We start from the raw sequence: 72,089 nt of genomic DNA, 5'->3' as shown, positions 1-72,089 counted from the left end.
GCTTCCCAGGCCAAGGCCCAACAACACGTGGGGAACTGATCTTGCCAACCGTGGGTGGAGGGAGCTTGGTGGCAGATCTGTTCTCAGTCAAGCCCTGATGTGAGCGTAGCCTGGGCTGATATCTCAATCAGACTGCAGGACATCCCTGGCCAGAGGACCCAGCTAAGCCACAGCTGGATTCCTGACCCTCAATTCTTTAGCAATGTTGTTTTACGTGACTACATTTTGGGGTATGTGTTATGCAGTAGTTGATGACTAGTACACAAGTGAATACTTATTAAACACTTAATATCAGCTGGGTATGGGGAAGGATGCATGTAGTCCCAACTACTCAAGAGGCTGAGGTGGGAGGCTCTCTTGAACCCAGGAGTTTGCAGCTGTAGCGCACTGTGATTGCTCCTTTGAGTAGCCACTGCATGCTAGCCTGGGCAACATAGTGAGACCCCATTTTATAAAAGATAAATAAAGAAAAATTTTTAAAATCACCTAATGTGGGCTTTGCATACATATATTTTATGATGTAGGAACCACCAATATCCCCATTTCATAGATATGGAAGCTGAGGCTCAAAGGGGCCATGTAACTTATACAAGGTTACACAGCTAAGAAGTGGCAGAGAAAGGATTCGAACAGAAGCAGTTATCTGCAGAGTCTGTGCTGTCAAACACTATACTGACGAGGGAGGCACAACCTCTTCCCAGAAGAAGGCCTGATCTGATGGAGGAAGCACACTCCCCGTTGAGAGCATTGCTGTTTAGTTGGGAAGATGGCTGTCTCACGTTTGCAACCATTTTTAAGTTAGCCAATGCATCCCCATACCCTCTAGCAGAATCCAACCAAAGGACTTTCCTGGACAGTCTTACTTGATTCTGTCTTGAGCTGGGCTTCCCAGTCTTTCATTGCATTTCCTTCTTGAAGCCTGAGCTTTTAAACTGTTCGCTGATAGAGACACATTTACTCCTTGGACCAAACCCTGGACCCTACCCCCACCTCCCCAACAAGTCCTGGGCACGCACCATGTGTCAGGCCTTTATTGTACCCTTTATTTATGTCATCCCATTTTACAGATGGAGAAGGTGAGGTCCAGAGACATGAACTGCCTAAAGTCACATGGCCTGTGGCCAAGATCTATCTGACCGACTAGGCTGTGCTGCCTTCCTGGTCCTGATCCCACTTTGCTTTGCAATTGCCTTGGATGTTACAACCCTCAAACTGCAGATCTCTTCCCAGGCCCCCATCCCTTGTAGGACCTTGTGACTAGCATGCCCTCCATTGTGTGCCCCTGGGGGATTCATGGGGGTCTCTCTAATGCTGCCCCCTAAGGACCTACCTGTTAATTCCTTAAGCACATCCCAAGGTGCCATATTCAAGGTGCTATATTTGCGTAATAGGCACCTAATACATCTTTGTTGAATGAAAGAAGGACACTTCTTTAAGGGGGAGGCAGAGCAGCCCTTTTTACCTTCTCTGTCCAGCACCCATTCCCACTTCCTAACATGGCTCTGATTTCCTTTGGAAGGATTAACCCTTCCATAAGGTGTCAGTGCAATGGTGACACCCTCCCGTTACCGAGGGGCTGACAGGTGATCCAGACCCCCTCCCTGGAATTTTAGCAGAAGAACTGACAAAGATTCTTTGCTTGTTCAAACTTTAGTCGGGTTCCAGAACTTCCTCTGAGGTCCATTCATGCACTTCCTTGTGGAATCCAGTTTTAGCAAGAATCCTGCTAAGTCGGTTTAACCAGAATCCCCCATCCTCCATATCTGATAGGGTGCCACATCCTCCACATCCCCCAGGTGTTGTTTCTCATCCCTTGGGATTGTCTGGGAAACTAGTTCTAGGACCAAAACTTGAGAATGCTCAAGTCTCATATGAAATGATGTAGTATATGCATATAACCTATGTACATCTTCCTATTTACTTCAAATCATTTCTAGATTATTTATAATACCCAATATAAGTGCTATGTAAATAGTTGTTATACTGTGTTGTTTTTATTATTAATTTTTTGTTGTTGTCATATTGTTAGTTTTTATGTATTTATTCTTTGCAAATATTTTTGACCATAGTTGGTTGAAACTGCAGATAAGGAACTGGCAGATACAAAGGGCAGACTATACCCCAACCTGCTCCTTGGCTAAAAATTCACACTTTCCCAGGGTGTATTCAGAAATGAGCCTGGTTCTACGCTGGTCTGTTTTCCTCTATTGCAACAGTCCTGAATCAAATCTGTTTTTATAGCCTCAACTACTGTCCAGCTCTGAGGTTTTTTTTTTTACCTTTCTTTTCCCCCTTTTTGTCAGAACAAAGAGCCTGGAGAAGGCAGATGCCACAGCAGTAACTGCCTCTGCTCTAGTTCAGCTGTTGATGGGAGGGCTTTGGTTTCCTGGTCTCCAGACTGGCCTGGACAATGCTTCTCAATCCTGCCTGCAGCCAAACAGTCCTCCTGCCCTCGGGAACTGCCTATCCCATCTCAGGCTCTTTCTTAATTAGGACATTGTATCCGATTCACAAGCCAGAGGCTCTTGTGACCTAGATCCAGTGAGCTGAGGTTGTGTCCAGACACTGGCTCAAGGTAGGGATGCCTGAAACCTTCTCTGCCCTGGCCTGACTTCCTGGGATGAATCCAGCAGGATGGAGAAGCTGGGAGTTCAATGCCTTTCCTCCTTTTCTGGACCTCACCACCATGCCCAGTCCCCTTGAAAATCACAACTTTCTGCCAATATCTTTCCTGACCTTTTTCCCCCCAAAGAAGCCTGTGTACTAATTAGCTAAGTAATAACATGGCAAGACTATGATTCCTCATTAGCACAGGAGAGATTCCCTGCTACATGACTGATACGCATCTGCAAGAAAATGAACTCATGTGCAAGGACTCCCTAATCAAGATTAATGAAGAGGTAGGGAGGGGGAACATGGGACCCAGAGCTCGAAGGTCTCCAGGGGCCAAGGGGTCTGTACTAGGAAGGGGTGTTGGGGAATGGAGGTGGGGAGATGAAACATAGCAGGGATATTCTCAGAGGTCAAGGCTCTATTCTATCCTCCTTAGACAAAATGGTTCCCTAACTGAATACAGTATATATACCTATTGTGTGCCAAGAGAAAGGATACTTAAATGATTAAATCACAGTCTTGCCTAACTAGGTAGATAAGTACAGTGGAAAGTGATGAGTGAATGAGTGCAGGGAATAGCAAGTATCTATTGAGCACCTACTATAAGCTTGGCATCATCCTAAGTGCTTAATATGCATTAATGTCTTTAATCCTTACAACACAACTATTAGTGGCCCCAATTTACAGATAAGGAAACTGAGGTATAAAGAAGTCCAGCATGAGGCCAAGGTCACAAATTGTATTAGTCCATTTCCACACTGCTAAGAAATACCCAAGACTGGGTAATTTATAAAGGAAAGAGGTTTAATTGACTCACAGTTCTGCATGGCTGGGGAGGCCTCAGGAAACTTACAATCATGGCAGAAGGGGAAGCAAACATGTCCTTCTTCTCATGGCAGCAGGTGAGAGAAGTGAAAGCAGGGGAAATACCCAACACTTATAAAACCATCAGATCTTGTGAGACTCACTCACTATCATGAGAACAGCATGGGGGAACAGCCTCTATAATCTAATCACGTCCCACGAGGTCCCTCCCTCAACACGTGAGGATAACAATTCAGATTACAATTCAAGATGAGATTTGGGTGGGGACACAGAGCCAGACCATATCACAGAGCTAATAAGATACGGAATAAAGATGCAAATCCCAGCACTACAACTCTGGAACCCCAGCTCCTACGCACCATCCCACAGCACCCCAGTGAGCACACTATGGTGGTGGTGGTAGTCGGTGGGGAGTCAGTATGGAGTTTGATGGAAACCCAAGAGGTGGCCCTCAGTGCTATCCAGGCAGTAGGCAAGGTTTCAGAGAGAAAGAAACTTTGAGCTGTGTTTTGATAGATAAATAGAATCTCACCCAGGAGAGAGTTTATTGATTGATTCATTGATTGATTGATTCATTCATCCCACATATAAGTACCAGACCCCACAGGAGACACGGGAAACATGAAGCTGGACAAAAACAGACATGGAATGCCCAGAGTAGGCGGAGAGGCTGACATTGAACAAACAACCACACAACCAATTTATCTACACCAGGTCCAGGACTAGGGTCTTGCTGTGCTTCTGAGAATGAAGGTCTCCTTAAAATTGTGTACCCTTGATGTCTCACTCTCATCTCCACTATAGCTTACCCAGGCCCTGCCATCTGGGACTGTAGAGTGGTAAGGCCTCATTCACACAGCCAAAATCTGCAGCTGGAGTTCAAATGAAATCTTTGCATTTGTCAAACAAGGGCATTTTACTGTCTACACTCCAAGTCCCCAGGTCCTTCCTGCCGCTGGTCAAGGCAAGCCCATTGAAACATGCCTAGTTTTTTTCCTTCCACATATTGCAAAGCTTCTAACTTATCTTTAACTCCCCTCAACAACAAAAAAGAGTCATTCCTTCAGAATGGAGAGGATTCTCCATGAACCTTCTTAAAGAAGCTTTGCCTTTTTTGTTTTTTCTTCCTGAAGGTGTTAATAACTACTGAGCTCAACAGAACAGATTAAATGCAGTGCTTTGCTCCAGTGGTCTTGCCACCCTCCAGTGCTCTGACAACCTGGAAGTAGAGGACTGAGGCCAGGAGGCCTCCTGGAGCACGAGAAAGACTGATCTGATGTGCCTCAGACACTGCCTTTTCTCCTAAGTTGCATTAGTAGGATGCAGCACCCATGGGGTAATTGGCTGAAGCAACTCCCATTACTGTAATAGGGCTACATCTGTTGTCAATTTCCCCTCTCTGCATTTTCCCAGTGCACCAACCCCCCCAGGGGTTTGCTTAGTGACCTACCTCACACTCTCCTAATCACCACTTCCCACTTCTCAGCCCCTTTTTAATGGAGCAGCTTGTAAAAGTCTAAGCGGGGGAGAGCCACGGTCTCAGGTGACCCAATGAAGCCAAGAACAATGAGGAGGGAAGTCTGGTGCACTGCTTCTACAATGGTTCCCAATGATCCTCATCTCCTGCATGTGTGTTATCTCTTCCTGCTGAGTGTGGGCTGGACCTAGTGACTCGCTTCTAATGAATAGAATAGGGAAAAAGTGATGGGATGTCACTTCTGAGATAAGGTTACAAAAGACTGTGACTTCAGCTTTACTAGCACTCTCTGTGGCCCCGTCCCTTGCTAGCTTTGATGAAGCAAGTCACCATGTTGTGAGCTGCCCTATGGAAAAGCCCATGTAGCAAGGAACCAAGGGAGCCTCTCCTGACCCCAGACAACAGCTCATAAGGAACTGAGGCCATCAGCCCAAAAGGCCATGAGCAACTGAATCCGGCCAGTGATAATGGAGTGAGCTTAGAAACAGACCCATCCCCAGCTGAGCCTTCAGATGACTGCAGTCCCTGGGGAGAAACCCAGAGCCAGAAGACCTAGCCAAGTGGCACCTGGAAACTGTGAGATAATAAATGCGTTGTGTTTTAAGCTTCTAAGTTATGGGGTCATTTGTTATGCAGCAGTAGATAACTAATACAGGAAGAGAGCAGGAAACAGAAGATATTCCATAGGCACACAGACCTAAAAGAAACTTGGGCACCTATTGTATACATGGGCACGTTCCAGAATAAGATAAATCTCTGACATAGCTGATTCATGGTTGAGGTGGGTCTAGAACTAAGGCCTTCTGGCTGCCTGTCCAGGACTCTTTCTTCTAGAACATAATTTGTCAAAAGTTGCCATTTTATTTCTTTTTGATTCTAAGTATGGATTTACAAAATGCTTGCATCTCTCAATGAGAATGCATTTAATGTATTTATGTGTGTTTTGTTTGTATCAGGACCTGTACTATGGTGGATGGCCCTGGGGCACAAGGCTGGTAGTGACAGAGATGAGATATTTCTCTACTACAGAAACTTTCAAAATAGTTTCATAGATCATGGGTGGTGGAGGCAGGGCATTGTTGGACCATGAATTAATTCATATTTAGAACTTTTCTTCCATTCTTCCAGGTAAATGGCTTGTTTTCATGAGCTGTTGTTTTGACATCAGACAAAGACCTATTGATTACTAACCTACTCAGTGAATTATTACCAGTGACCAAAATGTGGTATTCATAAACTCAGGGATCTATCTTTCTTTTAAGAGGTCTGGCTGCCTCACACTTGTGATAGTATCACAGAGCTCCTATTGTGCAGTACTCATACAGAGAGTGTCAAGTCCCCCAATTCATGGTGGGGAGGGGATGTCCTGTTATCAGCAAATAAGCAGGGTGGTCATGAGTAAGCTGTGGTTTTCAGCTGCTGTTCCTCTTGCTCTGTAATTAGCAATGCCTAATAGTTCGACGTCACTATCAATTTAATTCAATTTAGTTGGTTGGGATGGTTTGGTTAATTTTACAGTGTTCAGGTAACCCTATTAGATTTTAAAATGTGTATGTGTTGAAGTTAACAATGAATCATCCATGCATCCTTGGCTAAAGCAAATGTGTGCAATTGCATGGATGCTAATGCTTTGCTGTTATCACCAATTTTATTTTTTCAAGTGAAAAGTGGGCACACGTTGGACCCTTTTGTCCCACTGATGTAATCCGTCTAGAGAAACATCTGAGAGTGTCTGTTACAGCTTTGCCATCCTGCTTAGGGCCTCATCCTTCCCTTTAGATGCGGTCCGGCTATATCCCTTCCATGTACAGAGCCAGCAGGATTTCCCTGCCTCCCCCTCTATCTTCAGCTGCCACTCATTCCCTGAACCCCCTTGTCACGGGCTGAATTGTCCCCTCAGCCCCCGCATTTATGTGTTGAAGTCCTAACCCCCAGTATCTAGGAATGTGACAACATTTGGAGATAGGATCTTTAAAGGGGTAATAAAGTTAAGGTGAGATCATTCAAGTGGGCCCTTATCTAGTATGATTGGTCTTCTTATAAGATGAGGAAATTTGGACACAAACACACAACAGCAAAGATGATGTGAAGATTCAGAGAGAAGACGGCTATCTGCAAGCCAAGGAGAGAGGCCTCCGAAGAAGCCAACCCTGTCAACATCTTGATCTTGAACTTCTGATCCCCAGAATCATGAGAAAATAAATTTCTGTTGTTTAAGGCCCCCCGGTCTGTGGTCCTTTGTCACGGCAGCCCTGGCCAGCTCACGCACTCCTGCTCATGGATTGTGGACGCAGTGTACTGCTCAGCATCAGGAGAATGGAAGAGGGCCACACAGGAGCAGAGAGGCTCAGATGTAGGCTCTGGAGCTAGGATCCTTCTGTCTGAATCCCAGCTCTGCCACTTTCTAGTTTATTCAAGTTACTTGACCTTGAGCAAGTTATTTGGTCTCTCCATGTCTCTATTTCCCATCTATCAAATGAAGGTATTACTAACGTCTGCCTCATAGGATTGTCAAATAGATTAAACTAATAAGCAATGTGCAAGTTCTAACTTTATTATTCACTCAGTAAATGTCTATTGAATGCCTACTATTGCCAGGCATTGTGCAAAGTCCTAGAGTATCATGGTGAACAACACATGGATTATAGACCATGCTTTTGATTTCTTTTTTGTTTCTTTTTTTGCTTTTTGTCTTTTTCTTCTCTCTAAAAGGAATCTCTTATTTACGTTTCTCTGCCATCACTCTCTCTAGCTTATTTGCCCTTTGGGACTTGCTCGGAGATTGTCTTCTCCAGGCTGAGATAGATGTCCGTTCACTAGCTCCCACAGCATCCTGCTTCTACTTCTGACTTAGCCTTACCGCCTTGAAGGTGCCCAAAATGTCTGTCTCCCACTCATCCATGGCAAGGGCTTTGCTGTCCTCACCATGGGGCCCCCAGGCCTGGTCCAGTCCTGGGGGAATAGCAAGGTTCAATAAATCATTCTTCCATTGTCTTGGAAGAATTGTTTCCTATCCCTGTCTGTCCTTCCCAGCTCATCCACACCCATGGTCTGTTCTGTCCATCTGTCCTCATCATCATTACCTGAGGTTTTTGCAGAAGCTCTGGTGAAGACACAACCGCATTTCAGAGCCTGAGCTGGTGGTCCCAGTTCTCAGGTTGATCCAACCTGAGTCATCTGAATTAGACATTGACATTCAGAGGCTACTTGTTTTTCCATCTAGCTAAGAGGGAAGAATAGAATTATTCTGATTGCATGAAGTTGTACAGATGGAATGGGATTTCAGGAGTCATTCAGTTTTACCTCGCTGCCCGTGGGAGAAGTCTTCCAAAGCATGCCTACCAAGTAGTCAACCGGCCTCTGCCCACTGATTGCCCATTGCTCATGACCCGCAACGCATTGTTGATGGCTCCAATGTTCACTCCTTGCTCCTCGTCCTGTTCTCCAAAAATGTAGTGGACAATTCCAGGAGGCAGTGTCAGGGGGCCTAGCTTGAACCTAATCCTCCACCCATATTAGTAGATACCATTCACTTAATGTCTGTGCTATATCAGGTATATTTAATCTTTGCAGTATCTGTAGAGTGTCTTATTATCCCCATTTTACAGATGGGAAAACTGAGTCCCAAAATAGACCCAGTATGGTGAAATTACTTGCCCAAATCACATCACTAATGTGAGATAAAACTAGGGTTAACCCATGTCTGGCTGATTCCCAAGTGTGGACTCCAAGTGGTCTCCCATTTTTGTCCCTCAACCTCCAGAGATGGATGTGGGAGGTTGATTCTACATATGGCTGGTGGCTGGAGGGATATGTACTTTCCATGCCATGGGCTGGCAGCAGAGCAAGAAATCAGGCACCTACTCCAACTTGGGATCCTCTGCTTTATGGTGTTTATGGGACAGACCCTTGCTCCTGCTGACCTCAAACTCCCAGGACAAGACCCCATCCTCTCTCCATCCCCTACCCCAACAAGTCCCCTGGGCTAGTATCTTAGTGTGTTGTCATGGGCAGCTGCTGAGCTCAAAAACCATACTCACTGTTCCTCGCAGGGTCTAGGGGTGGGGTCACCCTATCTGAGGCCTGTTGAGACAAATTCACTGTGATCATTCCACTTCCACTGCGGAGAAATTTCAGAGCCTCTGGGAAAAGAGGTTCCAGGGCAAGTGACAGTAGTAAGTCCAGGGACACTTGGAGGTAACTGGGCCAATCGGGGATGGGGACAGATGACGGGCAGAGAGGATCTCCTCCAAGGGGGAAGGGGAAGCCAGATGGCAAGGGGGAGCTGCAAGGCTTCCCAGGACCCCCATAACTGGAGAAAGCAGAACAGTGTGAAATCTGAAGTCAGGAAGCCTGGGTTTTGACCCAAACTCAGCTTCTGACCCTGTGTGATCATGGGCAAGCCATTTCATGGCTCTGAGACTCAGTTTCTCCACCTGTAAAAGAAAGGTCCTAATGCATACCTTTTAGGGTCATGTGTAGACTAAATACATTTGTTTATGTAAACCTCTTAACCCCATGCTTGGCTCAACACAGGAGTTCTTGTCTCCGTAGTCCTGATCACGTGCATCCAAAATCCTTCCCTCGTAGTAGTAACTCAAACAGCCCATATTCATGCAGCCCCTTTTGCAATTTACAAAGCATGTTCCTGGCCATTGTTTCATTTCCTTTGTCTGAGACCTGCTGGGCTGGCAGAGCTTGGTTGGAGCTGCGTGTCAGGACTGTGGGCAATAATGGGGAATCCTGAAGCTGCATGTAAGACACGTCTATTACTATCCCTGGCTTTAGTGCACAGAGAGGCATGGTGGGGGTGCTGGTTGGATCCGGGGAACAGTGGAGAGATGAGGAGCTGGGAAAGTAGGACAGTGTGTAAGCCAGAGGGGCTGACGTGGCTGCACCTGACTTCAGAGGTGACCGCTACAGTGCTACCTGCCCTGGACCACCCCGTGTCCCTGCCCCTGGGGTCCTCCCCATCCCCAAGCACCACAGCCCTTACTATTCAAATCACTTCCCTGAGTCTCCATCGACCCCAAACCCAGCCCCTGACAGTCTCTCCTCCTTTTATAGTTCAAGGCTAAGTTCGGCCTGGCGGGCAGGCGCCTCTGACCTTTATGAGGGCCCAGTGTGTGTGAGGCCAACTCTGAAGGGGCCCAGGAAAGCAGCGAGCCGGGAGGAGGCCAGGGTGCAGGAGGTGTGGGATCCAGCGCCTTTGTCTGGGCCTGGGCTGCCTGGTGCCATGCTGACTGCAGCTATTAAAACGTCGATCGCTCCCCAACTGCCCACCGCCTCCTTCCAGCCCCCGGAGAAAGCAGGGGGACTCATGGTTTTGTCTTTCCCGGGCGTATCGATGTCTCCTTTGGGGAGCCCGTTCAATGACAGTTACAGAAAGCCACATGGAGCAGAGAGGCCAGAATTAAAACGGCCACACGGAGGGACCCCCGCAGACCCCCAATTTCCAGAGGCTTTCAGATCAGAAGGCAGAAAACGCTGCATCTGTTCTTTGGCAAATGTCGATGGTTTTATGCCTCATCCTCCCGCCCCCTCACACTCCTGCCCTTCTCCTCCTCTTTATTCCTACTCAGCGCGACTCTGCAAAGAGCTCCTCTCATCTGCTCTGCACAGAAGTCTGGGGATGAGAAGGCTGACAGGTGTCTCGTTACCACTCGCCCAGCACGGGGCTGTGCTAAGGAAGATGCTGACCCGTTGTTCTGCGGCTGCCTCTGCTGACAAAGGAGCAGGAGGAGAGCTGGGGGTCTGAGTGGCGGGAAGAAGCTGGACTAGGCCACATTGCAAGTCGGCGCCGAACCAGCAGACCTAGGTGGGGTGCCTTCTCCTCCGTGTCACCAAGGGCTTGCAACACAACTTCCCAGTCCTTCATTGAGAAATAAGGCCACCAATTCCTCCCTCCCAGGGTAGACAGGAAGGTACTTGTGGCCTGTCCTCTTGGCTCAACGTCACCCTTGTCCCCCAGGCCCAAGCATATGCCTTTTCCCCTCTTCCTGGTCCTTTTTCTTTTCATTCTGAATCCTCAACCCTACCTTTCACTTCCTCTTCTTCCCTCTCTGATTCTAGAAGAGAAGGTTTGCACAGTGGGGTCAAGGCTCTGGACTTGGGATACCAGAGTCCCCATCCCTTCCAGGAGGGGTGACCTTAGGCCAGTGACTTACCTTCTTCAAGTACCATTTCCTTGACTGTAAGACCAGAGAATCATGGAGTCACTACACAAAGGCTGAGAGGATCAGATGAGCGAATACCCACACAGCACTTAGAAGAGGGCCAGGTGCACTCTGGATACTCTGTGAGTGTCTACGATTGCTGTTATTTTACCCCATCGTGTGTGTGCACGTGCATGTGTGTGTGTGTCAGATTCAAGATGAATCCAGAAGCAGACCCTGAGGAGTGGAGGAGCATCCCGGAAAGAAGAGGCCGAATTGCTGTCCTCCAACCCCTCCCCTCCTGCCCTACCCTCCTCTTCCTTCCCCCTCTCCTCCATCAGGGAGTTCCTTGCTATGCTACAGCCTTCCTGTTTCTGAAAATTCCCTTTGCTGGCAGAGTTTGGGGCCTTGCTCTCCTCTCTGGCCATACCCAACTTGGGTCTGCTGCACCCACCTTCTCCTGTTTGACACACACAGGGTGAAAGGGGCTCCATGCACCCCTGCCCCAGTCCTACTGCCTGAAGAGCACCTGGAGAGTACTCATGTGGGCCTGTGGGAGACAATTCTCATATGCCTTTCCCCTCCATGCCATGGATTGGAAAACCGTGTGTGTGTGTGTGTGTGTATGTGTGTGTGTGAAATGTACATATGTGTGTGCAGCTCACATGATCACCAGGCTCACGTTTCCATGTGTGTGACTTGTCCACATGTGTGACGGCACGCATGTGTCAAAGTATGTGCTCCCGTGTGCACAGATATCCCTTGCCTATGTGGGTAAAGCTGCATGTGTGCCTGTCTGGTGTGTTTGCATGTGTATGATTCCACCTGCATGGGTACACATGGGTATGTGAGGGCGGTTGTGCCCACAGCTGCTTCTGTGGCTTGTGAGTAATGAGACAGGCCCCTTGTTACCGTGTAGTCTTATTAAACATGCGGCATGTTAATAGCACCAATGAAATCGGTTATAAAAAGCTCTGTATTAAAAATAATAAGAAATGGCCCTCTTGTTCCACAACTTCTTAGCTGCGTTTGGCCGCGCAAACTGGCAGGTTATTAAAGTGGGATCAAGCAAGTGTCTTTAATATGCCTTCTGTGGCAGCTGTTTGGTGGATGTGCCATTATCAGCCCGCTGGTCCCGGTTGCCTCAGTCTCTCCAGCTCACTTGCTCCCTCTGAGACAGGGGAGAGGGGAGTGGGAGGAAGTTTATGGGAAACATGCCTGGCAGGGGCAGAGGCTTTGTCCCACTGGCCTGAACTCTGAAGATGGCTTTGCTGCAGTAGCACACTGTCTGTTGTCTCTGCAGGCCACCTGGACCCAGGGCTGGAGGAGGAGTGGGGCAGGCTGCCACCCCAGAAGGCACATCTGCATCCCAGAGCAGGGCCCCCTTTGGGAGCATCTCCAAATTCTTCTGTGGTCTGGGGTAGCCACAGCTCTTCTATCCTTCACCGTCTTCTTGGCCCGGGAGAGGGCAACCCATGCAACCCTGGGCTGGGATAATGAGAACAACATTCAGTGCCCTGTACCTGCGCTTCTTAAACGACCACACACATGAATCACCTGGGGATCTTGTCACCACGCAGGTGCTGATTCACGAGGCCTGGAGTGGGCCTGCGAGTCTGCATTTCTAACAAGGTCTCTGGGGATGTAGGTGCTGCAGGGACATGTGCTGCTCTCTGAGGAGCAGGACCCCATGTCCCTCTCCAGGAAGAACAAATAAATGACACCTGTCGTGGCCAAAGCTTTTAAGCTCGCCAAGGGCAGGGCCCAGCACACTGCTTGGACTGGGAGCTCCCTGGGGTTAGAGGCTCACACCTGCTGTTTCCCATGGACAACCCACGGTGCCCAAGCCAAGCCAAGGTTCTGCACCCAGGGCTGCCTGAATTTTGAAAAGGGCAGGAGAGAAAGCTGACAGTTATTGAGCCCCTGCTCTGTGTCAGGCACTAAGCTATGACCTTCAATACTGCAGTCTCAAAGCAACTCCCATCCCCATTCTAGCGATGAAGAAACAGAGGCTCCATGAGCATGGCTGTTTGCCCAAGGACATGGGCTACTACTAGATATCAGAGGCAGCCTTGATCCCATGCCTGTCGGTTCCCTAAACCCTGCCTTTCCCACCAAAGCAGAGCAAGAAGCAGCCCCCTCCCCACAGTGTCCTCTCACTACTCCCTTCGCACTGCCTCCCTGAGGCTGACTGGGACCGAAGACGCTAATGCAGGGAAAGGTGTGTTTATTTCATTACATTTCTGGAGCATCCTCTCCTGGTTGACCCCAAACCCTTTACCAACATTAAATGCAACAACAAACATATCTCTCCACCTCTCCAAGATGCTTGAACACATGACACTGAAGCTTCATTTGGAAATGCAGCTTCGAGGCATTTCAAGGCACAAGTTGCCTGAGAGAGCTCTGTTTAAAGGCCAGCCAGGCAACTGGAGTCCAGGAAGCAGGCATCCATCCCCAGCATCCTCCTTGCTCCAGATATCAGTGGAAAGAAATGAACAACAGTAGTAGCAGCAGCACTTGTCGCTAATATTTGCTGAGTGCTTGCTAACAGTGAGACACAATAGATGCGTTATCTCTTTTATAATTCTCAAAATAACCCTCACAAACTCATTTTATTCCTACCTTCAGATAAAAGGCCAGGGGATCAGAGAGGTTAGGTGATTTGCTTGAGGATGCACAGTAATATGACCCTGAGCTGGGCTTTGAGCCCCAGCATACTGGCTTCAGGGCTCACACATTTCAGTATTCTATCGTGCTGCATGGAAATATTAATACCTGCAGGTGACAGAAGCCTATGGAAAATCCTTGCTTATATTGAGAGCCACAGGATCACAGAATAGTGGGGCTAGAAAGGGGTTCTGCGGCACCTGGTCCCATTCTCTCATTTTAGAGGGGGAGTCTGAGGCCCAGGAAGGAGAGGCACTTGACCAAAGTCACAGAGCAAGTTTTGGGAGAGCTGGGACTCAAACCCAGGTGCTCTCTTATCTAGTCTGACTGCAACCTTGAGAGGTCTCGCCACAATCCTCCAGGTGTGGCTACCTGCTCTGTTTTCACCCAGGAAAGCCCAGCAGCAGCATGCCGCTTGCTGAACACACTTGAGCATTCAGTGAACTCGAGCTGTGACATTACTGTGGTTCAGATTTTGTCTGCACCACTCTGGGTTTGGGCGGGCGCCTATGCCAATGCCAGATCCAGGCCCCCAGTCTTCCCTAAGAAGCTCGTTCAAGGTGGCTAGTACACTGCTGAAGCACGAGAAGTCAGCTTTTAAAAGGAGGATTGCAAGCCCTCCCCAATATTCCCGTAATATCCTCGGGTGTGTACTTCAAAAGATACTCTTGCCGGCTTCTCATCCATTAATGGTGAGAGTGTAAATCGATGCTACTTCTTTGGAGGGCGATTTGACAATAATATCAAAATTTGAAATGCACAACCCCTTTAACCCGTCTATTCCATAGCTGGGAACATACCCTATAGACTCATTTTTGTATTTACATGCAAAATACACTCACACACACACAGACACAAATATTCGGCATTATTTACAGCAGCAAAAGAGCAAAAACAACCTTGGTGGTCACGAATAAGAGACTGGTTCCATTGAGTACAGTTTATTCATTTAATAAAAAGCCCCCTGGTTTAAGTGGCAAACTATGAGCACAGTTCTGGAGCCCAAAGGTCTGGGTTTGAATCCTTGCTCTACCACTACCAGCTACATGAGCCTGGGCAAGTCACTAATCTCTGTGGACTCGTTTCTCTCCCTGTAAAATGAGGATGATGCCAGGATCTGTTTCAGAGGTTGCTGGGAAGGTTTAATGAGTTATCACATGTTAATCATTTGGAAATAAGAATAGAATACGGGCTCAAACATGGAGATCCTTTGTTTGTTTGTTTGTTTGTTTGTTGCTGTTGTTGTTAATACGGAGTCTTGTTCTTCTTGCCCAGGCTAGAGTGCAATGGCACGATTTCAGCTCACTGCAACTTCCGCCTCCTGGGTTCAAGCGATTCTCCTGCCTCAGCCTCCTGAGTAGCTGGGATTACAGGCAGTCGTTACCATGCCCAGCTAATTTTTGTATTTTTTTTTTAGTAGAGATGAGGTTTCACCGTGTTGGCCAGGCTGGTCTCAAACTCCTGACCTCAGGTGATCCACCCGCCCTGGCCTCCCAAAATGCTGGGATTACAGGCATGAGCCACTGTGCTGGGCCGGAAACTCTTACTAGGAATGTGAAACTGTTGAAAAGAATGAGGTAGCTGGATAATGCTGACTTAGAAAGGTCTCTCATGTATATTAACTGAAAAAGGTAAGATCCAGAATGGTGTAAGATTCTTTCTGTATAAATTTTAAAAGTTGATGTAAGTTATGTTTCTCTATAATTCTAAGTATTCTGACCATGTGTGTATATCAGGGTTTTTAAAAATATGTAAATGTCAAAAGAGTGTTATGGCTATGAGAATTAAGGGCCTCTTTTTTGCTTTCTTCTTTATATCTTTGTATATTAAAACATTTAACACATGTATAACATACACTTGTTTTTTGGCATACAGGGTCTCATTCTGTCATCCAGGCTGGAGTGCAGTGGCATGATCATGGCTCACTGAAACCTCAAACTCCTGAACTCAAGCAATCCTCCTGCTTCAGCCTTCTGAGTAGCTGGGACTGCAGGCACACACCACCATACCTGGCTAACAGTGTAAACTTTTATTATTATTATTATTATTATTATTATTATTACTTGAGATCTCAGCTCACTGCAACCTCCACCTCCCAGGTTCAAGTCATTCTCCTGTCTCAGTCTCCCGAGTAGCTAAGATTATAGGCACATGCCACCACGCCTGACTAATTTTTTTGTATTTTTAGTAGAGACAGGGTTTCACCATGTTGGCCGGGCTGGTCTCGAACTCCTGACCTCAGGTGATCCACCCACCTCGGCCTCCCAAAGTGCTGGGATTACAGGCATGAGCCACCATGCCTGACCTTAAAATTATTTTAAATTGTGGCACAAAGTATATTACATAAAATGTAGCATGTTAACCATTTCTGAGTGTATATTTCAGTAGTGTTAAGTATATTCACATAGTTGTACAATCTCCAGAACTTTTTCATCTTGCAAAACTCAAACTCTGTACCCAATAAACAACTCCCCATTCCCTCCTCCCGCAGCCCCTGGTAACCACCTTTCTACTTTCTGTCTCTGTGAATCTGACTTCTCTAGGTACCTCATAGAAGTGGAATCATGTGATGTTTGTCTTTTTGGAGATTGGTTTATTTTACTTGGCATACTGTCCTCAAGCTCATCCATGCTGCAGCATCCTTGTCAGAATTCCTTTCCTCTTGAAGGTTGAATGTTCCATTGGATGGATGTCCCACATGTTCTTCATCCATGCATCCGTCACTGAACGTCTGGGTGCTTCTTCCTTTTGGCTATTGTGTATGATGTTGCTACGAACATGAGTATGCACGCACTTCTTCAAGATCCTGCTTTTGATTTTTTAAAAATGTATCTCCAGAAGTGGAATTGCTCCCACGGAGTATACGCTTTTTGAATGCCTGTTTTATAGCTTGTCTGAGGGTGATGGAGCCCACCCTGTTCCCTAGAGGGAAGCAGACACCAGCTCCAGCCTTGGCATGGGAAAGGATTTTCTCTGGGGCCTCCCTGGAGCAGACAGCTCTTCTCACATTCCCTCAGAGCAGAATAGCTGTCCAAGACATTTTAAAACTTTCAGGAACATTTGAAAGATGCTTCTCTTTGGTTTTTGGTTGTGCTTTGGGGCTAACATCGGCCTGGAAGGTTGTCTAATGTTTGGAACTTCTGATGTTTTGGCTGACTCAGGGCCAATGAAACAAAGCTGTGTTGGTGATTTCAAGGCAGCAGCTGCCTCCTCCTTCCCCACTCACCATGATGCTTGGGATGAACAGAGTTTTCCAGCCCAAGTTCACACTGGTGTAAACACTCAGCCCCTGTGAAATTGACTTGTCCACTGCTCTCTCTCTCTCTCTCTTTCAAAGAAGGAAAGAAAGAAAGATGTTGAATTACTTGTTGATTCCTAAAAAAGTTTTCTCTTCCCTTTTCTCCTGGACTTTCCATGAACAGGTAGTGCCCACCTGAATGCCAGCTGAGCAGAGGTGTCAACTAAGACGCGATACAGTCAGGCCAGAAATAGACTTTCTCGTCATGTCTACTCTGCATTAAGGAGAAGGGTTTACTGCACAATCCTGAGAGTAACAAGAATCCATGAGGGATCTTCACCTGGAAGGCTGGGAGAGCTTTAAACTGGGGTAGGCAGGCTTCAGGTGTGGAGATGCAGCCAGGCGCTGGGATTTGGGGAGTAATGTAACAGCTCAGCCTCCACCCACCTTTCACATCGCCTGGGGCTGTTTAAGAGCCGCCTCCTACTCCTGCAGAGGATTTTGCCCTCGGGTTCTCAAAGATACTGTTCTGTCTCAGACAGGAGTCTGGGAGGAAGGGAGGGGAGACAGAGTGCGGCTGTGCTGAAAGGCGTCTGCTGGTCTCTGGGTTTAACGGAGTGCAAGTGGCAGAGAAGGTGACAGTCAAAGTTGGCTTCTTTCTTATGAGCAGCTATCACTCTGAGAAGACCGAACGCCTGGCAACATTTTCCCCTAGGACTTAGTTTGCTCCTTTCGGTGGCTTCTGTATCAGTTATCGATTGTTGCTATAAGGCTGCCTAACAAATATCCACAAAACCTCAGCAGCGCACAACGATAAGCATTTATTCAGCTTGTGAGCCTGTGAGGTTCAGCTCATCTGGGAAAGGCCTCCTTGTGTGTCTGTTCTCGTCTGCAGGTCAGCCGAGTGGCTCTGCTGATCACAATCTGGGGGTTGGCTGGGTGCCGGCTACTATTTCGGATGGTCTCAGCAGCTCAGCTCTGCTCCACACATCTTGCTCTCCGGCAGGTCAGCCCAGGCACGTTCCCACAGTGAAGACCAAGAAGCCAAAGACAGAGCAGAAACGCACAAGGCCTCTCAAGGCGTAGACTCAGGACTGGTCTCTGTTACTTCCGTCACATTCTATGGGTGACAGTCAGCCCAGACTCAAGGGGTGGGAAACAGACTGGGCCTCTTTAGAGAGGAGAACTGCAAAGTGACAGGCATGGAATTTAGACACAGGGAAGGGTGACGCATGAATGCAATCCATGCAATTCATACCACAGCTTCTAAGAGGACAACAAACACCAGGAGTTGGCCAGAGCAAATGATGATAGTGACGACTTGACGATGACAATCACAGCAGCATCCATCAACTGTTTACTTTGTGCCAGGCAACAACATGTTTGCAGACTGGACCAGAGATCATCATAACGTGGTGTGTGCATGACAGGTGCTGGAGTGGGGGATGCAAAGGGTGGGCTGTGGGGCACAGAGCCAGGGATCTGGCCTAGAATCAGACTCCGCCTGAGCTGGCAACATCTTGGCTGTGGCTGCAAGGATGAGTAGGAGGGAGACAGAGGAAGACAGAAGGGGGGTAGAGTGGATTAGGCAAAAGAATTTGCATGGTGACAGCCTGGGGAGAGAGGATGAGAAGGAGACAGAGACTGAGAGAGAGAGACTGTGTCAAGGCAGGAGGCTGGAAAGTCTAAGACCAGGTCAAGAACACTGTTCGTGCACGTTTGGGAATTTAAATTTCGTCCTGAGAGCACTGAGGAGTCACTGGAGGTTTTAAGCATTGGAGGGGCACGATCCCATCATTGCATTTGTGTTTTTAAAAGATCATCCAGGCCACTGCTGTTGCTGTGTTGAGAATAGATTGGAAGCAGAAGGGAAGCGGGAGCAGAGAGGCCGATAAGGAAGCAGGTGTAGTTGTCCTGGAGAGACAGTGTGCTGCAGGTGGCCATTGAGGTGGAGATGGAGAGAAGAGGATAGAATTGATGTTTAGGAGACAGAAGTGGTGAGGGACTGGTGAGCTTGGTGATGGACTGGATATGAGGAAGGAAGGAGAGAGAGATGTCAGGATGATTACAGTGAGCACTGATTGAGCACACACTGTGTGCCAAGTGCTGTTCTAAGCATTTTACATATCGCATCTCACCGATTCCTAACCACAACCCTGGGATACAGAAGTATTTCATCCCATCTCCTAGTTTAGGAAACTGAGGTTCAGAGAGAGGAAGTGACTTGCTCATGGTCACACAGCCATTGGTGGTGGAACTAAGCTGTCAATCCAGGAGGCTGACTGCACAGCCCAGGACCTGAGTCCTTAATCAGTTGTACCTTCCCTTTCTGGCTTTTGGAAGGATGGAGGTCCCATTTATTGAGACAGAAAACCCCAAAAGAGGGAGTAGATTAGGGCCAAAGGTGAGTTTTTGGAGGGTATGTTGGTTTTGAAGCACCTTCTAAGAGTCAAATGTTCAGGTATGGGAAAAGCCTAGAAAAGACGTTTGCCTTTGACTAATGAACCCAGGAAGGCATCATGCAGAAAGAGGTGATACCAAAACCCCTGGCCATGAAACATAATAAGAAAGGAAATGGGACAAGCAGAGAGCATTCCATATGGACACAGCCTCCAGGCCAGATATTTTTAGCAGGAGTGCAAATTGGAATCACTTGGGGATGGAGGAAGGCTTAAAACAAGTACAGCTCTGGGCCAGGTGTGGTGGCTTAAGCCTGTAATCCCAGCACTTTGCTAGGCTGATGTAGGCAGATTGCTTGAGCTCAGGAGTAAGACCAGCCTGGGAAACATGGTGACACCCCATCTCTGCCAAAAATACAAAAAATTAGCCAAGCACAGTGGTGTGTGCCTGTGGTCCCAGCTACTCGGAAGAGTGAGGTGAGAGGATTGTTTGAGCCTGGGAGGCAGAGGTTGCAGTGAGCTGAAATTATGCCACTGCACTTTAGCCTGGGTAACAGAGCTAGACTCCATCTCAAAAAAAAAAAAAAAAAAAAAATGTACAGTTTTGATCTTCAAATCAGAGGCTAGGAGTGGAGCCCAGCCTTCTGTACTCTTGAAAGTTTTCCTAAGCTTTGAAGGCCTCCTCAAGACCCTTCACCCTGGCCAGTCTTCTGCAAAACAAACCTCTTATTTAGCCTAGTCTATCTGCCCCTCTCCCAGTTGTCTTTCAGCCATGAGATCAAATTCCAGAGACTGAAAATCCTGGAGTCTGTCCTATAATGGAGGCTGTGTACCCTAAAGCCTGTCCCCAAAGAAATAAACAAGCCAACCCCTCCCTGCAAAGGGAGGGCACATTGGCGATGCGATTCTGGAGAGCAAGCAGCCAGCCTTTGAAAGTAACTGAAGGCTTTGATGGCCCCACGGTGACACTTGTCTCTGGAAGGTGTCATGCACTTCAAAAGCAGCACATCTCTCCTGCTCTCTGAAAAGAAACTTGTTCTAGAAAATGTCTGGATATTCACAGCTAGTCAGGGGAGAGACAAAGGGATGGCTTGAGAGCTTGAGTTCTACGGTCAGATGGACTTGGGTTTGAATTCTCAATCTGTCACCATGACTTGTGTGAGCTCTGGCAAGTTATGATTTGATTTCTCCATCTGTAAAATGGCTACAATAATATACTTCCCTCATTCACATGGAAAGACTGAATTTGATGCTGCGGGTTAAGTGGTTAGGCTAGTGCCTGGCCCGTAGAGAAAGCCTAATAGCAATACTATTACTATTACTTCCTTTTCATTTTTTTTTTTCTTTTATTGAGACAGGATCTCACTCTGTTTCCCAGGCTGGAGTGCAGTGGTGCAGTCACAGCTCACTGCAGCCTTGACCTCCTGGGCTCAAGAGATTCTCCCATCTCAGCATCCTGAGTAGCTGGGACTATAGGCAGATGTCACCACACCCAACTAATTTTTGTATTCTTTTTTGTAGAAACAGGATTTTGCCATGTTGCCCAGGCTGTTCTCAAACTCCTGGGCTCAAGCAATCTTCCCACCTCAGCCTCTCAACGTGTTGGGATTATAGGCATGAGCCACCACACCCAGTCTATGACTGTTACTTCTAATAATCATGTTTTTTAAATCTACAGTGTGGGAGTTAAGGGCATGAAATCTAGAATTGGAATCTCCTGGACTTTTACGCTCATTATGCCTGTCCTAGCCTGGCTTCTCTAGAAAGCAGGGCCTGCAGCCACAATCTGCTCCTTGCCTAACACTGGCCATATTTCTGTCCTCTGAACCCTGACTTGGAAACATCTCAGGGTCATTTTCCTTGCTCTTCCCTCTGCCACGTGTGCTCCTCCCATCCCTGAAAGAGTTTGGCAGAGGTTGAATCATGCAGGGCCTTAGAGGTTAGAGAAGGAGTTTAGAGTCTCTCTCAGTTTCAACAGGAAGCTGTGTTCATCAGCTATCTCCACATAATGCTGCCTAGCGAGCCACTCAATGGCTTAAAGTGACAATCACTTGTCCTCCCTCATCTTCAGCTTAGATCGGGGTTGTCTACTTTTGCTGGAGCTTGGCTAGGAGTGGCTTGAACTCTAGATGAGGTCCAGGTATACGCCACATGTACCCATCCTCTTCCTGGAGCCAGAGAATTGCCCCAGGAATGTCCTTCTTGAGGCAATGGCAGAAGCAGAAGATGGTAACAGGTGATGACTCTTAAGGTCCAGTCAGAACTGACCCACTGTCCCTTCCATTCCCATGCCATTGGCTAAAGTAAGTCGATGGCTAAACCCAGTATCACTGGGATGAGGAAACAGACTCTGCCTCTACTGGAAGTGGGTACAGAGGCATATAGCGATGGGTGTGGAAGGATTAAGAGCAACAGTGCAGCCCACTAGAGAAGTCGTTGCAGGGCTTTCAGCAATTCAGCAGAGGTTCTCAACGGGGGCAATTTGGCAATATCTGGAGAGATGTTTGGCTGTTAAGACTGGGGGCAGGTGTTGCTGGAATCAAGTGTGTAGAGGCCAGGGACGCTGCTAAACATCTTACACAATGCACAGAACAGCCCTCCACACAAAGCATTATCTGATCGAAAATGCCAGAGAAACCAACAGAGAGATCTTTAAATGTATGCACCATAGTTGTGTTTCTGGCTGCTGTGCTGAAAGTGGCCCATAAGGGGGTGGAGGGAAGAGAGAAGCAGGCCATTATTTCTTTACCTCCTCCTCGTTCCCCTTCCTCCTCCTCCTTCTCAACTTCCTTCCCCCTCTGATGATGATGATCACACCTAAAGCAGTGTGATACCCACAGCTCTTTAGGATGGGCCCTGTCTGGGGATCCCAGGATAGAGACAATGTGATCAACTCTCCCAATACAAACATAAGATAAAATCTAATAGGGTAAGACAAGCTTCTTTTCCTTCCCAGTTCCCACATGATGCCTTAAGTACAGGGTCTGTCTGCACCACTGTTCTGCAGTGATATGCAGTTAGGGTTGCTGATGGGCTCACCATTTGAAATAGAACAAACCTGTTGGGTGAGATGGAAGCAAATTTTGGGGGAAAGGGCCAGAAACACTTGGGGACGAGCCACTCACGAAGCCAAATCCAGAGGTCCAGGGCCATTGTAAGAGATGCAGCTGTGATCTGAACCAAGAGGAAGCTGGAGCAGGAGCTGGCTGGGGGCTGATGGAAAGGCCAGAGGGGATTGCCCCAGGCAGGGGCTGGGTGCCTGCTAGAGACAGGGTGGGCCTGGGAGGTTGGGGAGAGGGATAGGCTCTGTCAGGTCCCTGAGGTGCTCTGTTTTGGACCGTAAGAACTTACTCCTGGTTAAGTCACTAAAACCTAGGGTTAGGTTAAGGACCAGGGGCCACCACAGAAGCCTCCGCTCTCCACCTGGGAAGTTGCTTCTTCTCCAGAGACCGAAGAACACAAAAAAACACAATCATTTTTGTTTCTTCCCTGTCATCCAACTTAGGGGACGCAAGTCCTCAAAGGGCTGTTCTGTAAGCACAATGACCACAAATATGGACAGTATGCAGTGGTCACATTCCAACCCATTGTCCATGTGACCTTAGACAAGTCACATAACCTCCCTGGACCTCATTATCCTCAACAGAATAATGGAAATTCTGATACTGAACTCGAAGGATTCCAGGGAGGAACAAATGAGCCTGGTGCCTGGAGAGCCCTCCATGAATAGTGGCTGCTCAACTCATTGCCTTTTCTTCTCCTCTACTCTGACTTTGCCCTCTCTCTCTTCGTCCTCATCTTGCTTTTCCTATTCCCTCCTCTCTCTATTCTCCAAGTCTGTTGGAACCTTGTGGACATTGCTTGTCTGAAACCCATGCAAACTGGTGGCTCCCAAACCTACCCCCTAAAAATGCAAATGTCAAGCCCCATCCCAGACCACTGAATGGGAATCTGTTGCAGGGGGTCCCTGGAGTGTGCTCTGTAGACAAGCTCCCCAGGTGATTCTGCTATATCTAGTTCAGGTGTCGGCATTAGAGAACCACCAGGGGAGACCCCAGAATCATCCATGCTGGCGACACCTCATCACCGTCTTCCCCAGCATCTCCCCTGAGGCAGTTCCAGCACCCATCTCCAACATCACTCGCCATCTCCCACTCCTCCCGTCAGTCTTTCTGGGACAGGCAAGGAGCCTCCGGGAGAGCTGGCAACCCTGCCTAGGAAAAAGACAAAGGAAAAGGAAACTGCCACCTACTGCTTCCAGCAGCCTGAGTCACTCCTGGGGGTGGCTCATCTGTCTCACTTGGGAGTAGGAGCCCCTCCCTTATCAGAGTAGATCCTGAGATTGAGCCCATGCTTCTGTCCAAAGAAGAACATGATTTGAAGGAAGAGAAACTTCCCACTGTCACCGTCCCTTAGTCCATCTCCCTGGGTGGTTTTTGCTCACAGATGCTGTTGTAGGTTGCCCCAGACCTTCAGGCCTAGGGCCAATTCTACTCCTAGCCAGGGGCATTGTAAGGGGCCCTGGACCAGCTCGGATGTCTCTTCACCAAGGAAGGCTTGCCCTGACCTTCGACCCAGGTAAGGGGTCTACTGCCTCACCCTGTTATCAAGCCATTGTCCAGTTCTCCATATTGACAATTGGTTCTGCCAAGTCCTCACTCCTAATTACCTGCACATTTAGGTTCCCCCAGAACTTGCTCTTGCCTCTCCTGCCTCTCTATGCATCAGCTGGCCAACTCTCAGCCAGTGCAAGGACATCTGTCGACTAAACAAACTTCATGTATTAAGCTCTGCTTGATGAGCTTGTGGTGACCCACAAGACTGGGACCACAAAGGGTTTGACCGCCACTTACATGGCCATCAGAAATCTGTGTGAAGCTCCACATTCCCACTTCTCTGAACTGGTAATGCCAAGTAGGCACATGCAGAACATTCTCTAGCCTGGTTTCCTCCTTCCAAGAAGATGGATGGGGTTCCATGTATGACCTGAGGGACTCTGGGAGACATCTGAGAAGCTGGCTCTGGCATCATCAGCACCATGGTCTTCCTAGATATATTACTTTCCATCTTGATCCTTTTAAAATTATCACAAACTCACTGGCTAAATCAACACAAATTGCTTTTCCTGCAGTTCTAGAAGCCAAACGTTTGACATGGGGCTTACGTGCTAACACCACAGTGTTCACAGGGCTGGTTTTTGCTGGAGGCTCCAGAGCAGAGCCTGTTTCCTGACTTTCCTATCTCCTAGAATCCACTTGTATTCTTTGACTCAGGACCCTTTTTCCACTTTCGAAGCCATCATCATGGCATCTTCTCTCTCTCTCTCTGCCTCTCTTGTTGCATGGCCTTCTTCTCACACTGAATTCTCTATTATCTCGTGTTCTCTTCCAGGGCCCATTGTGACTGCACAGAGCCCACTGGAATAATCCAGGATAATGTCCCCATCCCAAGATCCTTCATGATTCTGCAGAGTCCCTTTTGCCATAAAAGTGATATTTGCAGGTTCCGGGAATTAGGACAAGGACATTGGGGGGGCCATATTCAGCCTACCACAGCAAGTGCCATTTATTAAGCAGAAACCATATGCCAGCCCTGGTGTGAAGTACTCCTACCCACATTAACTCCTTGCATTTCTCCTAAATAACCCTATAAAGAAAGCCATATTCTTTCCTCCAGTTTACACAGAGAGGTTAGGTAACTAATGGAAGGAAGTGGTGAAGCTGGGATTTGAACCCAGCTGGCTCTTGGTGATACCAAAACTGTGCTCTTAAAACTAAATGAATCTACATCTCCTTAGTGCTCCTCTCCTTCCAAGCTGCAGACTTGCAGATTTGGGCATTTCAAGTTGTCTCCTTACTACCCTGCTTCCTTTCCAGAGTGGCAGGATATGGAGCTACCCTTCCACCCACCAGGAAAGAAGTCACCAAAGGAGACCTGGCAATTTTCTCACCCAGATTCTGCTCCTCTTGAGGAGCCCACTTGGCTCTCCAAGCCATGCCTCTGCTCCCAGGTCAGCCTTCTCTCATGTGGAGACAAGGCAGACCCTGGGGGAGATTTCTCAAAGGGGTAGGTGGGAGAGGAAATGTCAGGAGAGACCAGAGCTCTAGAGCACCCAGCCCCAGGGTGGAGAGACCGACCTCAATTGAGTCTGTCTTATCTCGGGCTGTGCTCACCTCACTCTCCCTCACATCCTGGGCTCACGAGCTATTTCCGTCTCTGGATCAGATACGAGACCATGATTTATTGATTGTAATAAACAATGCTTAACACGGGCTTTGGCCACACAGCTCACTCACCATTTAAATAAATCCCAACCCTGGGGGCTAATGGAGCCCTCTGTAATAAGGAGTGCCAGGTTAGAAGGAAGCCAGATGCTGGGCAGGGGGAGGAGGGGAAACGAGCCACGTGGGTGAATAGATGAGTTTATTTGCAACCAGAGAATTAAAGATGATCTGTTCCCCCCTACCCATGCTCCCTTATTGCCCTGTCAGTTACTCTTTTTTTATTTTATTTTATTTTATTTTATTTTATTTTATTTATTTATTTTTTGAGACGGCGTCTTGCTCTGTCGCCCAGGCTGGAGTGCAGTGGCGGGATCTCAGCTCACTGCAAGCTCCGTCTCCCGGATTTACGCCATTCTCCTGCCTCAGCCTCCCGAGTAGCTGGGACTACAGGCGCCCACCACCTCGCCCGGCTAGTTTTTTGTATTTTTTAGTAGAGACGGGGTTTCACCATGTTAGCCAGGATGGTCTCAATCTCCTGACCTTGTGATCTACCCATCTCGGCCTCCCAAAGTGCTGGGATTACAGGCTTGAGCCACCGCGCCCGGCCTCCTGTCAGTTACTCTTTAAGAGGGTCTTGCCGAGATGCTTCTTATGGGCAGAGGCTGCCAGAGCCCAGCACAAGCCACAGTGTTCTCCTGAGTCCCTTTCTGGCATCTCATGGGCACTTTTTCTTCATTTGGGAGAACCACAGTCTTTGTGCTATTTCATTTCCTGCTTTGGGGAAATGCAGCTATCTCTGGGATGAAGCATCAGCTCCCTTTTTACACTGAAAGAAAATTTCCAAGCAGGTCAGACAGCCCTCCTCCACCCATTGGGCTTTGGGGGCTACACTCTGAGGGAAAACTGGAGGCGTGTCTCTGTAAGGAGAGATTTCCCTCTGTGCTGATGATAAGATAGGAAGCAGAACATGGGCTGCAAGGATGGGGTAACTTTTTTGTGTGCTCAGCTCCAAACGAAGTGCTCAGGAAACAATGGTTGATGATATTACGGTGACGATAACGGTGCTGGCAGCCAAGGTCACGGAGGGAGTGGTGAGGATGATAAATGGAATGAATGGAAGACTCCGAGAGCCAACACTTGATTTTGTTCACTGCTGTGTCCCCAGTGGCTAGAAGAGTACTGGCAAATAATAGAGGCTCTATACATATTTGCCAGATGCAGGAAGAAATGAAAGATGGTGCTGATGCAGGTGATATGAGTGGTATGGAGAAGACATCTATGAAATGATGTCACAAGGTCAGGGGGATGGAGGTACCCATTGTTGGGATGATGTCAGGGAAGAGTGCAGTGTGATGGTGATATTGGGAGTAGCCACATGGCTGGCTACTCAGATAGCAGAGAATATATGCTCTGGGGTTCCTCGGGGGGTGGGAAACCATCCCAGCTACTGCTGGGCCAGGCCTCATGGAGAATGGGAGCTTTGCTCAGTGTTGGTGCCTGGCACTCACTGGGTGCCCAGTGAGAGATCAAAAGGTCACAGTCATGGGGCAAGCCTTGGACCATCCCCCCCCAGGCACCATCCCCATAGCTCAGGTCTTTCCTTTCTGCTGCTTCTCTTTTATCAACTCTTGGTCCCTGATCTTAAGACATTTATTCACCTCTAGCTTCAGTTTCCAATCTTCTCACCAAACTTTTTGGCCACATCTGCCTTTCCCTATTCCCTAAGTCTCTCTCTCTCTCTGTCTCTTTCATGCACACACACACACACACACACACACACACACACCCCACACATTTGTGGGCAGGGGCACTAAGAACTTCATGGTTCAAGAAGGAGGATTGGAGAGCTTTAGTTATTTACCACCCCAAAGGAGAAGATAGGGAGGCATTCCTAGTGACTGCTCTGGAGTCAGACAGATCTGATTCAAATCCTAACATCAGGCAAGTTGTGTAACCTCCCCAAGTCTGTTTTCGCATCTATGAAATGAGGCATGATAACAACAGCACCAGCCTTAAAGGACAGTTGAGAGTTAAGGAGGTTGTGTGGTGGAGTGCTCAGTGCTGTGCCTGGTGTGCAGAATGTGCTCAATACCAATGACTTATTGTTGCTAGGTTGGGGTTAAGCCTCCACCCCAGGCCAACTCACAGGCTTCCCATTAGCCTACAGGCAGATGCTTTTCGTTTAGGCCTTGATCCCAGATCCAGTCAGCCATGACCAAGCGTGGGATCACTTCCTGAGCTATAAATAATGAATAGAGTTGTATATAACAGGAATCCAAGGTGCCAGGAAGTGCTAGAGCAAAATCAGAGCCAAGAATGGGTAACGCACCTGTGGGGGCCACTGAGCGAGCAATGAGAGATCTGATCATGCTCGGAAAGTAGCGTGGGCTTGGCACTGTCCATGGTTCTGAGAAACAGCAGTGAACAAGAGTGACAGAGACCCCCATTCACAACGTTGATCATCTAGATGAGGTGGGGACAGTCTATGTGAAGAAAGACCATGTGCAAATCAACAAATAATGGAATCCCCAAGGTGAACTGGGTGAAGGGAGTTTTGGAACAAACTGAAGTAGGGCAAGTGGCCAAAGAGGGACAGGACCTTGTCTATCTCTGTGGGTCATCTCATGCCTCTGTTGGGGCAGGTACTGTCATTACTGCCCTTACTTTACATATGAAGAAACTGAGGCTCAGAAAGGCTAAATAATTTCTCACTGCCTCTTAAAACAGATTTCAAAGAGAGGTGGGGGTACCCCAGAGTTCAGACCTTTAACGCTCACCATCCTACGTGGCCTTAGGTTGGGCTTTTCCAAAATGACACCCTAAGACAAGGATTTGAGTGCATAGAGTTTATTTTGAAGTGACTTCCAGACACGCCTGTAGGAGAATGAGGGAGTGAGACAGGGAAGAGAAGAAAAGGAAGCCAACTAAGAGTGCTATGGAGCAGGTTTCTGCAGGGGGCAACCAGGGTTCCAGCCTGCTGGGAAGCAGTAGGTAAGAGCACAGAACAGGCCTGTGAGTTATTCGCTGAATGAACGACTGGGGTGTGTATGTATCATTTCCCTACTTTGGTAGTTCAGGGCTACTTTGTTTGGAAGCTGCTCCCACCTCCAGCCTGCCCTTTGGCATGTGAGCTGGAATCTGACCACCAGAGAAAGCCCTCCAGTATGCTGGCTGGTGGAAGCCGTAGAGTCACCATACACAGGAAAGATAAGTGCCAGGAAGAGACTTAAAAGGGCACCAACAGCATCAACCATCCCAACTGAATTATATCATGTCCAGGTACGTGAGAGTAACAATTCCAGAGAAAGGAAGATCAATAAGGATCAGAATGCCAAGGACCTCGGGTGCCAACCCAGGGAATTTTCTTTTCTTTTTTTTTTTTTTTGAAGTGGAGTCTCACTCTGTCACCCAGGTTGGAGTGCAGTGGTGCGATCTCGGCTCACTGCAACCTCTGCCTTCTGGATTCAAGTGATTCTCCTGCCTCAGCCTCCTGAGTAGCTGGGACTACAGGCACGCCCCACCAAGCCCGGCTATTTTTTGTATCTTTAGTAGAGATGGTGTTTCATCATATTGGCCAGGCTGGTCTCAAACTCCTGACTTCGTGATCCACCTGCCTCGGCCTTCCAAAGTGCTCAGATTAAAGGCATAAGCCACTCTGCCTGGCCGGGAATTTCCATTTCATCTTACGCATAACTTGGCACAGACATAGACAGATAAAGAGGAGAGAGTGCCACTAACATACAAATGCCTACAATGAACAAAAAGCTTTAAATTCATTAAACCAATGAAAGCTTGCATGTTCTCTGTAAGAGAAAAGGTCTCTTTTAGCTGAACAAACTGAGGCCCAGCTTTGGACTTTTCCCAGCATCCACAGCTCACCATTATAGGGCCTGGGTTAGAACCTTTGACTAGCTGAGCTCCTGCACTTTCTACCACGCAAGGCCTTAATTTGAAGGAAACTGAGTCTCGGAGGGCCTGGGAGCGGAGCCAGTGCCTCGCTGACTTCGCACCCACATTCTCTTTCCAGTGTGAATGTCAGCTACCTAAATAACTTCAGTTATTTGGCTAAATTAATCCTCCGAGGAACTGCATAAATAGAACGGGGAAGGCATACACACACACACAGAGACGTATATACATTTAACACGTACGAGTGATGCGTCGCTGCGTGCCGATAAACAGCCTGATGACAGGCAAAGGGAAGACATAAATACAAAAAATTATAACCCAGGGCTGGGTGCTGGGGTGCAATCCAATGGCTTCCAGCACCCAGTGCCAACAACATGGGAGTGTGAGTTCCCATGGGGATTGTTGTAAGGACTGAATGAGATAACGTGTATAGGTTGGTTAGCCCAAGGCTAGCTATAGTGGGGCTGGTAATCATAACTACTGTGAATTCATTCCAGGGATGGGCTGCTAAGGGGGTCAGGGAGCTCTGGCTCAAAGGATCTGTGGAGCCCATGTGGAGAGAAAAGGCCAGAAAAGGCCAAGCTGCCCCAGGCACATACCCCTGCAGTCGAGTGCACATCCACGCAGCCAAACCGGTGAGCCCAGCCCCCACCATTCCTTGTGTCATGGAACAAAGAGCAGGCCATGCCACCTCCCAAAGCCCCAATTTCCTCATCTGTTAATTGGCAATAATAGTATTAATATTAGGTTGGTGCAAAAGTAATAGCAATTTTGGCCATGATTTTTATGGCAAAACTGTGATTTCTTTTGCACCAACCTAATACTTTTGTAACGATTAAATGAAATAAAATGCACACAGCACTTGTCAAACAGATTGATGGAGTTGGTGAATGAATGGCAAAAGTGTAGCCCTATTGGGGTTGCTAGGAGGCAGGTTACAGCAACAATGAACCCCAAGAGGCTTGAGAGTTTGCTTTCCACCCTTCCTTTCACTTCGTCCATTGAGAGTAAATGCATCAATGGTCATGGTCCCCTCCCTCAAGCAGAAATTCACAGCAGTTATGATTACCAACCCCACTATAGCTAGCTTTGGGCTAACCAACCTATACACATTGTCTCATTCAGTCCTTACAATCCCCTGAGGATGTGGCAATTTTTACCCCCACTTTCAAAGTGAACCTTTCTTAGGACCCAACAGGTGAAGTGACTTGCCCAGGGCCACACCTTGTGCTATAGGTTCGATCCCATCCCCTTAAAATTCATGTGTTCAAGTCCTAACCCCCCAGTGCCTCAGAAATGTGAGCTTATTTGGAAATAGTGTCTTTACAGAGATACTCAAGTTAAAAGGAGGTCATCAAAGTAAAGCCTAATCAGACATGACCCTCATAAAATGGAGAAACGTAAACATGGAGAAGACACACACTCAGGGTAAACACCACATAAAGAAAATGAGAGCTGGAAAGGACCTCAGAATCCACCCCTCTGCCTGTTGTGCGATGGGGCTGTGGTCATTGTATCCCTGGACAAGTTGTCTGAGCTTTACTTTCCTCATCTGTGCAGCAGGATCTGGTCTGTGTGGTGTTCGTCTGTGACTTGACCCCAGAGCTGGGGCTAGATCCCAGCTCCAGCCTGCTCCTTGGCTTCTTGGACCATCACCATTGGCAGAAAGTAGAGTTGGTCAGGATTGGTCTGATGCCAGTTCTGCCTGTTCCCCCATAATCTTCCAGTTTGCCTGGGCACGTACAGTGCAGCCCCGGCTTGGCCTGTGTGGAATGTCTAGTGCTTTGTTTCCACCATGTCTTTATCCTCTTCCATCTGACTAATATGGCTGATGGAGGGTGGCAGCCTTCGGAGGCAAGCAGGCTCTACCGTCTGGTAAATTTTTGGTTTACTCCAAAATGTGGAAGGGGCTTGACGACTACCAGGTATCTGTCTCCTGAAGCCTGGCTGCAGGCTCAAATAAATGTCCCTTTCCTTGCCTCAAAGTACAAACTCGCTGAGTCCCAGAGGCAGCCTGGTGGGTGGAAAGAAAGAGCAGGGACTCTGGAGCCAGAGAGGTCAGATGCAAATTCTGGCTCCTTCTCGTAATAGCTGTCTGACCTGACTCAGAACTTTCCCCTTCCCTTGGTCTCAGTTTCCTCATCTGCAGAAGAGAGATTTAAAAAAAAAAAAAAAAAATCCCATCCCAAAGGGCTATTGTGGGTTTTTTTAAACAAGGGAAGCTAAGGATGGTGTTTGGCTTCGTGTCCAGCACAAGCTCAACTCTCGGTAAACGCTGGCTTTCCCCATCCTAGCCCCCGGTACGTCGTGCACCCTTGTCTTCACTAAATCCCCTCAGACCTCAGCCCCCTCTGGCTCATACTAGGAAGATCACGGTTACCATGGCAACCCGCAGGCAGCGGGGGCTCCCTGTCCCTGCTCACCCAGCCCCATCCCTCTGCCCCTGCGCCTAGCTCAACCCAGCCCAGCCCAGCCCGGGCAGCTGCCAAGGCGGTCAATTTTGTCAGACACAGCCGGTTCTTCCTCCTGGAGCTGATCCCTAACCACTTGGAGGTTTAAAGAGGTTCAGGACTCAGTGGGCATAGGGTCTTTTCTCAGGTGGCTCATGTCTTCCTGCATGAGTGGAAGCTCAGTCCTGCTGCACCCCTGACTGCCTCCTGCCTGGATCTGCTTTGCTCTCTAATTAGAAAGGCTGGTGGGGGTCGTGGTGGTATCGGTGGTATTTGGTTCCCCATCCTTCCACACCCTGCCTCCTCCAAGCATTTGCTGAGCACATCCTCACTCCACCTCCCTTTGGCGGGGCCTCAGTGAAAGGTTGGGTGTGAGTAAAAGGACATCTCAGCACACCGAACTGAACTCAGAGCATCCAGCTCTGTGTAATCCTGGCTCTGCACTTAGCAGCTGCCTTGCCAGCCAAGGCTGCTGTAACAGGGTCCCACAGATGGGAAGCTTAAGCAGTCAGAAATGTATTGACTCAGTGCTGGAGGCTTAAAGTCTGAGATTGAGATGTCTGCAGGGTTGGGTCTTTCTGAGTGCTACAGGAAGAATCTGTTCTAGGTCTCTCCCTGGGTGATTTGCCAGCACTCTTTGGCATGGCTTGACTCCTAAAGGCACCATCCTGCCTGCCTTTGCCTTTATGTGGTGTTTGCCCTGAGTGTGTGTCTTCTCCATGTTTACCCACCTCTTGTGAGCATTTAAATTTGCCTGTTGTCTTTGCAGATGATGCTGCTAAATCTGCCTCCAACCCACCCCGCCCTCTTTCCTCTTCTTTGTTTTGGTCCTGCATCTAGAAGGTCACACTGGGATAGCCAAGCAAGTGATGTGGATAGGAAGGATTCCCCTTACTCTCAAGCCTCCAACAGCTGAACTGCAACGTCTGGGCTGAAGATACAGGGTTGCCATCCTGAGACTCCATCAAAGGAAAACTATGTGAGAGCTGGCGCTGCTCAAGAACGGACTTGCTCTGCAGGTAGTGAGTTCCCTGTCTTCAGAGGCATCTCAGCAAGGCTGGAAGAGGTGTGTCCTGCTAGTCCTTTCCATGTCTGTGCCCAACCAATAGGATGACTTGCCATTCACTGATAATCATGATTTTTCTTTCCAAATATAATCAGGTCTGCGGTCAGAGGCAGGGAGAAACAACAGAGCAGTGGAGTCCCCACCAGTGATGATTTGCAGTTCCTACCCTAACCCCTCGTGCCTCCTATACCCAGTCCGATGGGAGGAGGTGGCCCGTGTTCCCACTCACAGAAGCTCCTGACCACCTTGTGTTGACCTTCAGTTGCAAGTCCTAGAAAGGCCAATAATGGACCTGTTAACGGGGCCAACTGGGAGCAAAGACCTTTGCACAAAAATCACATCTTTTATTATGAAAACAATCTAATAATTCACACTTGAGTTGCTTTTGTTCTACTAACACTTCTATTCACACCACAGGAAGACCATACACCTATAAGGGATTCTAAAAGTGAGTATGAGGAATTTTATGCCCCAAAGAGGAAGGTCACATCGAGGGTGATGCTCATCCTGGAGACCTGAGGATAAGGATGAGCGTCACAGGAGGCACGTCCCAGGGTGAGTGCAGGGCCCAGCAGGGTCTGAGCTGGTCAGGAAATTTCTAGGGGAGCTGATTCCAGAGCGGAGTCCTGACTGATGTGTAGGGTGCGTTCTGGTCAGCAGCATGGAGATGCTGGTGATGACAAGGGTTCAGTTGGACCAGTTTCTTGGATCCTCCTTTCCCATATCTCAAATGCAAGGATTTTCATCTTCCTGTGGCCCCTCCCTCCTAATCCTGGCCCAGGGAATGCTCCCTCCTCTTCCATGCCCACCCACTATTGTTTGCTCACAGGTTCACAGGGCTGTGCTGAAAGTGAATTAACTCTTGTTAATAGTCCTGTACTCTAGGAGACTGTAACTCCTCTAGGGCAGATACCTCTACCCTGTGGGAATTTCTGACTGTGAGGCCAGCCCTGCCCTGTCAAAGCTAATTACTAAACAGGTGCTTAGGATGGTGGTAATGCAGGGTCTTGGGAGGTGATGGGTGAGAAGCACACCGTGGGGCTGACTCCAGAATCTCACCTCTGCCCCTGCTGGCTCTGTTCTCTTAGGCAAGTTACGAACGCTCTGAGCCATACTTTCCTCACCTGTAAAACGGGATAATAAATAGTACTTACCGTGTGTGGTTATGAATACTATTCACAGAGAGCTTTTAATAAGTACTGGTCACAAATTATATGATTTTCTTTTATTCCTCGTGCTAAGATAAAGATGGGTATTAGTACACCCCCATTTTGTCCTTGAAGTAATGAGGTGTAGTGAGTGTTACTACCTGAGCAAGGTCACAGAGCGGGGTGGGAGGGGCTGGGGTTCACACTCAGGCACTTGGAGTCTGTGTTCCTAAGCCCCTTACCCTGGCATCTGTGGGGTTATGAAGACAACACAAGATCACACACTGAGATCAATTGCCAGAGTGTGTGGTCTTACTGCTCTTTCTCTTCCCCTTTGTCTTCATCTTTGACTTCTCAGAATTCCTTTCCTCCAGATTATTAGTAGTACCATTATAATTAATAAAGATGCCCTCTGATCTGATGGGGAAGGAGATAACGTCCACCCCTTTCATCCATGGCTGAATTACCTCAGGATCCAAACATCTGCTATAGTGCCAGTACTCAGTAAATGCTAATCCATTGTATTGAATGAATAAATGAATGAACTAATGAATGAGGGAATGACTTAATGGTCCTCACAGTAGAGTCTAGGAAAGGTTTGCAGTGGGAAAGGGAGCCCAGGGCACCCTCAGAGCCTCCTGCCCTCTTGCGTGGGCCTGGAGGAGCAAGGCCCTTAGAGATGCCCAAACTCTCTCTAAGTCCCACTTTCCCCACTCAGAAAATGGGATCACAGTTAGCACCCACTTCATATGGTTACCATAATAGTATTTACTGAGTGTCTTCCGTACATATTGTGCACAAGAGTGACCTCTTTATTAGTGGACAAAATAGAAACACCAGGACTTGCCTGCAGGAATCTTCTCACTGGGCAACCCCCAAAATCCAAGGCCTCTGGGTGGGGCATCACTGCCAACTGGCTCGGAGGCAGAAACACCACTCTCAGGTCTAAATGTTCTTGTCCTCAAAGAGCGGAACAAATCCCACAGGGGTATTGATTGAAACCATTACGGATTCGCGGAGACAACACGCCGGCCGGGAATAGGAGCCAGCTGCTGCCGTCTATTTCCATAAGGTAATAATAAGACGCGCCTTTGCTTTATGAAGTAGAATTTGTTACAGCCGATGAGCCGTAAAAATTGCCGGGTGGGGGAAAAAAAAGAACGGAAAAAAAGCTATAAATAAATTTGTAATTTTAACAGGGATTACCATGTAATTGAGAGGGAAGACAACTAATGGCAGAGGCAAAGGCCAGCTCAGCCCCCAGGTCTTGGCTCCAAGGCAGGGCTGAGATGCTGAAGCGGAATGGGTCATGGAAGCTCTGGAAGGAAAAGTTAGCAGGCACCAAGCCTTGAGAACATACCCAAGGAGAATGGGGAGAAAAATCTTTTGGCAATGATTTACTGAATGCCTATTACATAGGCCTGACATGAGTGGGGAAACAATGCAGATGCCCCTACTGGCCATGAATGGGCGCCATGATGGGTTCTAAACAAGAGCATGACATGTTCTGCTTTCTGCTTGATAAAGCCCCGCTCTGGCTATCATATGCAAAATGGGCTGAAAGGGGCAAGAGTGGGGCCTAGGAGATGAGTCAGGCGGCTACAGCCATGAGACTCAGGTCTGAACCAGTGTTGGTCTGAACTAACACAGAAAAAGAGGACACACAGAGAGAAGGGAGGTGTTAAGGAAGCAGAGGATGCAGGACCTGGCATGAATCAATGGATGGGAGAACAAAGAGGAGGAGTACGATGGCTGGGGTCTCTGGCTTTAGCGACCTGGGTGGGTGACAGTACTCTCACCGAGAGGGTGGAATGTTTTGTTCAATAGTTGCCATATTACATTTCAGAGGCCTGCAAGACATCCCAACAGAGACGTCCAGTAGGCAGTTAGGCAGGAAAGAGATCTGAGCTGTGGTGAAGGTTGGAAAGTTGCCAAGAGAAAAATGGTCCTTGTAAGTGGTAGGAGATGGGGGAGAGCTGAGGAAGATTGGAAAGAGAACACAGACAGGGGGCCCAAGACCAAATGTAGAGAATAGTGATGTTTAAGGAGTGGGCAGAAAAAGGGCTGATGGCAATGAATAGAGAGAGTAGAAAAGACAAAGAGTGTGAGTACCAACAGAGCTAAGCTCACTCCAAGGACTGGGTGTGGTGGTTCCCACCTATAACCTTAGCACTTTGGGAGGCTGAGGTGGGCAGACCACTTGGGACCAAGAGTTTGAGACCAGCCTGGCCAACATGATAAAACCCAACCCTGTCTTTACTAACAATACAAAAATTAGCTGGGTGTGGTGGCGGGCACCTGTAATTCCAGCTACTTGGGAGGCTGAGGCACGAGAATTGCTTGAACCCAGGAGGCAGAGGTTGCAGTGGGCACTCCAGCCTGGGCAATAGAGCGAGACGCTGTCTAAAAAAAACAAACAAACAAAAAAAAACAAAAAAAACTAAGCTCACTCCAGCTTGAGTCTCTTATGACCAGAGGTGAACATTGCAGGACACTTGCCATGGTTGCCATCAGTGCACAGCCATGGGACTATCCATCTTGATTGGAAAATTAATTGATACTTTGAAAACCTGACCTCCAACCCTAAACCCTAGCCTCATCACCTTTAGGAAATGTCAGAGAGAGTGGGATTTGAAGGTTTTAATCAAGGTTCTTTCACTTAGTGGCTCAAGATCTTCTAAGGGGATGGGTAACTCACCATTTGTGTACCTCATTTGGTCTTCTGTAAAATGGGGGAATAAAACACTGCCCTTCAAGACTGTTGCCTCGACTAAATGAGATGGATTAAAGGAACTTGCCTGGTGTGTTGCAGAGGCTTAATCGATTTCAGTTTGGTTTCCTCCAACACATCAAGGTACCTGACCCAGAATAATCTCATCTTTAAAAGCAGCCCGGAGATAAATCATCATTAAAATGGGCAGAGGGTAGATGGTACCAGGGAGAAAGTGGGATACTGGGATGTAGCTCTGAGTAGTCATGAAAACTTCCTAGAAGAGATGAGCTTCTAGCAGTTTCCACAAATGATGGTGAGTGGCTCAAAGGGCTCAGAGGAGGTGTATGTTCCAAGGTGAGCCTGAGGTCTCCAGGAGGCAGATGAAGAGGTCGAGAGGAGGATACTGGGCCAGCCCAGGGAGATGCTGAGAGCACATGATGCTGAGCCGAAAGACAGCCACATCCCCAAGTGGCTTGGGCAGCTGTGCACAGCATCCACCACACAAGATCTCAAGTTTGTCTGGGAGTGACATGGAGAATTCCTGTCTCCAGGGAACCCACTCTGGTGGGAAGTTGCATTTTCCTTCCTTGTTTACACTTTGGAGTTACAAAATTTCACCTTTTCCCTCTCTCCTAAACCCCATGATGCTTATAAACAAACATCCCTGATATACAAAGATAAATGGAAATCATAAGTTCCCAAGCCTCAGAGTCCAAACAAAGAAGAGGAAAGACAGCGGGGGTGGGGAGGAGGCAGATTCGATGAAATCTAGACCATGCCAGCTCCGTACTCTGGTCATGATCAATATGTTCTCCAAAGTGCCTTTTAAATTACTGTCGGAGGCAATGTGCCATATTTATGTATATACATGCTTAGAGGTGACACAAGGGAGAAATGCAATTTCTATTATGAAATCATAATGTGCATTTATCTTCAGGAATAACACATTGAAACGTTGGAGTGAGAAAAGTTGAAAAGCAATCTGTCTATAAATAAAGACCGCAGACATCCTGACATTTTACGATGCGGGGAATTTCAGTGAGAACTTCTTTGGACATATCACCCAAGGGATCGTGTTTAAACTCCAAGTTCTTGGAAGACAGCATTTGGAAGTCCACAAGCCTACATGCTGGTGTCTAAAGCAAAGGAAATAGATTTTGCTTCCTTGACAGAGAGGAGTATGGAGTTGGGCTGGGGTTAGGGAGTACATGTCAATTCAGGATAAATTTGGTTTTTACTTTGGTAGTAGTATTTTGGGGGGTTTCTCAGAATAAGGAGAATGTAGATTTCTGCAGCCAGGTTGCTGTAGGTACACATGTTCTTCCTTTTCACAGTGAATAAGCAAGTGATATGAAAATCCAGGTAAATTCGGAGGAACTCCTTGGTCTCTCAGTGATCACCATCCCTTGACATCTTGCATCACACTGGCCCGTGGACAGGTAGATTGCATCCTTAGCCAGAGGCTGGAGTCCAGAGGTCACTGTGGTCTTGAGCTTCTAGATGCAGGACCAAAACAAAGAAGAGGAAAGAGGGCGGGGGTGGGTTGGAGGCAGATTTGGCAGCATCATCTGCAAAGACAACAGGCAAATTTAAATGCTGAGAAGAGGTGGGTTATGGTGGTTGATGGGGACGTGTTAGGGGAAGGAGTAGGGATGGGAGAGCGATCTTGTCATCCATGTCTGTGACCCAGAATAAGGCAGACTAGGGGGGCACCTTGCGCTGGTTCTCCCATCACTCATTCATTTGTTGATTCATTCATTTGCTTATTAGCTCATTCACTCTGCAGCCATTTCAGAGTACCTTCTAAGTGCAGCACAGTGCTAGGGCTATGAGACAAATATGACACCCTCCCTGCCCTCAGGGACCTCACAGTACTCTAGACAGATGTGTAATTGGCAATTACCAGGAAGAAAGAGATGTTAAAGGTGCTATGGGGCCAGCAAAGGAAGGGGGGCATGTCTAACTCAGCCTAGGGAATCAGGTGAGGCTTCCTGGAGAACTGTCTGAGAGAATGAGCAGAAAATAACCAGGTGGGAAAATAGCAGAGATTCCAGGCAGAGGAAATGGAGATTCCAGGCATGCAGGCAGGAAGGCTCTGAAATACAAATGGGTTTATGGCTAAATGTGAGGGATCTCCAGGCCTAGAGAAATTAGTCAATGTTTACCCTCATGGGGGATGGGTGGGGGCACTGCACCAACCTCTTAATCAACCAAATAACCACATACTATATCTGTGCACCCACACGAGCCTCATCCCTGCATGTCAGGTAAGTCCTCGCATGTATACAGGCACCCTGTCATTTACAGTGCATCAGGATTTGAGCCCAGGCCTGTCCAACTCCAGTTCGCAGAGTGACCCCCGCTGAAATGTGCGTAGATCTGTGCCAAGCTTGAGAGGGACACAGAATCATCAGAGAATCAGTCAGAACAGGTCCTGTATGAGTTGGTTCAGTGTCTTAAAAAGAATATGGACTGGAGTCAGACCCAGGTGGGAAACCAGCCCTGCCACCCCCAGCCGAGTGAGCTGGGGCAAATCTTGGAGCCTGTGTTTCCCATCTTTACAGGGAGGCTGGTGAAATGATTCCCTCTCCAGGGGGCTGTCATGGGGGTGAATGAGATCATGTTTGTAAGACATCAAGCAGGTGTCTGGCACAGAGAAAGGGCTCGATCAGGGTAGCTATTATTACCATCATGATTAGGGGTAGTATGATTTTTATTACTACTATTACTAGAGCCGCTGAGGGGGTGGGGGTGCTGGCAGGACTGGGCTGGAAGTCAGAGGCCCCGCTCTGCTCTTGACCTCAGTTGCTCCATCTGCAGAGTCTGGGGCCGCATTTGCTGGGCCCTGAGCCTCTGGTTCTGTCATCGATCTGCCTCTGCCCTCCTCAGACCCCTTGAGGAGCCCAGGGACCCAGCTGGTGACAATGCCACCCAGGTCTCAGGAGCTTTCTGGTCAGCCTCGCTAACCCCTTGTTCTCTCCACAACGGAGCGACACTGAAGCCGATTATCTCTGCACCTCCAAGTGTTGGGATGGATGTACATTCTACATCCGTGCACCCACATGAGCATCCCTGCATATCACGTAGGTCCTCACATGTATACAGGCACCCCATGAGGAGAGGACCCAGCCCCCTAGGCTAGTCCATGTAGCAGTCCTCAGGACTTCTGCACCTAACCCTCTCCAGGCAGGTCACACTTGAGCCCTCAACCTCAGCCCAGTCATCAAAGCTTAACTGGAGCATGGCCTTTGTCACATCCCAGGCCCTGCAGGCACTGGCACTTCATCTTACAGATGAGGAAACTGAGCCCATAAAGGGAAAGTGATTTGCCCAACACTACCCAAACGACTCGAGGCAGCAGAATCCTCCCGTGAGTTCAGACAGAACATGCTGCTCAGCCAGAGCCCTGCTCCTCTGTGGGCTCAGGAAAGTCGCTGCGCCTCTCTGGGTCTGTTCTTACCCGGGAATGGGAGGGGATGGTGGTGGCTCCTGGTTGGATAACATGAGACCATTTGAGAGGGGCACTGGTGCAGCATCAGGCACGCCGTAACCACTCAATAAACAGCACCTGCTCACACTATGGTTACTCACATTGTTATTTTTATCCCAGTTCCTTAAAGCCCACTGTGAAAATTCTGCATTTGTGGAAGATCCTGCATCTCCAGGGTTGGAGAGAAGAAGTTAAGATTGGAAGTGAAGCTGAGGACAGAAAGAAGGCTGGAATAATACCACCAATACCACCACCACCACCAATAATGCCACCACCATTGCCACCAATTACACCACTACCACCAACAATAACATCACCACCGCCACCAATAACACCATCACCACTACCAATAACACCACCACCATCGCCACCAATTACACCACTACCACCAACAATAACACCATCACCACTACCAATAAGACCACCACCACCAATAACACCATCACCACCACCAATAACACCACTACCACTTCCCCAATAACACCACTACCACCACCACCACCAATAACATAACCACCACTACCAATAACACCACTACCAGTGCCCCAATAACAACACCACCACCAATAACATGACCACCACCACCAATAACACCACTACCACTACCAATAACACCACCACCATCACCACCAGTAACACCACCAACAACAACAATAACACCACCACCAATAACACCACTACCAATAACACCATCACCACTACCAATAACACCACCACCACCGCCACCAATAACACCACCATCAACAGTAACACCACCACCAATAACACCACTACCAATAACACCATTACCACTACCAATAACACCATGACCATCACCAATAACACAATAACACCACTACCACTACCCCAATAACACCACCAATTAAACCACTACCACCATCAATAACACCACCATCACCACCAATGACACCATCATCACTACCAATAACACCACTACCACCAATAGCACCATTACCACTACCAATAACACCACCACCACCACCACCACCACCAATAACACCACCACCACCCCAATAATACCACCACCAATAACACTATCACCACTACCAATAACACTGCTACCACCACCTATAACACCATCACTACTACCCCAATAACACCACCACCAACAACAATAACACCACCACCACCACCAATCATGCCACCACCAATAACACCATCACCACTACCACCACCACCACCAATAACACAATCACCACTACCCCAATAACACCACCAACAATAACATCACCACCACCACCAATAACACCACTACCACTACCAATAACACCACCACCATCACCACCAATAACACAACTGCCACCACCAAGAACACCATCACCACTACCAACACCACCACCACCACCAATAACACCATCACCACTACCAGTGATGCTACCACCACCACCAATAACACCACTACCACTGCCCCAATAACACCACCAACACACCAATAACACCACCACCACCAATAACACCACCACCAATAACACCATCACCACTACCCCAATAACACCACTAACAACAATAACATCACCACTACCACCAATATCACCACTACCACTACCAATAATACCACCACCATCACCACCAGTAACACTACCAACAACAACAACACCACCACCACCAATAACACCATCACCACTACCACCACCACCACCAATAACACCATCACCACTACCAGTGATGCTACCACCACCACCAATAACACCACTACCACTACCCCAATAACACCGCCATCAACACCAATAGCATCACCACCACCACCAATAACACCACCACCACCACTACCAATAACACAATCACCACCACCAATAACACCATCACCACTACCAATAACAATGCCACCACCACCAATAACACCACCACCAGCACCACCAATAACACCATCACCACTACCAATAACACCATCACTATCACCACTACCACCACCAATAACACCACCATCACCACCACCAATAAAACCACTACCATCACCACCACTAACACCACTACCACCACCACCACCAATAACACCACCAACACCAACACCAACACCAATATCACCACCACTAACACCACTGCCACTATCGCCACCAATAACATCACCACCACTACCAATAACACCACCACCACCACCAATAACACCACTATCACCACCACTAATAACACCACTACCACTACCATCAATAACACCACCACCAATAACACCTGCCACCACTACCAATGATACCACCACCACCAATAACAGCTGCCATCACCACCAGTAACACCACAACCACCACCAGTAACAACTGCCACCACTGCCAGTACCACCACCACCACCAGTAACACCACCACCACTACCAGAAAAGACAGTAGCAAACACTTGTATTACACTCTTATGCTTATTTACAATGTGCCAAGCACTGCTGCAAATGCTGTATATTTATGAACTCATTTGGGCCTCCCAGCAGCCCTGTGAGTAAGTTCTATGATTCCATGTTACACGTGATAAGACAAAAGCTTCTGGAAGCTCTCCTCCCACCCCATCTCACACAGGGCAGGACCCTCTCCCTTCTACAACATCCTTGGGCAGGATTTTAGGGGACAGGGGTTTGAGAGGACAGTGTTTTGTGCTTTGTTGCACTTGCTTTGAGTCTGGGCAGGAGGTGAGGAGTGGCGGAGGTGAGCTTAGGGGCAGAGCTGGCACGGTCTCCACCTTGGAAGCCCCTGTGTCAGGGGCTTATTTCCTAGAGAGGCTCATGCTTGCAAACATGCCTTCCTAAGTGCCTGCACTGGGCAGGGAAGAAGATAACAAGGTGTGGTCCCTCGGCCCTGTCCTTGGAGCGGGGACAGATGTGTAAAAGCTCGGTGGATGTGCTGCAGCAGGGATGGTTCCATACTGAACCCTCCCTGGAGATGGGGTAGGGCTCTATGAAGGGGTGTGTGGAAGGCAGGAGTCCCTCTTCACTTAAAGGGAGCTTCCTAGGGCTTTGGGCTGGAGACCAAAGGAAGGCTTCCCCAAGCAGCTAAGGATGGGACTGGATGTGGGCAGAGTCCAAGTCCTCCACAGGGCCCCAGAGAGAGCAAGGAGAGGCAGGGGCAGTGTTGTCTTAAATGGGGAAAGGCAGAGACAGCCTCTGAGAGCAGGAGGGACAATAGTCTCCCATACGTGGGGAGAGAGAGCAAAGGAGATTGTCAGCACTGAAGAAAGATGGAGAAGCCAGAGCCTGGGAGACAAAAGCCGAGGGGCGGCAGAGGGAGAAGGAGAGGCACTGAGGGAAGAGATAAGCCTGGGAATGGAAAGATTGAAGAAGGGAAGGAAGGGGTGAGTTGTCAGGGTTGGGAGACTCGCTGCTGGGCAGGGCTGCCTTGTTCAGGGGCTGAAGATTGCAAAGGTGGTATATGCCAGCACTAAGTTGGCGACATCTGTCCCCACCCAAAACATCCTCCTGTCCCCTGGGCCTGGGAGCCTCACTGCATCCTGATTCTAAGTGTCCCACCCTGGGTTTCCATAGGTCCCATTTATAGACCCCTAGCTCATACCAGACCCTTAGGCCCTGTCCATCTCTTAGCTCATTTCCTCCTCCCCAGGTGAGGTAAGAGTGAATATCCCCAATGTACAGATGACAAACAGAGACTCTAGGATGTGCAGGCCCCACCTAAGATCTCACAGCCACGCCTACCTCCCAAGCCTTGGCAATTCCTTAGTGTGGGGCCTGGCTGCCCCATCTCTCCTCAGGCTCACAAGAGCAGCAATGTGGGGTCACAGAGCAGGCAGCAGGCCTGAACTCTGGATGAGAGTTCCTGCTGTCCTTGACCTCAGTTTCTACATCTATACAATAGGATTCCTAGCCTGGAAACCTGGAGACTGTTAAGAGGTGCCTTCAAGGGGTGGGCGTGAATGTAGGTCTCACAGAAGCTACTTCAGTGCTGTCATCACCATCACCATCACTACCAGCACTATCACCATCACCATCACCATTACCATCACCATCATCTTCACTATCACCAGCATCACCACCAGCAGCACCATCACCATCACCACCAGTACTAGCAGAAGTGCCATCACCACCAACATCATTGTGTCACCAGCAGCACCATCACCAGTACATGCACCAGCAGTATCACCATCAACCCCACAGCATCACCATTACCATCATCATCACCATTACCATCACCGCCATTNCTACAACATCCTTGGGCAGGATTTTAGGGGACAGGGGTTTGAGAGGACAGTGTTTTGTGCTTTGTTGCACTTGCTTTGAGTCTGGGCAGGAGGTGAGGAGTGGCGGAGGTGAGCTTAGGGGCAGAGCTGGCACGGTCTCCACCTTGGAAGCCCCTGTGTCAGGGGCTTATTTCCTAGAGAGGCTCATGCTTGCAAACATGCCTTCCTAAGTGCCTGCACTGGGCAGGGAAGAAGATAACAAGGTGTGGTCCCTCGGCCCTGTCCTTGGAGCGGGGACAGATGTGTAAAAAGCTCGGTGGATGTGCTGCAGCAGGGATGGTTCCATACTGAACCCTCCCTGGAGATGGGGTAGGGCTCTATGAAGGGGTGTGTGGAAGGCAGGAGTCCCTCTTCACTTAAAGGGAGCTTCCTAGGGCTTTGGGCTGGAGACCAAAGGAAGGCTTCCCCAAGCAGCTAAGGATGGGACTGGATGTGGGCAGAGTCCAAGTCCTCCACAGGGCCCCAGAGAGAGCAAGGAGAGGCAGGGGCAGTGTTGTCTTAAATGGGGGAAAGGCAGAGACAGCCTCTGAGAGCAGGAGGGACAATAGTCTCCCATACGTGGGGAGAGAGAGCAAAGGAGATTGTCAGCACTGAAGAAAGATGGAGAAGCCAGAGCCTGGGAGACAAAAGCCGAGGGGGCGGCAGAGGGAGAAGGAGAGGCACTGAGGGAAGAGATAAGCCTGGGAATGGAAAGATTGAAGAAGGGAAGGAAGGGGGTGAGTTGTCAGGGTTGGGAGACTCGCTGCTGGGCAGGGCTGCCTTGTTCAGGGGCTGAAGATTGCAAAGGTGGTATATGCCAGCACTAAGTTGGCGACATCTGTCCCCACCCAAAAACATCCTCCTGTCCCCTGGGCCTGGGAGCCTCACTGCATCCTGATTCTAAGTGTCCCACCCTGGGTTTCCATAGGTCCCATTTATAGACCCCCTAGCTCATACCAGACCCTTAGGCCCTGTCCATCTCTTAGCTCATTTCCTCCTCCCCAGGTGAGGTAAGAGTGAATATCCCCAATGTACAGATGACAAACAGAGACTCTAGGATGTGCAGGCCCCCACCTAAGATCTCACAGCCACGCCTACCTCCCAAGCCTTGGCAATTCCTTAGTGTGGGGGCCTGGCTGCCCCCATCTCTCCTCAGGCTCACAAGAGCAGCAATGTGGGGTCACAGAGCAGGCAGCAGGCCTGAACTCTGGATGAGAGTTCCTGCTGTCCTTGACCTCAGTTTCTACATCTATACAATAGGATTCCTAGCCTGGAAACCTGGAGACTGTTAAGAGGTGCCTTCAAGGGGGTGGGCGTGAATGTAGGTCTCACAGAAGCTACTTCAGTGCTGTCATCACCATCACCATCACTACCAGCACTATCACCATCACCATCACCATTACCATCACCATCATCTTCACTATCACCAGCATCACCACCAGCAGCACCATCACCATCACCACCAGTACTAGCAGAAGTGCCATCACCACCAACATCATTGTGTCACCAGCAGCACCATCACCAGTACATGCACCAGCAGTATCACCATCAACCCCACAGCATCACCATTACCATCATCATCACCATTACCATCACCGCCATTGTCACTATCACCAGCATCACCACCACAAGCACCATCATCATCACCACCAGCATCAGCAGCAGTGCCATCACCACCAACATCATCACTATCACCAGCATCACCATCACCAGCACATGCACCAGCAGTATCACCATCAACACCATGCCATCACCACCAGTACCATCACCATCACCATCACCAGCATCACCACCAGCATCACCATCATCAGTATCACCACCACCACCACCATCAGCACCATCACCACCACCATCAGCACCATCACCACCATCAGCACCATCACCATCACCACCCAGCACCATCACCATCACTATCACCACCAGTACCGTCACCATCACCATCACCAGCATCACCATCACCAGCACCATCACCATCACCACCACCATCACCATCACCAGCAGCAGCACAATAACCACCAGCAACAGAACTATCACCACCATCACCATCACTATCACCACCACCACCATCACCATCACCAGCAGCACCACCAGCACCATCACCAGTATCACCACCACCAACACCATCACCATCACTATCACCAGCTTCCCCACTACCAGCATCATCACCACCACCACCAGCACCATCACTATCACCAGCATCACCACCACACCACCAGTACCATCATCACCAGCATCATCACCAGCATCACCACTAGCACCATCACCAGCACCAGCATCACCACCACCAGTAGCATCACCACCACCAGCACCACCACCATCACCAGCATCACAAACACCAACACCATCACCAGCATCACCATCACCAGCACCATCACCATCACCACCACCATCACCATCACCAGCAGCAGCACAATAACCACCAGCAACAGAACTATCACCACCATCACCATCACTATCACCACCACCACCATCACCATCACCAGCAGCACCACCAGCACCATCACCAGTATCACCACCACCAACACCATCACCATCACTATCACCAGCTTCCCCACTACCAGCATCATCACCACCACCACCAGCACCATCACTATCACCAGCATCACCACCACACCACCAGTACCATCATCACCAGCATCATCACCAGCATCACCACATCACCATCACCAGCACCAGCATCACCACCACCAGTAGCATCACCACCACCAGCACCACCACCATCACCAGCATCACAAACACCAACACCATCACCATCATCAGCATCACAAAAACTAACACCATCACTATCACCATCACCACCAGCACCATCACCATCATTGTCACCAGCATCACCACCACCAGCACCATCACCCTCACTATCACCAGCATCACTATCACCAGCACCAGCACCATCACCAGTATCACTATCACCACCAGCACCATCACCAACATCACCACCACCAGCACCATTACCACCACCACCAGCACCATCACCATCACTATCACCAGCATCACCACCAGCACCACCACCACACCACCAGCACCATCACCATCACCAGCATCATCACCACCATCACCAGCACCATCACCAGCATCATCATCACCAGCACCATCACTATCACTAGCATCACCATCACCAGCACCATTACCATCACCACCAGCCCAGCAGCATCACCATTACCATCACCATCACCACCACCATCACTATCACCAGCATCAACATCATTATCAGCAGCACCAGGATCACCATTACCATCACCATCACCATTATTATCACCATCAGCACCAGCATCACCATCTCCAACACCAGCAGCAGCAGCAGCAGCAGCAGCTCTATTCTTCATTTCCATTTTCCACTCCCATCCACCCCCAGCCATTGTCCTGGCTTGGGCCACCAGGCTCCCTGAGCTTGGTGCCTTTCGGTTGGTGCCTGCTGGGGCTGAAGCCCCCGCTTCCCTTTGCAGTCATAGGAACTTGGGCTCCTTTACCTTGTTTCCTAGAGGCCATTACTGTGTTTATCACATAGGTTTTTCTTCTTTTCTCTCCTTTTTTTATGAGGATTACTTTACAACTAGAGATTTTGCTTTTTGCAGCACCAGACGTGGCACCAGCCGGGCCTGGTGTTTATGAGGGCTTTCGGGAAAGTTTATGAGGCTGCAGTTTGGGCCCTTCCTTCTGGATCCCACCAGTCCAGGACTCAGGGAGGTGGGGGCAGATGAAACTGGAAAAGCTGTTTGTTTGTGGGTTTCCTCTTCCTCTTCTTGAGATTTTAGGCTGTTCCTGGGGTGGGGGATCCCTCGTAACCTGTCTGGGAAGAGATCAAGAGAGATGTGGGTTCCCAACTCATGTGGTCTCATGCATTTCCCTTCTCCCCCTGGGACTCAGTTTCTGCACGTGTAAAATAGAGAGTGTTTGAAGTAATTAGTGTGCAGGGTTGTTGTGAGGAGACATGCTCAGCACAGTCAGCAGACAGAGTAGGTAGGAACCGCTCCACTCTTTCTCTCGCCCTAGGAAAGGCAGGTGGGCCACCAACCTCACTTTGCACTTAGAACTTTCTGGGATTCTGTACCAATAATAACCAACATCTTCTCAATGTCTACATCAGAACCAGGTACTACGCTAAGCTGGAAAGCCCTTCATTGTACTTACTCTGCATAATAACCTCAGGAAGTGGGTGCTGTCATCATCTCCATTTTACAGGTGATAAAACTGAGGTTGAGAGGTTCTATAGCTTATCTAAGGCCACCCAGTTAGTAAGAGGTGGGGCAGAGATTCGCATCTGGATAGTTTGACTCCAGAAACTACATTATTGGATTTGAACCCTGATCTAGGAACTGTGACAGGAGACAGGAAGAAGAGTCAGGGAGCCCAGTTGAAGAGGGCAGGTTCATCCCAGTTTAGAGCAGGGAGCTCCTGGTTCCCAGAAAGACAGCCAATTTCTACCCTCAAGAGCACCTTTCCAAGAGGGCCTGATGCCCAAGGCCCTGGAAATTTAGATCTAGGGCCAGACCTTATAGGATAACTGCCTTGGGGAGGACACCCCAGCCATGCTTGTGAATGTTTGTTCTGTCTTTTGACCGAAGACAGCCTACCAGAATGGGGCTTGTCCAAAGGCAGGCACACCTCTGTTCAGACACTAGGAAGAATTTCCAAATAAGCCAAGCAGCAGAAGAAACACAAAATAAAGTTGCTTCAAAATGTCCTCCTCTGGGAATTTTCTAAGGGAAGGGCTGATTTCCAGGGTGCCCACGTGGAGGCAGGGGTCTGAAACAGATGCCCCCAGAGCTCTTTCTGCCTAGGTCACGGACAGAAGCCCCCACTGTTAAGCAAGTGTGAGACAGCCACATGCCAGGCTTCTAGGCCCTCCTTTGCTGTGTGGCCTCTGCCTTCCCCACCCTCCCCATGGCCCCTGGCTCCCTCCTAGCCTCCTGGGCCCTGGAACAGCTATTTAACGGGCTGTGATGCAGCGCTGATCGCACACGGTCTTGTCTGCCAGCAGGACGGCTCCGGGAGCGGGATGTAGCAATGCGGCTTGTGGATCCTGCTAAGAGATATTTAATAAATATGCAAATCACTGCCTCTACCTCCTCAGGCAGGTAAGGAGCGGGGAGAAGCTGGAGTTAAGTATTAAATCTCTGCACAATGTGGAGTGCTCAGCACACAGGCAGGGACTGGAGTTGAATTTCCTGGGAAGCTTCCATCTGGCATCCTAGAGCTCCTGCTCTAGGATGGAAGAGAGTGGGAGAGGAAGGAGGACTTAAAAGTAGGATCTGGAAAAAAGGAGTACAAAGGAGCTGTTTTACTCAGGAGTCTGAGCATAACATTGGAAGGTGAAAAGACACTTTGTGTCTTTATGCAACGATTACCCCATCAGCCAGCCATTCCATCATACCACGTGGATCTACCCATCCAGATCTTCACCACCCACCCATATATACTTAACTCAACATCCAAACCATCGACCTACTCACTCAACCTTGCACCCACCCATCCACTCATCTTTGGCCTGCTCACTCTCTCACATCCAAACACGCAGCCATCAAACCCTTGTTCCATCCATTCATCTCTCTATCTTCCAACTCATCTGTAAATCCATCTATCTGTCTGTCCACTTAACTACTAAATCACCGCTCAACCAAATGCCTATCCAATCATCTGTCTGCCTTCTTACTTTTCATCAACTGTTTATCCATCCATCCGTCCATCCATCCATCCATGTTCTATTTCCTCTATGCAAAACCCTGTTCTAGGCACTGAAAATGCAAAATCAATTGGGCAAGACCCTTTCCTTTGAAAGGGTCTAAGGAAAGACCCTTTCCTTTGAAAGGAGTCTTCAGCATATTCAAGGGGATCAAGTGTACAAGGTGGAAGGTGCTCCTGTTACCCATAGCTTAAGGGAAGATCTCACCTAAGATGTTCTTTCTCCTGGGATAATCAAGAAACTATTCCTGGACAAGATAGCATTTCAGTTGGAATGATATAGATTGGTTAGTCTCCTGTTCCCAGTCCCAGATTAGCTCAGTTTATAGCACATATATTTCTGGAGCTCTGGGATAGAGAGACAGATGAGCTGGTCATGATCTCTGCCCCCAAGATGTTGTGGTCTAGTGGGGGAGAGAAATGTAGAAAGAGTAAGTAATGCAATCACAGAGGACTGCAAGGCCCTGGGGCAGCCAGTGGAGGGTGTGGTTAACCTTGGTGTCTGCAGATGGCGACCAGGAAGGTGCCAGTTAAGCCTTAGCCCATGTGGCACAGACACACCTCACCTGGCATTTAGGGCATGGCTTGCAGATGTCTACCTTTACATTCTGGAACCCAGGCCTGGCCAAATCTCGGGCTGAGCAGAAACTGCTGAGCTGTAAAGAAGGGGTCTTCTGCCCCTCTCAGCATGACCTGCCATGCTTTTGCCTATGCATTATCTTTGCAAGTCAGCAAATGGCCCACTGAGGGTCTTAGAGGAAGGAGCACTGGTTTTAGAGTCTGGCAGACTTTCCTTCCAATTCAGGCTCTGCTCTTTACTAAGAGTGAGACTTGGGAATCTCCACCTCCTCCTCTTCCAAATGTGGGGAATGATGCCTTCATCAAGAGAGGTGAGGCTGTGTGATGAAATGGCCCATGTGGGGAAGGCACTTAGTGAGTACTCTCGGGCATGCGGTAGGCTCCCGGCAGGCCAGTGCTAGCGGGTGGCTGGGTTCCTGGAGGCCTGGGGCTGGGCTGTGTGCTGTTCTGTACACAGGTCTGCACCATCCTTCCCTCTCCTCTGCCTGCCTCCACTTGGGCCAGTACGCCGCTCCTGGGGGAGTCTCAAGGGACCTCGTGCATTCACTCTTGGAGTCATTAATTCACATGCGAATTGCCAGGACAGTTCTCTCTGCCAGTGACCAGCAGAGCATCTACTTCCAACCTCTCTCACCAATTATATAAAGCACTGAAATTTTCTTAAAGTACCCTCCCACCCTGAAGTCTTCATCTCCTTCCTCCCCACTACTTTGCAAGCTGAAATGGAATTATATATATTTTTTGCCATCATCTGCTGTAGACTGTGGCTCCCAAAGAATCATGGGTAATTTCAGATGCAAATATCCTATGCAAATCCAGCTGCTGGTTAAAATTAGTAGGAAGCCCAAGGCAGACGCAGTTGCAGGCTGTAACTGGAATCTCCACCGAGCCTTGATTTAAACATGCAAGTGACGCTGCAGGCTTTCAACATGGAGCTACAAGCCTAGTCCCAGGTCCCAAGGTTCTGTTGCTCTGTGCATGGGGTTTTGTAAAGCAAGTGTGGGTCACTTAACAGGCAGGTTTGGAGTGGTTTTTCAGGCTTTTATTCCAACCCAGTGGTTCTCAACCAGGGGTGATTTTGTCCCCCAGGAGACATTTGGCGATGTCTGAAGACATTTTGGGTGTCAGAATTTGGTGGGTGCAACTGGCATCTGGTAGGTGCAGACCAGGGAAACTGCTCAACGTCCTACAATATACAGGACAGCCCCCACCACAAAGACTTAGTGGGCCCAAAATGTAGATAGTGCAGAGGCCGAGAAACCTTCAAACCTATGCTAACCCACGCCCTGGGAGCTTGTGGGATCCACGAGAAGAAGGGAAGGTGGAATCTTCGTTCGTTAATCAGTCATTATATTCACCGTGAAAAGAGAGTTGGATTAGTCCAAGTCCAACACAACATTCAACTCACCATCCATTAACATCCTGGTCTCACACAGCCTCACTCTTGTTTTGCTTTGTTCGATTTTTCTCCTCCGTGATGCTATTGTCTGGCCCCTCCTGACTGCCCCCTCCGCAGCTCCACTCTAAAATCTCTAATATATGTCCTCAGATATGGATGGTTCCTATAAAATATATGGTGTTGTTCATCGTGTGAATGTGTTTTAATTTACATAAATTGTATTGGGCTATAGATCTCATTCTGTTGCTTAATTTTTTCACTTAACACCAGGTTTTTAAGATCTACCTGAGTTGCTGTGCATAAATCTCATTCGATGCTTCTGACTGCTACAGAATTTCTTGAGAGATGTCTGCTGTTCCAGGGGTGGACACTAGATTGCCTCTAATGTCCCACCATGTGAGTGACCCACTGAGACCACGTGAGGGTTTCCCTGGAGTCCCCCCAGGAGTGGGATGGTGGGGTCAGAAGGCGTGCGGTGCTTCATTTCCCTGAATACTGACAGGTTTCTTCCAGGACAGTGGTACTCAGCACATGGTGTTATCCAAATTTCTCATTTTTTTCCAACCTGATTGGTATGACATTGTTGTTTCAATTTGGGAAAGGAAGAGGGAATTTTAAAAAGCATTTTCTAGGACCTAAGAATGAGAAGACATCTTAAGGGTGAGCTAGTCCTGGGGACCTAAGGCTCCACTTACTTACAGATGAAGCAGCTGAAGGCCAGAGAGCTCTAGGTGCACAAACTTAGGAAGCCATTCATTCTTCCAATGGTAAATATTTACCCGGAGTCTTCTCTGAGTCAGGGCCCCTGCATTCAGGACAGGGTGGTCAACAATAGAGATAGATTTCCATCCCTCCAGGAGTTTATGCATGAGGGGGAGAGGGCAAACCATTGCAGAAACAATTCATTCAATTCCACTGTGATTAGTGTTACAGAGATGCACAAGATGCTGTGCTGGAGTGGGGAGGATGGGGTGTGGTGGGGGATGTCCGAGAGAATTTCCCCAAGGAAGGAACATTTAGGCTGTGACCTAAGGGATGACAAGAATTCCCTGGGTGACAAGGGAGCAAGTTGTCAGGCTTCTCAGCGCCTTGGTCTCCTATGTATTGATGAGATAACATACATGGGCTGTGTAGCTAATAAATGTGAGATAAACATAGTGGCTGGGTACTGTGTTGGGAGCTGAGAGATGAAGCTGATGGGATCAGGAGCACAGCCCTGGACAAGTGATGAGCTCACAAACAGGGGTTCCATTGCTGGAAGCCACGTGCAAAGGTGAGGACCACTAGGGAGCTGAGAAGCTGCAGGGATGGGTGGTGCAGATGGGTGGGATGGAATTGGGGAGAGGGTGATGGGGATAGATGGGACAGTGCGGGTTAAGTGGAAGTGAAGCGAGGCCAGATGCCTCTTTCTGAGGGACCCAAGGCAGCCAGAGAATTCAGACTAGATGCAGGGACCAAGCCTCGAAAGCAACACAGTAAGCATTGAAAGTAAGGAAGGCTCCTCTGCGAGACCCCTTGGCACAAGTCTGGGGGTGGGTCATGGGTGCCAGGTTTGGTGGCTGCAGAGTTGAGAGTGAGGAGGACTTCTGCGTCTGAGCTTCCTGTGCGTATGTGGGTCCTCCTTCCCCTACTTCACCGGGGACTTCCCTGTGAAACAAGGGCTGGAGCTTCCTCCCCAGCCTGGGAGCTCTCAGTACCTAGGAGGTCAGGGGCTGTGTCCTCCACCACCCCAACAGGCCAGGAGGTCCTAACGTTTGGGTTCTCCCTGCAGCCCTGTGCTCATCAACCTGGGAGTTCCCTTTAGGTGGCACCTTCCTCGCCTGGGTTTGCAAAGAGCTGGGCGTCTGCTGCTGTGCCAGGACGGCATCACCACCCCAGTGATTCTGCCGAGTATCTGGTGGGCGGTGTCCTTATCCAGGCAGCTTTGTCGCAGCTCTGAAGGGGCTGATAGAGGTTATTGTTCTGTACCCTCCTCTTTACCCTGGTTGCCCCAACTTACAAACGTGCCTGTTTTCTAGAACTACATTGAAGACAGAACCTCAACAATTCACCATCTTAATCTTTTTCCTGGACACGAAGATGCCCTCTGAGGCCTTGGGGTGCATGAAACATCCTTTTCCGCCCCCTGTTTCGAGAGGGAATCCCTGGTGAGCCAGGCGTGTTGGCTCATGCCTGTAATCCCAGCGCTTTGGGAGGCCGAAGCAGATGGATCATGAGGTCAGGAGATTGAGACCATCCTGGTTAACACGGTGAAACCCCGTTTCTAATGAAAATACAAAAAAAATTATCAGGGCGTGGTGGCGGGCACCTGTAGTCTCCAATACTCAGGAGGCTGAGGCAAGAGAATGGCATGAACCCAGGAGGTGGAGGTTGCAGTGAGCTGAGATCGCGACACTGCACTCCAGCCCAGGAGACAGAGCAAGACCCCCTGTTTCGAGAGGGAATCCCTGGTGAGCCAGGCGTGTTGGCTCATGCCTGTAATCCCAGCGCTTTGGGAGGCCGAAGCAGATGGATCATGAGGTCAGGAGATTGAGACCATCCTGGTTAACACGGTGAAACCCCGTTTCTAATGAAAATACAAAAAAAATTATCAGGGCGTGGTGGCGGGCACCTGTAGTCTCCAATACTCAGGAGGCTGAGGCAAGAGAATGGCATGAACCCAGGAGGTGGAGGTTGCAGTGAGCTGAGATCGCGACACTGCACTCCAGCCCAGGAGACAGAGCAAGACTCTGTCTTAAAAAAAAAAAAAAAAAGAGGGAACTCCTGATGGACCAGCCTCTGAGACAGCAGACCTCCTTTTGGAGAGCCCAGGAGCAGCAGCCCTGAGGGGCTTCATCCCCACTTCCCTGACCTGATCCGATTTTCTCCTTCAGGCTTAGACGAACAGGGTGGGACCCCCTGCCTCTGGGACCCGTAGGCGTCTCCATCCCCACCCACCCCTGCAGGGGCCCCTGCCTCTGCCTGCACAGGGTACTGTCTTCCTAGCTCTGGTCTGCACTCTATCTGCATACTTATCAGTCCAGGAGCCTGAGGCCATTAGACTTCAAAGACTGTATAAAATGTGTTTAGTGATTGTGTGTGTGTGTTTTTAATATCGGCAAACTGTATTTTCAGGGAGAGAGGTCCAGAGCCACAGAAAGAAAAACAAAGAAGAAGAAAGAAAGCAAGAAAAAAGACACCCAGGAAAAGATTGCAGTTGTGTGGGAGGGGACTTACTGCTGAGAGTGGGAGCCAGGGGCTGGTTTTGAAGCCAGCCTGGGTACATTCAGTGCACCAGGGGTGGGGTGTCCGGGCCCCTCTCTATTCCCAGATGAAAGGGCAGGGAAGGATGGAAATTCCAAGCTTGCAGCAGAGACTGCCCTTGGAGCCAAAATTCACCTCCATTTTTTCAAGGGTCCTGGGTTAAGATCACAGGCCATGAAGTCCAACAGCCAAGAGCCCTGGTGACTAGCTGTTTAAAATGTGACTAGTAATGGTGCCCAACCTCAGGTTGTTGGGGGAATTTACTGGGATGACAGCTGGGAAGAGTTTGGTGAGTGATCGGCTATTTTTGGAGAATGCAAGCTGAGCAAGGGTTTCCTGGTGTCACCTTGATTCCCCAGGATAGGGAGGGATAGCCTAATCAGAGGCATCAGGCCCTGACTTATCTCCAAAATGGGCTCGTAGTGAGGAGTTCAGACACCGGGCTTGGGGTCTTTGGCTCGGCTCAGCTCAGCCGCAGAAGACCATTCAACTCAATACCAACTTGACCAGAGCCAACCCTAGGAGGCTAGATGCCCCGCTGCAGGCTATGCACTGGGAAAAGGAAGTGAAACTTTATGAGGACAGACTGTACAGGGGGAGGCTTACCACGTACCATCTCACTGCACCCTCACCATTATCCCGAGAGGCAGGCAGGCCTTGTGGTTCCTGTTTTTCTAGATGAGGTGACCCAGGCTCAAGAGACGGTTCCCAGGATACAATGGGAGCTCCAACCATCCGCCCCTCCATCTTTCCTACCAGCCCCCTTCTCTGCCTTCTCCAAGTCCTGCCCCTCCTTCAAGTGTATTCCAGCCTTGAGTTGTTCAAACCTCCAAAGGCAGCAGGGCGGGTGTTCAGGCTGAGGAATGTGGAAATGCTGAAAGAGCCCAACAAAAACCAGCTGGGGCTCCACCATCACCCGAAGCTGGGGCCTGCAGTGTCTGTGAGTGATGGTTGAAGACCCACTGCAGAGGCTTTATCTCTGATAAGGCTCTTTCTGAGCTCCTCCATGACCAGGGAAAAGGGAATTACCTTTTTGGTGTCCTGAAAAGGTAAAGAAATATCTGCTTGGCCTCTCTCTTTTAGGTGTGAGGTTTGACTCTGTATAAAAGACAGCAGGAGCTCCATGGCCAGCTGATACTTACCTTTTTGTGGGGGATGAAGGTAATGTGAAATACAAGCCAAACGTGATCCAAAGCTACCTGCCCCTGCCCACAGCTGCTTACCAGTATTTACAGGACCAGGCCAGGCACGAATGGAGGGGACACTGCACCGATCAGTGGCCAGGCTTCCACGTGGACTGGAGCTGGAGAGAGGGGACCTGTGGCTCAGAGACCAGAGGCCTGGTTAAAGGAATGTTATTAATCCCATAGACAATGAACAACCATCAAAAGTCTTTGCACACTTATGTGGCATTTTTAAAAAGTAGAATTTAGGAACTTTTACTAGAATGACTGGATAAGGTTGCCAGATTGAGCAAATAAAAGTTCAGGATGAATAATTTTTTAGTACATGTTCTGTAGCATGTGATATTTGTGCATGCAATATTTGCAACGTGCTTATAAAATTATTTACCGTTTAACCTGAAATTCAAATCTATTTGGGCGTCCTGTTTGTTTGTTTATCTGACAATTCTAACTAGAAAGGAAAAAGAAGATAGAGAATGGGGAATTAGAAAGTTTATGTTTTTTGGCTGGGCAAGGGGGCTCACACCTATAATCCCAGCACTTTGGGAGGCCAAGGTGGACGGATCTCTTGAGACCAGGAGTTCCAGACCAGCCTGGCCAATATGACGAAACCCAGTCTCTATTAAAAATACAAAAATTAGCTGGGCATGGTGGTGCACGCCTATAATCCCAGCTACTTGGGTGGCTGAAGCATGAGAATCGCTTGAACCCTGGAGCCAGAGGTTGCAGTCAGCCAAGATCATGCCACTGCACTCCAGCCTGGGAACAAGACTGTCTCAAAAAAAGACAGAGCAAAACTCTGTCTCAAAAAAAAAAGTATGTAGTTTTGTTTTGGGTTTTTTTTTTGTTTGTTTGGTATTTTATTCAGTATTTTATTAATTTAATTTAATTTTTTGGAATTTACATTAAACATGATATTGCCTCTTGAATTATTGTTATAACTATATCCAGCCATCCTGTCCCTCCATCTTTCCTACCAGCCCCCCTCTCTGCTTTCTCCAAGTCCTGCTCCTCCTTCAAGTGTATTCCAGTCCTGGGTGTCCAAATCTCCCAAGGCAGCTGGGGCAGCGTTCAGGCTGAGGAACACACATATGCTCTCTCTCGCCCTATTTCTCTCTCTTTCTGTCTCTCTTAGTGTCTCTCTCTCTCACACACACACACATAAATCATGGATTCTTATATCTGGTCATTCAACAAATATGTGTCAAGTATCTATTATGTACCAAGAACTGGAAATAGTCTAGAAATGATTTCAAGAGAATATCTGGAAAAAGCCTTGTTTTTGTCTGTATTTCTGTTGTGCAGCTCCAGCTCTCCCTATTTACCTTTGCAAAATATGCACTTATTTATGCATTTATTATATGTGCGTGCATGCTTGCATAGGTATCCAAATATGTACATTATGCATCATGGAGCTTGTTAGGGATGGGTGGCATGGGGTACCCAGTTCCAAATGGCTGGCCCTGGTGTTCTAAACCAGCCGTTGCACCAGCACTTCTCTGTTACCTGCAGATCATCACATGCATTCACATATATAACCTCACTCAATTTTCAGAGACCCTGAACTAAACAGTGAGACAGACTCAAAGGAGCTATGTCACTTTCTTAAGGACACACTGCTAGGAGATAAAAGAGCCTGAATATGAACCAGATCCTGGGTCCGGAACATAACGGGCACCCAACAAATGCCTGGCAACTGACCAGCATATCAGGACTCACAGACACCTGAGGTCATTGTCTTTCTGCTGTGTTGCATAACCCCAGGTGGCTGTCTCTGTCTTTCTTCCTTGATGTCCTCCCTTGACTGCCTCCATCACCATGTTTTATCAAGATATAGTTTGAATTTTTAAAACGAGTAGAACTTCACCTTGGATGATGCTGACTAGCATTGCTCCTTCATCCAGGGCTGTAGTTTTGCTACAGTGGGTGTCTGAAGTAGGATTTGGATGTGCAGCTGCTAACAGAGGCTGGATCTGCTATGCGAAGCCTAATGCTTCTGGGACCCAGAGCAAGATAAATAAATCCAGGGAAATGGATCATCCAGGCGAGGGCCTTCTAGTTCCCAGTTCTGGGGAGAGACAGAGAGGGATGATCCATTTGAAGAGGAGAGTGGAAGACATCCCTGAACAGCCAATTAAACCACTTTTAATGGTTTCGAAGAATATATGTTCAAGTTCCAAACCAATCTCAAGACTTAGTGAAGCAGAGATAACTGGGGCTTTGGCCGTGCAAGATAAACTAGCAAAATCTGAAATGCTGGCAATCCTGTTTTACATTAAGGCGAGTGAAAATCAACATGAATTCAGGTCCTTCTCTCATTGCTGTTTGATGCATGGTTACCCACGAGAAAATGCTCCAGCATTCAGGAGACAGCCTGGTGCAGAGAAGATACCGAATGAACGAATGAATGAATGAGTGAATGAATGAACAGTTTGCTCTGAGGCTCTGATCATTACAACCAGAGGACCGAGCATAAGCTGCTTAGGGGATCCAATAAGGAAAGTGGATATTCAGGATTAAAGAGGGACATGTGGACAGTCCTTCGATTTATTCATCGATTTGTAAAATGCAATATTAAGCAATTAATTTCACAAGTGCTTATTTAACTTGTGTAAACTGGGATTATGCCAGAAGGGAAAGTTTGTGCATATCAGGAAGATATCTGTCCCAAGGTACAGGTTACCAGGCACAGAAAAGTGTCACTCTTATTTCAGAAACAGCCAAGCATGGGACCCATCTGTGGGTGGAGTCACTTCCCTCAGGAGGACCTGGTGGTCAAGGCAGGTGCACCTGCCACACCTTTTTCCTGTATCTGCAGCTCTAATGATTTCCTATCTTCCTTATGTTCATTCTGTGTGGTTTCATGGCTCAGCCCCAGGTGTCAAGAGTTCAGCTGCCTTGGTTCAAATTCTGACTCTACCACTTCCTTGGACAGACTATTTAACCTTTCTGAGCATTTGCCTTCTCATCTACAACATGGACACAAGCATAGTAACCACCTCCTAGGGTTAATGGAAGAATTAAACAAGGCAAGGCATATAAAGTGATACTCGCCACCTTGGCTGTATATTAGAGTTACCTGGAGAGCATGAAAAACAAAAATGCCACGGTCCAGTTTTCACCCTAAACCAATTAAAACAAAACATTTGGGTAACAGGACTCAGGCGTCAGGATCTTTTTGATCTCCTGATGCAGCTGCATTTGCAGCTGAGGTTGTGTACCACCCTTGTAAAGTTCTTAGCAGAGTGTCTGGCATCTAGTAAGCACTTAATAAGCATGAGTTATTGTTATCATTCAGTACCTGTTTATTGAAACCCCTACTAGGCACTAGGTTCTGGGCCTGGGAGACTTCACACTATAAAAGACAAACATGGGTTCTGCCTTTCTAGAATTTACAGCCCCAATCAAATGATGCCTAATTGAGCCAGTGCATGGACTGCCAGGTACGACCACAAACACTCCTGTTCTCTCCCCGGTGAGAGGTAATCCTCCCTTACCCCAGTCACATTTGACCACATTCCATTAAGACAATTCAGTGCCCCCAAAGCTAACTGGTCTTGTCTCAGAGTTGTTACCCCAGCTTCTCCTGGATTCCCTTAGAGTGTCATTAAGAATCTGGAAAAGCTTGCTGTTAATTCCCAGATGCAATGGCCACCTTGGTTATGGAAAAATGTGACCACCTCTCACAAGGCTCTGGCATGAAAGAACCTGGCCAATTAGTGACTGTTGCAAAAGATGGGTCAATTGAGGCAGCATCAAGCTTCTTAGCCTAGGCATTGGGCAGCTGGTACCAGCGATAGGTGCCAATAGAGAAGTCCAGTTTCCTCCTCCACCCTGCTTTCTGGCTCTGTAATTTCGGTCAAATTACTTGCTATTTCTGAGCCCCGTGTTACTAATACAAGAAGGACAATACCTACAGCTCTGAGTAACTATGAGGAATCAGTGATGCAGAGACAGTAGCTCAGAACTTGGTACACAAAGGGGCTCCATGAACACCCCATCCTGCCAACCCCAGGGCCCAGCTTCCTTTCCCCACTGCCAGTGTGAGCCCATACTACAATTCCACATTGCTTTGGGTGGCTGGTTTGATACCCACGGACATGCTAATTGGAAGGTCTTTGATGCGTTCATGAAGGAGGGTTCAGCAGGGCCTCTCCTTGGCAGCGTTTTGTAGGTGGCTGGTTTGAGTCACTCGCAGATCTCCCAGGTATAGCCCGGCTGCTTCTCTCTTGGGACACTCAGAGTCACCACCAGTTAGCACTGGACTTACCGAAGTTGGGCTGTATTTGTGGGGCCTGTGCTCCTACTTAGCAGTAGTCAGTGCATTTGTTAGGGGCCCAGGCTGTAGAGCTGGACAGACCTATTTTCCTGTATTGTTGTTACCACTATCAGTGGTGAAGTCCAAGGCAAATCTGCATACTTCTCTGGGCTTCCTTTTCTATGTCCTTGAGATGTTCCCAGTCCCCTGGAGAGTTTTGAAGAGGGCTATGCTACTCTCCAGCCATGGTGACTTTCTTGCCTTTCTCCAACCACATCAAGCTACTTTCTACCTCGGGCCCTTTGCACTAGTGGTTTCCCTTGCCTGGAACTCCCTTTCCTGGGTTCCCTTTCATATTTCAAATTTTAGCTGCAAAGCCACCTCCTCAGAGAGCCCCCGACCACCTGGCTAAAAGAGTCTCCTCCCCTCTCTAGTTGCCCCGAATCCCACCAGCCTGTTCACTTTCTTCCCAGCCCTTATGGCAATCCCGAATTTGTCTTGTTGATTAATTTTTTATTACCTTATTATCTGTGTCCCCAGTGGAGGATCCTTGAAGGCAGAAACTGTCTTTTTAAGTTCACCACTGTACTCCCACGGTGCCTATCACATAATTAGAGCAGAGTAAATATTTCTTGAAAGAATGAGCGAATGAATCATGATATTGACAATAGTAAAAATAAAAACACCAAATATGGTAACAACAGTAACAATAGTAACAATAACAATATTGATTGAGCTCTTATAGCAGACACTGTTCTAGGCACTTTACATGCATAAACTTATTTATTTCTCTTATTACCCTGTTTTACAGAAGAGACTGGGACAAAGGAGGGTGAAGTTGTGTGTCCAGGGTTACACAGTCAGCCACACGAGGTGAAGCCAGGATTCAAACTTAGACTGTTTGGCTCCAGAGCCAGCAAGGCTAAATGAGTGAATGAATGAGTGAGTTACAGATAAGGCACTTTGCACGATGGCCAGCACGCCACAAGTGTTTGGTATATGATGGTGATGGTTAGTATTTCCATATCACACTTCTTCCTCCTACCTGCAAAACTATTTTGCATGTCCCCAAGGGTTCCAGTGCCCCTCCACGCCCTTCCACCCCTGTCATCCTGTCTATGGTGTCCGTGTCTCTGTGATCAAACTGCAAAATATACATACATATATTCAAAAGTACAGTTCTACATCTTAAGTAGCTGGAGACCTAAATATTTAAAGGAGCCGTGTGAATTATTGACTCTGCTCTGCAGTGGGGTCTTTTCTTTGGTCACTCCCTGGCCTCACAGTTGTCATCCGGCTCCAGCTCCCCATTCTCCCTGAGTCCAGGCATCTGCCTCCCTCGCCTTCCCTTTGGAGAGGCTGGGCCCTTGAAATGGGACATCTGGGAAAGAGATGGAAATGCAGGGGGGCCGGGCTCCCTCCTCACGATTGCATTTGTGTAGCCAAGGCTTTCCTCTACCCAGAGCTGGGAGGAGCTGTTAGAGTACTGAGATTTGTCTGTCTTCCTTGGGGGAGTTAATTCAGTTAATTTCAACTACAGAAACATTTAATGATCACTGGCTGCACGCAACCACCCCCCCAATATCATCACGTCATCATCATTATCAGAAACTACCATTTATTAAGGACTTGCTGTGTACATGAATTAAATACCAGAACTTCCACTTGGTTGACTCCTTGACTAATCCTCTCTGTGCCTCACTTTTCTCATCTGTAAATTGGGTATAATACTAGCACTCCTTTATAAGATTGTTGTAAAGGATGCAATGAGTGAATATAAAAAGGTTATCCTCATCACCCTTTTAAGAATTGCAATCCTGGGCTTTCATCTTCCTTACCCTGCCCTCCTTCTGGTTTCTTTTCTCATAGCACTCATTACCTTCTCACAAACTATAAACTTTACTCATGCTTTTTAGATAGACAGAGGGATGGATGGATACGTAGGTAGGTAGGTAGGTAGATAGATAGATAGATAGATAGATAGATAGATAGATAGATAGATAGATAATAGATAGATGGATAGATGAGATAGATAGATAATAGATGGATAGATAGACAGATAGATAGTCCATCTTTTTCCTGCTGGAATATAAGCTCCATGAGGCTAGAGATCTGCCTTTTATTCATAGATATATCCCAGGTACCTAGGAAAGTACCTGGCCTGTAGTAGGTACTCATTCAACATTTATTTAATAAATGAATGCATGAAAGAAAAAAATATGCCCTCAATAGTTCAGTAGACACTGAATGCCTGTTAGCCAGCATTATTAACCCCCAACCCCTCCTCGTGCTTGTAAGGCAAGCCCTGTCATTACCTCCATCTCAGGGCTCAGGGAGATGCAGACAGTTCCTGTCCTCAAGCAGCTTATGACCAAGGGGATAAACAGCAGATCTCTGCTCACTCTTGGGAGGGATGCCCTGGGGAGGGGACAGTCTTGGGAACCAGGTTTCCTAAGGGCCACCTGGATGGCAGACCCACCAATGCAGGGTTGTATTTCAGCCCCAGGCCTGCTCAGTCATCTGTGTGTGAGAATTCTCCATTTTACAAATGGACACACTGAGGCTCAGAGGCTTTTCAGTGGCTCCCCGTCCAGTCTAAAGGATTTGGTCTGAACCCCTTGACATTTCTGGCTTTGCTGCTCACTTACTTACCTCTTTGCCTGCCCTCTGACCCCACACCCCTCCCTCTTAAGCTCCAACCCCACAGATTATCTTCAGGTCTGTAAAAGGGGCTCACCTGCGCTTCCCTCTGCCCAGATGCCTGGCTAATTCCACCCATTCTTCCTCTCTAAGATGTCCCCCAAGGCCTCTAGCCCCATGGGTAATGTTCCCTTTTTGGCCCTTCCCCAGGCTCCTTAACACCCCAGCTCCCCGGCCCCTGCACCCCACACACTTTACCATGTTGGCTCAATGTTCTCTTGTCCCCAGAATCCCTTAGGCTCTATGCAGGCAGAGAGGCTGCTCTCTGGCTCAGTGTCTCATCCCCAGAGCCTGCTTCAGTGCCCTGTGCATAGTGTACACTTTCCAACGTGCAGGTGAATGAACGGGTTCATACCCCAGGCCTCTCAGCTTATGATATTATGCTAGAATTTAGACTTCGGCTGACCCTGAAGCAAACACTTCTGAGTTCAGCTTTTACAGAAGGCTTCATGGCTGAGCAATATTCTAGGCAGGCCCTGAGGAGTGCATGTAACATAGACAGGCTGAGCCAATGAGGAAAAGCATAGTGAGTGGGAGAAACAGAATGAGCGAAGGCTAAGAGGTTTACGAAAAGGTAGGGTTGGATTAGGGAATATGAGTAGCTCAGTGTGACGGAGCACAGAGGTTTTCTGGAAAAAACTGTAGACGTATCCATCGGGGGACTGGAGAGGTAGGTTGGGATCAGAATGGAGAAGGTTCTGAAAGCCGACTAAGGAACTTGCTTGTCATCTTGTAGGAAATGAGGAAGACTTGCTGTTTAATCAGAGCAGTGCTTTAGAAGTGTCACTCCAGCCAGAGTGGGAGAGAGATAAGGAAAGTGGTTGGATATTCTTATGCTCTGCTGACACAGGGTATGCTGACCTTGGGCAGTGGCAGCAAACATAAGGCAGAGAGGTCAGAGGCAAAGGGGGTGTCGGGGATTGGATTTGGCGGCTGACTGCTGATGGGGTGGAAAAGGCAAGAGACAGACCTCCTTGCTGCCCTCTGGAGCCCGGCGCCCAGGCTCCCGAAGTAAGGATTACAGAAGGGACGGTCGTCTCGGAAATCACAGAGGTCACCTCCAGCCCGACCTCAACACAGGCTGCTGCCAGGTGATGATTCATCACAAATAAAAAAGGGAGGAAAGAGGCACCAACAGCGAGGACCCCGACAAGGGAAAGAGTTCCAAATAAATGGGTCCTTTGATCATTGGACCGATTTCCACAAAGGCTTGTTAGCTCCAAGAAGATCAAATGGGGAAGATAATGAGCAATTTTCAGGTAGTAGGTGCAGCATGCGAGGTGACAACCCAATTTAGGCAGATTCTTAATCAAGTCAGAATCCCTGACTTGACGCTATTTGCAGAGTCTATTACTCCATTATGCTGAGTGCTTTGCTGTCTACAGCCTCCAGATTTCCAGTCGTTAGAGGTATTTATCTCTATGCGATTTAATTAAAGTCTAGTGTTTAATGACACAATGTGCGCTAATTATTTCTTGTTGGTTGTTGAGGGTGTTTCCCCCCCCCCCCCCCACTTTTGCAGCAAAGCAAAAATCTCATTATGTCATCTGGAAAAGGCAAGGGGGAAGATAGGGCTGTGTTGGGCTGGGTGGACCTGGTGACAGATCGGATGTCCCGGCTTCTGGGAAAAGCGAGGAGACCCTCTGTCTCCTGGATCCTTGATGCCAGGCAATAGAGGATGCCCCTCTCTCTGTAACCCTATGGCATGAAAAGGGCTTGGCACAGTGCTGGGCACCCAAGAAATGCTCATTAGATGTTGGTCTGCATTTTGATGACTGTGATTGTTACACTTCACATGGCTATCAGCTGGTCTACCCACATACGAGAAGGGTGGAGCCACGCCAAAGCACAGCACTTCATGGGCAAAATCCTGGCTCTATTGCTGGAGTCCTTGGTGGTTTTACTCTGAGCTCTTGTCAATGCAGGGCACATACTAAGAAAAAAACGCCAGATTGGAGTGCAGTTTAGTCCCACTCTGGAGCACCAAGCCTAGGACAAATGATGACCTTTGAGGGGGTGGTCCATCCACTCACAGTGTCCAGGGAATAAAGGGAGCCTGGGCTCTGAGGTCAGAAAGCCCGGAATGTCAGCCTTGCCACCTTGGGGGCGACATTCCCTCACTCTAAACCTCAGTTTTCTCATCTGTACAGTGAGATCCAGTGAGGATTAGAAGCAATAAGACCATGAAGCCACCAAGCTTATGCCTGGCACATAATCCTGCCTCCATGAAAAGCAGCGTGTGTTATGATCGCATCTCTGCTCTCAGAAGTACTTGGTGGAGGGCAGGGCCCAGCAGATTGTGGCAGTCGGTGTCTGGGAGCCAAGGGGGCTGTCTAGGGTGTGGGCAAGAGTCACTGCGGAGGGAGGTGGTGTATCAGACCCCAGCCCATTTGGCCAGGGGATGGGCATAGTTCAGGACCCACAGAAGGAACAAAAACACCTCCAAAGGACAGCTGAGGCCAAAGCTCACCCAGGGGCCAGTGGGCCTTAGGCAGATTGTGTTCAGACTTGACCACGTCCTTTCCATGTCCTTGAGATGTCCCTGAGTGGTCCCAGGTCTCCTGGGCAGCAAAGAACTATGGAAGGGCTGGCAATTCCTGCTGCTGACAGTGGGGCTCATCTCTGGACACCACCAGGCAGATGAAGTGGGGCAGTCCCCTTAGATGAGCCAGAGACAAGAGGCAGCTTTCAGGGAGCTGGGGCAGGCAGAGGCAGGGACTGGGGAGTGGTGAGTCTGGGAAGCAGGGCTGCTGGGACATGCCATGTGGGCAGTGTAAGACAGAGATCAAGAGCACATACTTTGGAGTCTACTTGGGCTCAAGGCCTGGTCCTTCTATGTCCTGAAGCAGGTCACTTCACCAACCCAAGTTCCATTTGTGCACCTGTGAAATAGGACAAGACTAAGACCTAACCTCATCAGGTTGCAAGGAAGACTAAATGGAATCATGCATGCCCATCACATGGCATGCTTACGTACACACGGCATGCTTAACACACCATAGTTATTTTTATTCCTTGGGGATCAGGGGACTCTGGATACTAAGACTTCATCCACGGAAGCCCTGAACTGGGACTCTAAGAAAATAATTCTGTGGGTCCCCTGAAGGTTTTGGAATGCCACAGGGAGTCCACATTTCTTTCACTCAACATCCTTCCTGCTGCCTTTCTCAGTTCCCTTGGTGAGGCCAGATGCTTTCCCATCTCAAAGTGAGGCCCCCTTCTGAGAGCCTTCCTTCCACTCTGAAAGGAGTGTGCTGCGTGAGAGGGGACCAGGAGTCTCTAGGGGCCTGCCCTCCTACTGTCCCCTGTCCCCTTGGAGGAAACACATCCTAGGTGTATCCTTCTTTTTTTTTTTTCTTTTTTTGAGATGGAGTTTTACTCTTGTTGTCCAAGCTATAGTGCAATGGTGTGATCTCGGCTCACTGCAACCTCTGCCTCCCGGGTTCAAGTGATTCTCCTGCCTCAGACTCCCGAGTAGCTGGGATTACAGGCACCCACTACCACAGCTGGCTAATATTTGTATTTCTAGTAGAGACAATGTTTCACCATGTTGGCCACGCTGGTCTCAAACTCCTGACCTTGTGATCTGCCCACCTCGGCCTCCCAAAGTGCTGGGATTGCAGGCGTGAGGCACCGCACTCAGCCCCTAGGTGCATCCTTCTACAGATTGGCTTTGGCCTGTGTCGTGACCCTGCTATCCTCAGCACACCAGGCAAGCCATGTCTGTAAGGGAAGCCTACGACCTCTAAGGAGACCTGGGGGGACCGTGGTACTTTGTTCCAGATGGAGGCAAACAGGACCTCAGATTCTCTCTCTCATGTGGTCTAGATGCTGAAGGTCACACAGAAGGTGGGTCAGGTCATCTTAGGTATTTCTGGACTATCGCTGAGCATTTGTTTCTGTTTTTCATGAACCTAGTACATTCTGGAACCTAGCATGTTTGTATGGCTATACTAGCTCTCTGTCCTTTCTGTCCTCCCAGTGACTCTCCTTCCCCTCACCAAAGGCAACATGGACAGATTCATCCTTGAAGATGAATCTTAGAAAGCCAGATTGATACAGCCCCTGCGGACCACCAGCCACTAAGACCAGCTCCTGACCACCAAGAAACTCCTGCCTAGCAGGAGACGGACGTGAGAGTAGGTCACATGGTATCATGCGGCAGGTGCTAAAATCAAAGCAGGCCCAGAGGAGAGAGACAGGGGACTGGGGGTCCCTGGGCAGTCAAGGAAGATTCCATGGGAAGGTGATGTTGGAGCTGGGTCCATGAGAGAAAGGGAGCATCCCAGGAGGGCAGTCCTGTGTGTAAAGGCACCGAGAGGTGAGAGAGAGATACGTCCCAGGGCTGCAAAGAACGTGGGGATTGAGGGGCACAGAAACCAGAAGGGAAGATGAGGGTGGATGAAAACATCTTTGCTGAGAAGCAGGCACCTCAGCCCACAGGCAGACATGCTGGTGTTGCCTTCTCTTGAGCCAGACAAAGCCTAGGTGCTAGAAACTTCATGAACACCCAGTCGGATCTTGGGAAACCTGAACCCCTGGGCTGACTGCAGGTGAATGCCTTCTGCTGACCCTGCCTGATGCAAACTCACTCTCCTCCCTGCCCCAGCACTGGGGCCTGGGCTTCAGGTCAACCATGAGGAAAGCGAAATGATGGAGACAAGGTACTTGCCAAGTGTCCCCAGGGATTCTAGAAGCAGGGCTCACCTTTCCTGCGGCAGGAGAGAGACTTGGAAAATCACCAAGCAACGGCTAGAGAAAGTGGAAAACAGAGAGGTCTTTGGATCCAAGGGGCTCTGGGACTCAAAAGCAGCAGCTTGAAAGGTTTTATGGGAGTTTCTTCAAGGAAACAGATATCTTCACTGACACTTGCCAAGGCATTCTCTCCGGTAACAAGCTTCTTTATTCAGCCAAACAAAGAAACCCTCGCATACAGAGGAGTGAGGAGAGCTGTCAGATGCTGTTCTGGGGAGAAATGAAAGAGCTTTCACAGAAGCTAAAGCACATAAAAGCTGAAGGTCAAGGCAGAGGCCTCGTTCCTGCTGTTCTGCAGCGCGTGGGACATTCACCATGGCCTCCCCACCTTATGTTCCCGCTCTCGGGGCCGCAGCATACTCTGGCCCTCAGAAGAGGAATTTGACTAGGCTATCCTGGAGCCTCAAAGTCTACTCAGCCATCCTCGTGGTCTCTGCAATTCAGGCTTCTCTCTCTGAGTGGTGAGATGGGAACATTCCTCTCCCAAATGCAAGTCTTCCCAGGCTGGGGTAGGAAGGCAAGGAAACAACACGAGCTCCTGCGAGAACCCATCATGGGCTCAGCCAACCCAAAGGGTGGTCCCGAGACCCGAGAGACCTTGATCCTTCTCACTGCTGTTCACATCCCAGGCTCTCACGCTCTGCCTCCTTCCTGCCCATCCTCTTGGTACAGGATCAGCCAGGAGATCTGTGCTGCTGGTTTGGAGCCGTTTGCATCTTTGCTTGGTTGCAAGAGGGACCCACGCTGTCATCATAACAAGAAAAGTGACAACCACCAACGTCTGTGGAGGGTTTCATTATTTACAAACTCTTTGCATCCTTCGTTCCCTCTGTTCCTAACAACAAACTGGGGACTGGCATGGAGGGATTTTCGCCCTCCATTTTACAGATGAGGGAATGGAGCCTCGGGTGATTCAATGACACGCCTGTGGTAAGAGGTCCAGCCACAGCTCCAACCCAGCTTTGACCTGTTCTGAATCTCTGATGGTTTCTAGCCCCATGAACATAAGACAGTGGTTTCATTGTCAGATTCTAACATCAGGAAGAAAATCCACCAACCTGAGCTGACCACACAGGAGTGAGCACACTAAAAGGCCCCACCCTTTGGCTGTTCCCCTGTGTATCTCAGTCTGACCATGGAACAGTTTTGTGAGTGTGACATCTGTGTCCTCTGATGCTTTTCATCACAGCTTTAACAAATACCGATCGAACACAGTGATTTTAAAACGTGCTTTAAAAGGCTCCCCCAACCACTCCCCAAGCTGGGCATGAGCTCTTGAGTCAGAGAGACCTAAGTATAAACTATGATCACTCCTCTTGCTAATTGTGTGGCCTTGGGAGAGTCTCTTCACCTCTCTGAGCCTCAGATTCCCACTGCAAACTGGAGATAATAAAGCTGTCTACTACAGAGAGATGGTGAAATGCTACATACATGGTAGCTATTGTTAAGAGAGTGATGGTGATGATGACAATGATGAGGGTTTTGGTTAACTATGGCTTCATATCAGACAACTGCAGAATCTCCATGGCCTACAATGACAGCATTTTTCGTGGTGGCTGTGGATTGCTGACCGAGGCTGGGCTCAGCCAAGGTTGTGCTGCTTCATGTGAGCCCCCATTCTTTTCCCAGGTTTGACAGAAGGAGAGAGCACAGGCTGAAAGGCACAAGTGCATCTCAAGACAACTTGAGCTACATCTGCTGGCTTCCAGTTGGCCAAAGCAAGACACATGAGTGAACCCCAGCTCAAGAGATGTACAGTCATTCCACAGTGGGAAGGCATTGCAAAGAAGCATGCCCAAGAGTGTGGAGGTATAATCCTATCATACATGCCAGGAAGTCAAGAGGCAGACCCGTAATCCAGTCTTCCACAATGAGCAACTCAGGTGGACTCACTTTTATGTTTTACCCACTCATATAAGTGCACAATTAGGATGGTGATGAAGTGGAACCAGCTTCTTCTTTGCCACAGTGATTTCTCCTAGTAGATTGTGTGTCTTCTAAAACCTAGTCAAATGGGATTTCTTATCTGTCCATATAACTCACGTATTGTTAGGCAAGTATGCATGTGTGGGCATCTGTGCACACCTTGTGAATATGAATGCATTGTGTGTGCATGCATGGAGGCTATCTGAAGATCACATAGCCAGGATAAGAAGGCCACTTGGGGCCAGGTGCGGTGGCTCATGCCTGTAATCCCAGCACTTTGGGAGGACGGAGCAGGTGGATCACCTGAGGTCAGGAGTTCAAGACCAGGCTGGCCAACATGGTGAAACCCCATCTCTACTAAAAATACACACACACAAAAATTAGCCAGGTGTGGTGGTGGGCACCTGTAATCCCAGCTACTTGGGAAGTTGAGGCAGGAGAAGCGCTTGAACCAGGGAGAAGGAGGTTGCAGTGAGCCGAGATTGTGCCATTGCACTCCAGCCTAGGCAACAAGAGCAAAACTCCATCAAAACAAAAAAAAAGAAAGAAAGAAAGAAAAGAAAAGAAAAAAGAAGGCCACTTGGAACTAAGCCATGTTATGCTAGAAGAGGAATGGAAATTCACAAAATCTGCTGGTGGGTGTATGAACTAGTTTCCATCACTTTAGAAAGCAGCTTGGAATTATCTAATAAAGATGTCCATATCCCGTGATTCAAAAGAAACTGTTAGACATATGATCTAAGTACCTGTATCAGAACATTTGTAGCACCACTGGGTATCAAAACACAAACTTTGACACATCCTGAGTGTCCATCAACAATAGGATGGACATGCAAATTGTAATATATTCACACAGTGGAAGGAATACCATACAACTAGGAAAATAAATGAAATATAGCTACAATATGAACCTTATCATGTAAATTAAAAGAAGCAAGGCATGAAAGAGTACTACAGTATGATTCCATTTACATAAGGCTCACAGACAGGCAGAAATAAACTGTAATATTTAGGTTGTGGATAAACAAGTAAAAAATCTATAAAGAATAGCCAGGAAATTATTATCATACATGTCAACACAGGGGTCACAGCGGGTTGAGGGGCACAAATAGCAACAAAGAAAGGACACATGGTGTCTTTGGAAGGTGACAAAATTCCATCTCCTGGCCTGGAAGGACTTACATGGGACTCACTTTAGAGTTATTTATGAAACTGTGCTTTTGTATTTTATGCATTTTTCTGCATGCAATATTTCACAATAAAAATGTGTTTTCTTGAGGACAGCTAGAGGAAGTAGGGGTGTTTAGTCCAGAGAAGGGAAAACATGGGGTGAATGTAAAACCTTTCTTGCAATATTTGAAAAGCTGGGATATGGAAAAGACATCACCATTTTTCTACATAGTCTCAGGCAGCGGAAAAATTCAGAACCAAAGAACAGATGTTTCAGAGTGAAAGATTTTGGTTCAATACGAGGAAGAATTTCCAATAACCAGAAATGTTCAAAGATGAAGTGCCCTTTGTGGAGGAGGAGATAAGCTCCTTTTTATTTAATGAAAGGACTCAAAAGTGCACTGATGGAAACTTTGGCAAGGATCTTGGAGGATGAGTCAATGGCAGAGAGGCCTGGAGCAGGGAAGGTTGAGGTGGGCCAACCCCAAGAAGTGAGGTCAGCATGGATGAGCAGGGCTTTTGGAGCCAGCCAGACCTGAGTCTGACATTCTGATTCTACCACTAATTATTTAAGTGACCTTGGGTGAGCTACCTGACCCTTCTGAGTTTCCATTTACCCAACAGAAAACGATGCTGCATTTAAATGATCTAGTACAGAGCCTGGCACTTAAT

Source organism: Rhinopithecus bieti, unplaced genomic scaffold (genome assembly GCF_001698545.2).
Source record: "Rhinopithecus bieti isolate Rb0 unplaced genomic scaffold, ASM169854v2 scaffold_33652, whole genome shotgun sequence".
Taxonomy (NCBI): Eukaryota; Metazoa; Chordata; class Mammalia; order Primates; family Cercopithecidae; genus Rhinopithecus; species Rhinopithecus bieti.
This window is presented reverse-complemented; position numbering follows the sequence as displayed.